Source organism: Bombyx mori, chromosome 5 (genome assembly GCF_030269925.1).
Source record: "Bombyx mori chromosome 5, ASM3026992v2".
Classification (NCBI taxonomy): domain Eukaryota; kingdom Metazoa; phylum Arthropoda; class Insecta; order Lepidoptera; family Bombycidae; genus Bombyx; species Bombyx mori.
In genome coordinates, this window is record NC_085111.1 from 2,097,718 (window position 1) to 2,169,806 (window position 72,089).

The 72,089-nt window shown below is 38.9% G+C and overlaps 1 long non-coding RNA gene and 3 other non-coding genes across 4 annotated transcripts; 3 read left to right on the top strand and 1 right to left on the bottom strand.

Moving 5' to 3' along the window:
- The first annotated feature begins 18,144 nt into the window (after window positions 1–18,144).
- LOC119628553 (uncharacterized) lies at window positions 18,145–42,216 on the top strand. The gene is made up of 2 exons (XR_009973122.1): window positions 18,145–18,442; window positions 41,357–42,216. It is a non-coding gene; the product is annotated as an uncharacterized LOC119628553 (long non-coding RNA).
- Mir9a (microRNA mir-9a) lies at window positions 41,517–41,606 on the top strand. Its single transcript, NR_107236.1, has one exon. It is a non-coding gene; the product is annotated as a microRNA mir-9a (primary transcript).
- Window positions 42,217–68,590: 26,374 nt separating the features above from the next.
- Window positions 68,591–68,662, bottom strand: TRNAH-GUG (transfer RNA histidin (anticodon GUG)). Its single transcript has one exon. It is a non-coding gene; the product is annotated as a tRNA-His (tRNA).
- Window positions 68,663–70,734: 2,072 nt separating this feature from the next.
- On the top strand, window positions 70,735–70,806 carry TRNAH-GUG (transfer RNA histidin (anticodon GUG)). Its single transcript has one exon. It is a non-coding gene; the product is annotated as a tRNA-His (tRNA).
- Window positions 70,807–72,089: the final 1,283 nt, after the last annotated feature.

The following is a 72,089-nucleotide window of genomic DNA, read 5'->3' on the forward strand; positions in this document are numbered from 1 at the left end:
TTTAAAAAAATAGTACCGATATGCTTATTAAGGATGTCATCTACGCTACGGTATTTACGTTGTAATTACGTTGTGGTTTGGTTACTTACTGCATGGTAGGCAGTGAGCTCGGTCACTCATCTACACAAAACTCCAAGAATTTACGTTATTGTGAATGCTCCCACCCATATTAAGTCATGAGATCGAAATCTCAATTGTATTGTAATGACGGTTGTCCAATGGTTCCCATTAGGTCATTTAAAGTCCAATCGACTGACATTAAGAAAATAACGATTCGGGATTGCTCTGAATAAGCTCAAGTTTATGGAGTTTGATATGTTTTTTTTTTTTTTTTTTTGGTTTTTTTTTTTTTTTTTTTTTTTTATTGCCTTTGTAGGCAGACGAGCATACGGCCCACCTGATGGTGAATGGTTACCGTCGCCCATGGACTTCAGCAATGCCAAGGGCAGAGCCAAGCCGCTGCCTACCGCTCAAGCCGCTGCCTACCGCGTGTTTAGTGACGACTTAAGCGACCACGAAGATGTCAATGTAATAATTGTCCACTTTCAAGAAGTTTGACTCCACTCATGAAATCTATTATAGTCCGTGCAAATATTCGTTTTGAAATTTAGTTTGTATTCGACAAGAAAACATTTGCACTTGCCGAAACTTGACCTTCTGAGTGTGGTAACAAACGCGATCGGTTCGTTGACCCCGAAGTCGATGCAGATGCGTCGTCTGACTGTTCACATGTAGCGTTACAACCTCCCACGTGACATTGGCCCAAGTTACGAGCGGATGCGGAGAGTTCGGATCTAATGACTGTCGTGCTTAAACTACCTTATATGTGTCTGTCTGGATAATATGTAATACTCGTATTACGTATTGACATTTATTGAATAATGTGTAATTATTTTAATAAAACATTTGCTTCGCTTGTACAAAATGATTCAGGCTTTTGTCTTGTTGTGTGCGTGTGTATGAACATAATATGAATTATTACACCTTTTTTATTGTTCATCTGATTTAAATTTATTCAAATACAAACGTGGAACGTGTTTCCCGAATATTGGTAACAGTTTTTTTTCATTCATTTTCTACATTTAAAACCTACGCAGCCCTCCAACGTAATAGAAACAGTTGAGAACTGGTAAATAATTTAACTGGAACTGGTAAATTTTTTTTTAATTGTTGTCATGTTCGGGTGAACGACCTCACGGTACACTTGGTTATAATAGTTACCGCAGCTTAGTAAAAAAACAACATGAAAATTGGCCACTAAAAACTAAAGATAAAAAAACAATCTAACACAGTTAGTACCAATCAACCAATAGTTAGTACCAATCAATAAAGCAAAAGCACTTATTCTTTTGCTTTATTGATCTAGTTGAATAGAAGCATATATCGATTGGTTGAGTACATCAGTGAGTAGGTCTAGAGAAATTCAGTATATATATGCTTTAAAAATACGGATTAATTATATTAAAAAAAATGAAATATTTTAACTGCATACTTTTACTTTTACCTTCACATCAGAGTACTATTGCTGACATCATCTAAATATTATCAAACGTGAAATGGACTTTACATAAAGTTTTATAGTGAATTTGTATACGTACGAACGCTTTATTGTATACGCTCTGCTCAAATAATCAGAAAAACAAAATGTACCAATCGCTTTTATATTAGACCAGTGCCTACAAGAAGTCCACCTACACGAAAACTTCTCGAACCAAATCCAAGTTGATTTGAGAACGTTTTTTTTTATGTTGGTATTTAAATTGGTTGGCTCGTTACACCACCTCGAGCAAGACTTGGCGTACGTTCTATGCTTTTATTACTCGTTACAGTATAGTAGAATTGAGGATTGAGTGGCGTGATACGTAAATATTTATGGTAAATGATTCAACACAAGATTGCGCGAACTGTAGGCATAATTAAAAATATGTTTGTTGTCTACGTCGCTTTGTCTTATTCATTTTGACAGTTACGTACAGAATACCAAATAGTTTTCGTAGGCGTAAAACCTCTTTTCTTTATCTTTTTTATTTTTGTTCTTTATTGTTAAGATGAGTGGTATTATTATTATTATTATTCTGTATTAAACACTGCCACGCCTGGGAAGACGGCAGGACACATTCCGGCGAGGTGGGCAACAATTATTATTATTATTATTATATACTTAAGACAAGGTAAAAAGATGTAGTGATGAAGGATAAAAGCGAATTCAATGTTGCTGATGAGTATGTTCAAGATAGAGAGAAGTGGAGAAGGAAAGTAAGGAAAGCTGCCCCCACCACCATGTGGGATAAATAGCTGGGAAGAGAGAGATTGTTAAGATGAGTGGCCGAGCTCACGGCTTACCTGATGCTTAGTGGTCACAATTTTTTTGAGTGCTTGAGTTGCTTATCTAAATGTACTACTGTTATATGTATTATCTATGTTGTTAACATCAGCTCAGAAATCCGCTCTTGTAATCTCGAGTAATGTTCTACCTCATAACAGCAATATATAAAAATCGAACAAACCACATTCAGGTTGATACACATTTATCTATCAAAAGAAAATTAGACGCAGATACAAGTGTTCGCTTTCTTATTAATATCACGTCATGTTCGACGCTTCTTTCCCTGGAAACTCAGGGAAGCAATACATTAATTTCGTATTCCCGCCACCGGACAAGTTGATCGATGTTCAGAAGTTAATACTGGCATCTAGATGATGTATATTCGCCTTCATACAAATTTATGTGGGAATTCAATGTTTACATGCATCGAGCCACACGCTACGTTCTTGGCTAGCATTCATATGGGACTGGAACATTTTAACTGAAAAGAAACTTATCTATACCTACTAATATATAAATCTACAGTGGTTTTTACGGATGTTCCGTTATAACTACTGAACTGTGCATCCGATTGACCTGAAACTTGTATATATATATGGTATACATGGTAGAAAATACATGTACTTAATGGATAGGCTAATATTAATATGAGCGTTGGACTCCCTAATAATAATGACAATAAATAATAATTGTAACTTTAAATGCCCCGCGAAGCGATCGAGTACGGCTAGTATACTTATACGTATAAAAGATATGTTCACATATTACTTTATTTTTATTTTTTATTGCTTAGATGGTTGGACGAGCTCACAGTCCACCTGGTGTTAAGTGGTTACTGGAGCTCATAGATATCTACAACGTTAATGCGCCACCCACCTTGAGATATAGTTCTAAGGTCTCAGTATAGTTACAACGGCCGCCTTACCCTTCAAACCGAAACGCATTATTGCTTTACGGCAGAAATAGGCAAGGTGGTGGTACCTACCCGTGCGGACTGACAAGAGGTCCTACCACCAGTAAATAACGCTACGTTGTTGGCTAGCATTTATATGGGACTGGATCATTTTAACCGAAAAGAAACATATATTTATAAGTATAAAAGATATGTTCACATATTACTCACATCTCAGTAATAGAATTTGCATACTGTTGCTTGATTTGGTTGAAGTTTGTATGTCGGCCGTTCTATTTTGGGAAACTTAAGGTCACGTGGTAGTAATAGAACTGTCAATTTATACTTAGAATAAATTAGTATCATCTAGGTAACAAATGAATTTAGCTATAAGTGAATAATGTTTTATTTTATTTTTGTTTTCTTTCCTACCTAATCGTTGGTAGCTTAAGGGGCTATTCCAACTACGTGCGGACGGGTAGGTGAGCTCACGGGTTAAATCTGAGATAACTTGCTAACACTAGCCCTAACAAGAGATTAGCTTCGCTGAATCTACCACCGGATCGGGATTGCGACTTATTGAGAAGATCCAGCGAGAAACTCAGTGGGTTCCAAATAGGTAGTAGAGGTACCTACTGCATTAATTGACGGCATTGACATTTTTAACGACACGTGTCCTGGTCTCAAAAACAAACTAGTATCCAAGTTCCTTTGCTTATAATTGATGAGAGAATGTCATTCTGATTACATTGCGCAGTCTGTTCTATGTATTTATATTTTTTGCATTGCCGCGCTCGACTTTTATTTATTTATTTAGTAATCTGTGACGTTAGTAGTGTGTGTAGTTAACTCTTGTTTTCATGCTGTTTTCAAATATAGTTTTTTGTCGTACTGTTAACATTTAAGTTTAGCCTATCTTTCCGCTCTTTGTAAAATTGCTGTAACATGTCATAGTGTGTTATAAGAGATTGCTGTACATGCCTGTAACTGGCTTACATACCAGTACTTAATTTTATACATGTTAATTTTAAGCTTGAATATTTTGTGTGTATTGCTGTTGGTGTGTCTAAATAAATAAATAAATAAATATAAACAGCTAGTAGGGAACTGGCTATTTGCATCTAATACAAATTCCACTCTACACTCTTCTTCATACGCTGCATCTTTCTTCAAATGAGCTTTGAAAGAGCCTTAAGCGCAAAGGTTCAAGGTTCAAGGTTTTTTTTATTGCCTAGTTGGGTTGTAGAGCTCACAGCCCACTTGATGTTAAGTGGTAACTGGAGCCCCTAGACATCTACAACGTAAATGCGCCACCCACCTTGAGATATAAGTTTCCAAGGTCTCAGTATAATTACAACGGCTGCCCCATCCTTTAAGCCGTAACGCATTACTGCTTCACGGCAGAAATAGGCGGGGTGGTGGTACCTACTAGTGCAGAGATGACATGTTCGGCAATTCCACATAGTGATTGGTAATAAGAGCAAAAAGAAGAAGATTGATCGTTAATAAAAAGAAGAATGTTGGCCCCTAGTGCCCTTAGTATAAATCTACCATTGCTAAGATTTTCTGAGAGCGTAAGATATTCGCCGTACTAACGAAACTAAGCCTCAAATCTCATGTCCCGATATAATTCATGCTGTCGTGAACATATGTAGCATTAGCACCGCTTGTCGTTAGTCAGGTCGTGAGCTTGGCCGTTAATCCACGTCAAGTTACTTATTCACCGTTCATACAGTCATGACTCATGAAAGTTCAAGTGAAAAAGTTCAAGCGGGACATTCGACGCGAAAATTGTTTGTTAGGTACAGTCATGAACATTAAAAAAACAAGTCATATCATTAATATCGATAGGACAAAAAACTTTAGAATTTCTGATGATTTAAAATTTTGCGGTCACCGGTAACGGGAGTTCCTATAATTAAAAAAACTTGAAGGCTCAAGCCTTCATGTATTTAGCTGTGGATACGGCCGCTGTGTTTGTATTAAGCGATACGACAGTACTGGAGTTCAATTTTTTTTTTTTTTATTGCTTAGATGGGTGGACTATCTCACAGCCCACCTGGTGTTAAGTGGTTACTGGAGCCCATAGACATCTACAATGTAAATGCGCCACCCACCTTGAGATATAAGTTCTAAGGTCTCAGTATAGTTACAACGGCTACCCCACCCTTCAAACCGAAACGCATTACTGCTTCACAGTAAAAATAGGCAGGGTGGTGGTACCCGCCGGGGCGCCACCCTGGGACCTGGAGGCGGAGGCGCTAGCTGCCGATTACCGGTGGCGTAGCGACCTCCGCTCTAGGGGGGAAGGGCGCCCCGGCGAAGGAGTAGTTCGAGCGCGGAGGCTCCAATCTCGGCGGTCCGTGCTGGAGGCGTGGTCTCGCCGCTTGGCGGACCCGTCGGCCGGCCTCCGTACCGTCGAGGCGGTCCGCCCGGTTCTCGCGGACTGGGTAGGCCGCGACCGCGGATGCCTCACCTTCCGGCTGACGCAAATGTTGACCGGCCATGGGTGTTTTGGCCGGTACCTCTTTAAGATAGCCGGAAGGGAACCGACGGCGCAGTGCCACCACTGCGCGGACCGCGACGAGGAAGACACAGCGGAACACACGCTGGCGCGTTGCTCTGGATTCGACGAGCAACGCGCCGCCCTCGTCGCAGTAATAGGAGAGGACCTCTCGCTGCCGCGCGTCGTGGCTACGACTTCTGCGAGTCCACCATCTCGCAGAAGGAGGCGGCGGAGCGAGAGAGGGAGAGCTCTTCCCTTTCCGCACCGATCCGTCGCCGTCGAGCCGGGGGCCGGAGGCGGGAATACGCCCGTACGTCCCGGCCCCTGTAGGTGGCGGCCTCCCCCCGGTGAAGGTCAAGGGGCGACCTGAGGGGGTGAGGCCGCGCGGCGCGCTACCAGCACTCTAGCGCGCTGCCGTGGAGTGAATAGAGCGACCAGTCGACGGTGTATCGCGTCCCGACCCGGCAGGCTGGTTCTGGTCCAGCGGGGTATTCCGGGACACCAGCGGCACCGTCTGGGCGGCCCGACGGGCTGCCGTACCGAGACGGCCGACGTTTCAGAGCCTTCGATTCGCCTCGAAGGCTCCGTCGGCTGGGCGTCCTTGGGGTGAGCCGCGCCGTCTGGTTGTAGTGTTGACCGCGGTAGCCCCCCTACCTCATCCGGGTTCTGACCTCGGAGGGGATCGGACGTCGGGTGTAAGAGTGCAGGGGAGTCGTTTAGTGGGTGGGCTCTAAAATCCTTGGGCCCGCGGTCTGCTCACAACACCATGCAGATCGTTGAGTCTCACATACCCCGCGCGCCCCATTTGCGCGGGGACCTCGTAGGAGGTTCGGCCCTCTACCCGAAAAAAAAAAAAAAAAAAAAAGGGTGGTGGTACCTACCCGTGCGGACTCACAAGAGGTCCTACCACCCAATGCTACCGCAGGAAACAATTTCTCTTATGAAACATGTATTTTATATATTTTTTTGTGTATTTACGAACTACTTTCACGACGACGTAGCATCGTATAATAAAAATAAAATTAATAAAAAAACCTCAAAAAAAAAAACACAGGTTTTAAGGATATAATAAACATTCTACACGTGTAAATACAACATTCCTGTCTAAATTTTGTCGCGAAACAGTCGTTCGTACTTATTTGAAGGTGGGTTATGAATTTCAAGATATCGCGCCACCCACCTTGAGATATAAGTTCTAAGGTCTCAAGTATAGTAACAACGGCTGCCCCACCCTTCAAACCGAAACGCATTACTGCTTCACGGCAGAAATAGGCAGGGTGGTGGCACCCGCCCGCGCGGCTTCACAAGAGGTCCTACCACCAGTGATTACGCAAATTATAATTTTGCGGGTTTAATTTTATTACACGATGTTATTCCTTCACCGTGGAAGTCAATCGTGAACATTTGTTGAGTACGTATTTCATTAGAAAAATTGTTACCCGCCTGAGATTCGAACACCGGTGCATCGCTCAACATGAATGCACCGGACGTCTTATCCGTTAGGCCACGAAGACTTCTATAATATCTTCTATAACACAGTCGTCAAACATTTAAATGCGGACGGACGCCTTACGCAAAATTACATTTTAATACGTAACAGTACCAGTACAAAAAATACTGTTTATAGAAGCCAATCCATATCAATGCCAATAGTATTCCAAAGTGATATTCTTTCACATCGATAGGAAGCGAAGATTTATATTATTGTTTTAAAGTAATTAATAGAGTACTTAATGGTAGGCAGCGGATTGGCTCTGCCCATGGTATTGCTGAAGTCCATGGGCGCCGGTAACCACTCACCACCAGGTGGGCTCGTATGACTTCAAGAGAAAAAAAAGTTTAGGGGTGATACAGGCTACTTTTAATCTAGATAAAACATTTCATTACGGTGAACTACACTGACACGTTTATCTACGCGGGTGAAGCCCCGGGATTAGCTAGATATCCTCTAAATCTAGTAACAAATATTTTGTGCCATAAAGGATTTAGAGCCTTATAGACATTGTAACGTATGCATCTAACGTACATTTTGGCGTAATGCCTTTGTTATTTCGTCACGACGTAGAAAGTGGGCAATCGATTTCAACGTGACATTTAATAGTATTTACTGTTACTTTGAACTTTGTAGAATTTTCCTCGGGAAAGCATCCGCGTGACTCAGATGGTATTTGATATAGGGGACAAAGGTTTTGTCTTAGCGTTTTATAGTGATCGATGTTTGCTGATTAAATAAATCAATTGACCGTACTTTTGGCACAGCATTGTATGCTCTATGTACTTTGCAATGGAAAACTGTTTGTGATGACAAAAAAAGTTTGAATTTTCAATTTCAAATGTCTGAGGGTTCGAATATCATGCTATATTCGACTTTGCCTAGTTATTTATACTACACAAAACTATTTCAAACTTATCCAGACGCTATAGCGGTCTTCCCAAAGTGGGCGATAACGACCCCTTGTGGGCGCTGCAGGCGTAAAGGGGGGTTGTAGGACACCCAGAAAAAAAAAATTGGGGCGTTGTGTAGAGACTTGGGAGGCGATTTGTAATTTCATCTAGGAAGACTTTTAGACACCAACTGATCTCTCGCTATAGTGGTTTTTAAGTAGGTGAAAAAATGGGGACGCTAAAAAAGAATTTATTCTCAAAGTAGGCAGTAGACAAAATAAGTTTGGGAACCCCTGCTCTATAGTCTCTGGTATCACGATGATAGCTTTTCCATACTTTTTTTACTTTTTTCGTCTTTCATATTTCAGTTTTATCAGTTTCGTCTTCCACACTACCGTTTTGAGTTTTATTTAGAAGTTTGCAGCTCGTCATATGTTGAGTGGTTATCTACCACCTGAAGTTGCAATTATATCGTGCTGCGGCTGACCTTTTTAACCGAAACTCGTGACTGCGTTGTGGGAAAAGACTGGATGGTGGTAGCTATCCAAACGGGCACAGAGTATAGGGTGTATTCTGTCACACTTAATCAGTAATCGCATTGCTTGATAGTACCTTGCACCTTTATAGTCAGAGCTTACTTTTTCATATGTAAATAATAAAAAAATCATGATTAGATTACATTTTCGTTATGAACCAAGAAACATTTTGAAAATGTTGACACGGCTAATCCAAAATCAAACGTAGGTATACGAATGACTCGAACGTGTACGGTACGTTATGTACTATGATGGTGTCGGGTCCAATGAACCGGGTCAAATAAAATTGAACAGAACCTGTTTGTTTGTAACGAACTTGTAAATCAATCAAACGACTTCCTTTGGTTCTACTTGTGTATGCCAGTTTAGAAACGTCGCAGTTGGATTGTTCCAGAAAAAAACGATTTTTTTCATGATAAGCAGCGACTTGGCTGTGCTCCTGGCATTGCTGACGTACATAAGCGACGATAACCACTTACCATCAGATGGGCCGTATGCTTCTCTGTGCACAAAGACAATAAATAATCGCTAAATTGATAGACGAGCAAATCGTTCAACCTATGTCATTAAATATAATATAACTATATTACCAACAGGCTGCGAAAAGTGAGCATAAAATTATCTCATTTAGGGAGGCGTAGCAATATTCAAACCTACGAGTTGTCATGTTAGAGTCTAGCGTCGCCGTATCACATTTTTGGAGGTCTGTATCGATGCTTAGCCACTAGTGAAATGAAACGTGAATATTTAAGATTTAGGCACGGACTCCATTAAGTCTATAAAAACTAAACCTAAAGTAGAGTGATTCTCGCCACACATGTACTCCTGCCATTTCAAGGCTCAGTTGCATCGCTAAGAGCGGCAAAATACTCATCTTGAATCTCATTTACAGAAAAAGAAGTCTTGATAAATGGCGAATATCGACGATGGAAGATCATTCCAAAGTTTTATTAAAATCAACATAACATTCTCATGCAAGACACTTACTTCATTGTTCTAAGCTCCATAAGTCGCCAGTTCTACGTATTTTATAATGATAAAGAGGGATTTTATTTTTATTGAAAGCAAACTTCTCAAAGGTATTATTGAAATATTTTATGAAATAAAACTCTAGTTACTGCATGTAATTTTCACTACGGTCATACACTTGTCAAACACGTTTGGAGATGATAGATTAGTATCGTGAAAAAATTTGGACTGGCGTTATGTGCTTATGAAAAAAATTATATTACCATCAATACGAGTATGTTCGTGTATAGTAAGTTAATTTTTGTAATTTACATTTTTTATAAGTCATTTTCGAATGTTGATACCGATACAGATGATTTTGAAAACAGAATGTACAGTTCGATTTTGAAATTGTGTGATCCTACACTTCAATCAGGGTTGATCCTTACTGGATAACTAATTCATTAAAAGTCAGTACACGAATAGTACCAGAGAGAGTCATGACTATATTATGTCACTTATTTGAAACGTCACATCTATTTATAGTTCGTTCGCGGTATGTTTATGCAGTAATTGCTAAACAGAATCTTATATGAATGTATGTGACGTGCGTGTGTGAAATTTTCGGTGGAGCGTAATGACATGTTCTATTTCAATAGAAGCTTAGAAATGTCTTAATCACGGAGAAGTGGTGTTCTCCTGTCATGGCTTATGCTCATGATCATCGGTGACCCTAAACTGTCATGTGTCATAACCATATGACAGTTTCATTGTAAAGTGTTTGTATTTCAAAGATTCGTGTTACATTTTTTTTTATTGCTTAGATGGATGGACGAGCTCACAGCCCACCTGGTGTTAAGTGGTTACTGGAGCCCATAGACATCTACAACGTAAATGCGCCACCCACCTCGAGATACAAGTTCTAAGATCTCAGTATAGTTACAACGGCTACCCCACTCTTCGAACCGAAACGCATTACTGCTTCGCGGCGGAAATAGGCGGGGTGGTGGTACCTACCCGTGTGGACTCCCAAGAGGTCCTACCACCAGTGATTACGCAAATTATAATTTTGCGGGTTTGATTTTTATTACACGATGTTATTCCTTCACCGTGGAAGTCAATCGTGAACATTTGTTGAGTACGTATTTCATTAGAAAAATTGGTACCCGCCCGCGGGATTCGAACACCGGTGCATCGCTTCAACACGAATGCACCGGACGTCTTATCCGTTAGGCCACAACGACTTCAAAAAACCAATAAAATGTAGGCACTTAAAATACAATCGATTTGTGAGCACAATTTAAGATTAAATTTTTTTTATTAAATTTCGTAAAATAAATAAAATTTAAAGAAATGGGCTCCTTATTTTTTTTAATATTTCGGAAAAGTGTTCACGAGTGAGATAACGTGGTGTTCCTACACTACAGCTAGCTTCGATGTTCTTGTCTGTGTCAAACGAAATTAATCTTAAGCATACTTACTGTGCAGTTGGATCTTTATTGTTTAAAGAAATCCAACGCTAGGTTACTTTACGTCACTGACACTGCGTGAACCTTTCAATGAAGTCTCGACTGATTTACGTAGGATGATGTGAATTCAACGAGTCATATTCTGAGTCAGTGTATTGCACAGTTTTTTGAGTTTCATATGAAAATTACTTTATTAATTTTTAATTTAAATGCTTAATTAAATTCACATAATTTTTTTGTTGTTAATTATTGAAATGTAGCTTAATAATTATGACAATTAACGATATTTATACAACAACATACATGAAATTGAATGAATGAATGAATCAAACCCGCAAAATTATAATTTGCGTAATTACTGGTGGTAGGACCTCTAGTGAGTCCGCGCGGGTAGATACCACCACCCTGCCTATTTCTGCCGTGAAGCAGTAATGCGTTTCGGTTTGAAGGGTGGGGCAGCCGTTGTAACTATACTGAGACCTTAGAACTTATATCTCAAGGTGGGTGGCGCATTTACGTTGTCGATGTTTATGGGCTCCAGTAACCACTTAACACCAGGTGGGCTGTGAGCTCGTCCACCCATCTAAGCAATAAAAAAAATTACAAAGTTATAGGCGAAGTAAAATACGTTCTTTAAAGAGTGAAATTCAAGAACTTTAATGGAGTTACTTAAACTCTAGTGGACTATAAACCTCTCTACCAATCTCAACTAATCAGTGTTCCGACTATTTTTTTTGACTGACTTTGATGTTGACTAGGTTTATAACCTATACTTAAATATCATATAAAGTATTAAAGGTCAAATTTGCAAAACGATTCCCGTGTGAACGAATAAACACAATAAAAATATAAACGGCTCATAATCACAGGGTTGCTGGTTCGAGACTGATCACGTTCCATAGTGTACAAAGTGTTTTGAATTTTGAAATCAGCATATGTCTTGTTTTGTATTGCATAGATGTTGTGCACGAGCTCACAGCCCACGAGCATACGGCCCACCTGTTGGTGAGTGGTTACCGTCGCCCATGGACTTCAGCAATGTTAGAGGCAGAGCCAAGCCGCTGCCTACCGCTTAATACTCTCCACAAGCCTCGTTTGAAGAAGGACATGTCATAGCGCTCGGGAAACACCGTGGAGGGGAGCTCATTCCATAGCCGGATTGTACGTGGCAAAAAAGATCTCTAGAAACGCACTGTGGATGACCGCAGTGGCTCCGGGTAGTATGGATGAACTCTACTCCGGTGGCGGGCGGTGCGATGGTAAAAACGAGATGCCGGTATCATCTCGAACAATTCCTCAGATCACGCATCTATAACGTGAATGCCGCCACTTACCTTCAGATATGAGTTCTAAGGTCTCAGTACAGTTAGAACGGATGCCTTTCAAACCGTAACATATTACTGTTTCAAGGCAGAAATAGGCCGGGTGGTGGTACCTACCCTGTGCGGACTCACAAGAGGTCCTACTACTAGTAAGTTTGATGAGCAGAGGATCTCATGGTCCACAAAGCATTTAGTGCTCACCGAACCAGTACTTAAATCAGTTGAGCCCATACCCAATGCTAGGTACTACTGTTCTACAAAGTTATTCTGACGAACAGTCACATATTTCGATTTGAATTGTAATATAGTTCTCACAAAATACTTCTACAATATATCTCAACTTGAATTGTGGTATTGACGTTGTGATGTCTTTTATTTATTTATTCCTTAGTTGGGTGGACGAGATAACGGCCCACCTGTTGTTAAGTGTTTACTGGAGCCCATAGACATAGGTATACAACATTAATGCCGTGACCCAGCCCACCTACCTTGAGACAAGAGTTGTAAAGTCTCAGTTTTAACAGTACAACGGCTGCTTTACCCTTCAAACCGAAACGCATCAGTGCTTTACAGCAGAAATAGGCAAGAAATAGGCATGTGTACTCATAATGCGGTTTGATCTCCGTTTTTTATTGCTTTAGATGTGCAGACAAGCCAATGGAATTCCTGATGTTAATGCTATGAGGATATTTATGATCACACGCTCGCGATCTGCATTGTATGGGAGGAGTAGCACTGCTAGTCGCAAAAGTAGAAACAGATGACTAGTACCTAGTGAGGATCGTGGCTAAATCGTTCTTTTGGCATTGCTGAAGTCTATGGGTGACGGTAACCACTCACCATCAGTTGGGCCAAGGTGGTACAAGGGCAATAAAAAAAAAATCATGGCATATAATAATGCTTGGCTCTTGACTTCCTCTGAAGTGCTCCAGGTTTCCAAACATATCAACTTGGGGACAGGCGGTTGGGACCCGGGAATACCAAGTGCATGCGTTGCAAGCTTTAACTTTGTCGAGATTCGGACGGACTTCGTTGAGTAACATCAGATTTTAGTCGATTGGATCCTAACAGACCGCTCTGGATGCTCATAGTCCGTGAGTGGAAAGAGGCGATTTCATATCGCTATTATTAATATTTTTAAAGCTTTAGAACAGTGAAAATACCAGAAATTGTGACCACTACGACGTTCCTAATTATTTAAAACTTTAACGGCAGTGAGCTTTTCTACTATTAAGACATCAATTTTGTATTTGCATTAGACGCCTTCTGTTCTAACAATAGGAGTAAGGACCTCGGTAACCGTACTCGTCGAATTTGGCAAAGAGTTCGATGTGCAACCTAACCGGATCTTCTCAGAGGGTCGCGATTCCGATCCGGTAGTAAATTCATTCGCGAAACAGCTACTCTTGAGTTGTTACGTCTCCTTTGGAGGCGCTAGGGTAGCTTTTAGCAAATCTCGCCCTTCTGGCTGAGCCCTTGCTCGCCTACCTACCTGTCCTTGTGAAACTGGAAAGGTCTCCGAGCCACCAGTAAGCCCTCAATCATAAATAAATAATATTTAGACATCAATGGTTTTCAAAGATGTGGTTGCTTTAATAACAAAGTAGTTGGTTCGCTTAGTAATTACAATTTTCCGAAAAACAGCACCAGCTTCCACTAACCGCTCCTACGCATTTTTAATGTTCTTGTCTGTAGTGTCCTAGTTAGTGAATCACGAGTACCTAATCTTTTAGACACGAATAATATTTTAGACATATAAAAACACAAAAAAAAATATACGGTATTCACCGGGAACGCGAGAACAATGGGCCTCTTAAATCGCATCATCTCGGAACATTTTCATGATCTTCGACTCATGGGATTATAGACATAATATCATTTTAATTAAACTGTAATCTATGTTCGTGTAGCAGACGCCGTGTCTAATCAGGCATGCAGGGTGTACGACCGACGCCAGCGTTGAAGTTCGCAAAACACTCAAGCAGAATATTCGCAGATTTTAATCTTAATACTTAATATTATAAAGCTGAAGAGTTTGTTTGTTTGAACGCGCTAATCTCAAGAACTACTGGTGCGATTTGAAAAATTCTTTCAGTGTTTGATAGCCCATTTATCGAGGAAGGCTATAGGCTATAACATCACGCTAAAACCAATATAAGTGGAGTACCAATAAAGAAGGTTTCAAAATAGGGGTTTGAATAGCACCTTAACATTCTATAATTCAAAAATATCTTCACTTTCTGCGTAAATGAAGTGGGGGGTTAAATTTAGCGTTATGCCAAAGTAACTATTCCACGCGGACGGAGTCGCGGGCAAAAGTTAGTATGAAAATAATTTAGAATTTCTCTCAGTATCATAGCCTCATACGAGCAGCAGGCTCAAGATTCGAGTTATAATATACTAGCGGCACGCTTCGGCTCCGCTCGGGTATTTAACAAAAATTTCAACGATATTTGACGTAGTTTTATTTTTAAAAATAAAAGAGCACTTATTGCGGCATTACTGTAATAGTCAGACATATGCTGTCGCGACACCTTTTGTAAATAATAAAGTGTTTTACCAAGTCGTAGTACATTATTTTATTCTATCATCAATAGTTTTCGCAGGGCACGCGATGTAAAGTATATTTTAGGTGATTTTTTACACCTTGGGTTACATTATTGGAGTTTTAGTAAGGATCCCTAATTTTTTTCAAAAAGATTATAGCCTATGTCACTCGGGAATAGTGTAGCTTCCAAACAGTGAAAGAATTTTGCAAATCGGTTCAGTAGCTTCGGAGCCTATTCAATACAAACAAACAAACAAACAAATCTTGCCTCTTTATAATATTAGTATAGACAAGGGACTCCTATTATTTCTCAAAGCGATATTTGCGTAATGGAGTTCGTTTTTACAATAGGAAACTATAGATAGGGCGTAGTATGACTTCACACGCCATGACCATATTGCCTATTGCTTATTTTTAACGAGATTGTATTAGTTGAGTAAGTTTATACGTTTTTGTGTATGTAACAGAATCTTTGCACTTATTTTTACTGGCTTCAGGACTTAACCAATTAACTTGAAAATTGACAAATGCATATTATGTCTGTTGTAGCAAATAGCACTCATCAAAATGTAAAATGCGCATCAAAATTTGCGGTAATTTTCTTGAAATATTTTATCCCTTTCACGACTTCCCTAGGATTCTAATATAACAACTGAGAAAGCTATATATGTATAGGTATAGTCATATCGAAATATAGAGAATTGGTTTGTTGAGATTTTGTTGATGTAGAGTAAGATGTGACTCAAAAGCTTGAAGTCACGAACTGTTAAAAAAAAGTCCAATCAGAAGATGCTAATATGATAATGTAAAAAAATATATAACATATTTATAATGATATCAAATACTCCAGACAATAAAAGACTTAACTGTGTTTTCTGTAATATTAATACAAAAACATTTTTTTTTTTTTTATTGCACTTGTAGGCAGACGAGCATACGGCCCACCTGATGGTGAGTGGTTACCGTCGCTCATGGACTTCAGCAATGCCAGGGGCAGAGCCAAGCCGCTGCCTACCGCTTAATACTCTCCATAAGCCTCGTTTGAAGAAGGACATGTCATAGCGCTCGGGAAACACCGTGGAGGGGAGCTCATTCCATAGCCGGATGGTGCGTGGCAAAAAAGATCTCTGGAAGCGCACTGTGGATGACCGCAGTGGCTCCAGGTAGTATGGATGAACTCTACTCCGGTGGCGGGCGGTGCGGTGGTAAAAACGAGATGCCGGTATCATCTCGAATAATTCCTCAGAGCACTCCCCATGGAACATACGGTACAAAATACAGAGGGAACCGAAGTCCCTCCGCAGACCCAGAGGTTCCAAACGATCCGAGAGAATGGGATTATCGACAATCCGAACGGCCCTCTTCTGTAGGGAGTCAAATGGAAGAAGCTGGTATTTGGGAGCCCCGGCCCAGAGATGGGAGCAGTACTCCACACTCCACATTTAAAGCCCTTAATATCAACTTTATTTAAATTCATATTTTAAACAATATTATTATGTTATGTAAGATTGAATTAGTCTCTTCATTGAATGACTGGTGAGTGAACTTGTCTAACAAAAAATCTTTTTAAAACTAAACAGGTTTTATCTTACATATTGTTTAGTTAGATTATCACATATTATTTAGTTTAAAATTTTTGATCAACATTTCGAGTATAAAATGATTGAGGAATTTTATTCATGATAAGAATACTTATTTAATATATCTTCAAATTTAATTTGGAAGGGTCTTGCTATAGCGTAGTGTTACGCCACAGTAATTGCTTATATAGTAAACTACTTCATGAGGCAGACGCGGAAAAGATGTTTCTAGTTTCTTAATTCTTTAGCAGTTCCTTCGCGGAGAATCGTTTACTCTGAATACAAAACAAGAATCATAATGTACCATAAAGCCCCATACAATTTAATGAATGAATCCTGGAAAAATACGCGAAAGAATCGCGGTGGCAACCCTTGTCTGGTTTTGGCGGAAGCGGTGGAACTGCATTCCATTGTTTATCTCGAAATGGCCGGCGCATACTCAGGCATTCGCATCGATTCATTAAATACCTATAGCTTTCACGACGCGACCCGTACAAGGATAGTCGTTAAGCGCTGTCTTTTTATTTTAAAACTCGGCAATGTTAATTTAAAGATGTTTTACGAGAAACGTGGCGTTCGCTTGTCGATGCCGTGCTAGCTCACTGGGGCTTACATTAAACTCCTACTTATGCGATGCGGGGTTGCATAAATTAAACTAACTCCAAGACGAGGCCTAAAAATATCAACCAGAACAGAGTTTAACCCGTGAAAGCAGGTTTGGAGCTATTCCGAGACGTAAGCTCTTTACGAAACTGGTTTATCTCGACAAGTAATTTAGAGAACAAAATAACGCTTCACGTTTCCCGGTGAATGGCAACACAAGTAATGTTATTATCATAGTTGAGAAATAGTAAGCACAAACGTAAAATTCTGTTGATGTAACCTTGAGACGAGGTGCCAACTACGGCGAGCTCGTGTATGGAAAACATATTATTGGCGGTTAAGAAAACCGGTTCTTTCAGTACCGTGGGACCGCCTGAAGAGACAGGACGTTATTTACTCAAAATTAGTGCATGAAATTGTGGACGAAACGTTCGCGAAATCTCGACGTGACCAAAACCGGTCCCGGCCCGTTCGAAGAAAGCCGCCATTGTGCGGCGGCCATTACTAAATTTCGGCCATATTTGTTTCGAGACGCAAAAACGCGGCAAAAGTGAACGTTCCTTGTCTTATACGCAGACCTGCGAAACGCGGCCTTTACTCCGTATTCGTTTTCTAAGCCCGTGATTTTCATTTATATTTAACGGACATTACGAATGTACATAATGTATCTGTCGCTACATGTCAAAAGACTGGTAATGACGTTTAGACATATAACATGGAATCGACGAATCAGCGAGTCGCTGGTATTTGCTCTGTTAATTAAAAACTCGCTAAAGTGTTATGAGCTCGGCATTCTTAATTAAATTAAGCCTTTAGCATCTTTAAATCAGTTGTTAATCATACAGGGCACTAAAGTTAGAGCATCCCGTTTAAGGGCTATAAAACGAGATGATCGTTATTTTGAATGTTGCGTGGCCAGGATTGGTCGTCGGGGCGGCGGACGGTACGTGGCGACCGCCTCCGCTTACGCCTATGTCCGAGGCCGGGTCATCGGCAGCGGTGACGTCAGCGAGGCTGCGGCGCGCCAATGGGGCGGTGGCAGCGGAGACGCAAGGGGCAGCGCCAGTCGACAGCGCAGGTCGCTCGCGCAGTACACGTACCGCATTCCGCGCGCCGCACGATTGCTCCAGCTTGGCAGACTGCAGCGCGCTCGCGTCTCACTTGAGGCCTTTTTCTGTGTCCGTGCCGATTATAATCGAAAAAGGTCCCAAGCGAAGTTGAAAGTTTATGTTTTAGTCAGTCGCCAAGTTCGATTAATCGTGCGGCCCGCGATCCGGCGCCGGCACCCGGATGCGAAAACGCATCGCCCTCACAACGAAACCTTTAGGTGAGTTTCCTTAAATTATTTTATACATGACAGTCTAGATTGGCCAAGAGCCGTCTAGATCAGATTCGGGGGCCGGTTTGACTTAACTAGTGTTGTAAGTCGGCGGACCGAACGCCTAATTAGACGAATTAATCTAAATTGTGTATCTACCGTGTAATTTCGCGTTTTATGTTCAAGTTTTTTTTTTTGTGTGTGCTAAGCTTGCGTCATTCCGATAGTCAGTCCACGATGTGAGAAAAGCGTGTTCTGAATAATATCGTGCCATTTTGTTCGATTTAGGAGTTTTTTTTTGCCATATTAAATGATTTGGCCGTTTTTCCTTCTCGAAATTTTCCTCATTTTAGCAAATAACTTAGTTTGAAATCTTTGTTGGTTTGATATGCCTTTATAATAAAAATTGGCGATAATATTGTTAACTTGTTTTCGTGTGTAATGGTAAGAATAATGCCATAAAATGATTTGCGCGCTTAGAGATTCTTTCGTGAGTCGTTTCTGGAAATATTCTTTAATGATATTTTTTATTATAATTATTTTTTGGAATAATTACATTCTATTTATTTTTGCGATTTGTATATTTCTAACTTACTAATTTCCTGAAAATCTTTGAACTGATTTAAATAAAAACATTACTTTTTTTTTTTTAAATAAAATACTCAACTGCTTAATAACAATTTTTAACTGATCTCTAATCACAATTCACCGATGAATATGAAAGTAGGTAAAATGTCAGTCACAAAAAAAAAACAGTTAAGCGATTATATGCTCTAAACAAAGACGATAAATGCGATTATCCTAAAATGAAACGTAAGGTAATGTGTGGTTTTTTTTTGTGCGCCGCCGTATCCGGGTTCGATGTATTAGGAACGGCCGCCCACGCAGCCTTGACCGGCGCGATCTCACTCCGTGAACTCACCAAGTTCTCCGAGAGGGTAGATTTAATTTTTTTTTTTATATTCTAATTCATTTTTTAGAGCCCCTAGGCTCTAGTCTAGTCTTTTTATATTGGTGTTACGGCTCTATAGAGTAACCGCTCTTTAAGCAGTAAGGAATTTTTCTTCGAGCTAAAAGGAGCTATGTAATAATAGTTTTAACTCATCTCAACTCAACGAGTCCTTAAAATGGGAGGTACAGGGAGGAGGGATTAGGTAAAAAGCAATATCAAGTATTGGGAAAGTGAATGTGTATTGCGAACAGGATAGTATATGGGCAGGGCGCCGGCTTAGTGGTATCGTGCGTGTGCCTCTGAAACATGAGGTACTAGTTCGAGACGAGCTTCGTAATAGGATGATTGTTTTTTGGAAATACACAACTATACGTAATCGGTGTGTTTTAGTAGTGTAAAGGCTCCGGTAAGCGGTGGTAATATGGTGGTAACTAAACTGTAAGCTAAACTTTTCATTTATTTTAGCATTAAAAATCTCGCGCTAAGGTTATTGGTATGAAAATTGAATAAAAATTCCGTTTTAATTAAAATTAATAGTTAATGGCTTTTTTTTGTATTAGCTTCAACGACACGCCGTAGTAATGTTTTTGCTAGTACTTAAATTCGTTTTTCTAAATATCAACGTTATTTTCTATTATATTTTTCGGTTTTGTTCTGTTAGATTAATCCGAAATTGCAGTATTTTTGAATAAAATATACATTTTATTAATATTTTCAACGTCACAATATTTGTTACGTATTTAATTAAATGTGAAAGAACAAATAAAAACTATTTTAATTCTTTTTTGGAACAATAAAATAATAGGAATTTTATTTAATATAGATAAAGTAGTGTTAGAGTAAGTTACATGAAGCGCGTTGATGTCTTCTGTTCTAAAGGGCTCGATTCCCACATTAGTGACAGTTCTAGTGTATTTTCCCAAATTGTCATGTCAAATTTGATGTTTCAATGACTAGCGTCTTGAGTCGGTATGGTTGGAAGGGCTCTGGTCAAATTATAGAATATTTATGCGAATATTATAATTAAAATGTAGTTTCAAATTTACTGGTAAATAAATTCACTAAATACTTGTGGATATTAATATCGCTAAGAAAATTGTCTTAAATAAATCACAGAATAGCTTATTTTTATTGCGATTATATGCATATGAACCATGTGATAACCAGTGGTCGCCGTCGCTTGCGGACATCAGCAGTGGCAGAGGCAAAGTTGCTGTCCGCTGTCTCTTTTAACAATTTCAGATAAAAATAGTTTTTTAAAAATTTATCAAAATTCGCTTATCTGGAAGCGTCCTCTTTGATCGAAATTTTAGACATAGGTGGCGCCATCCCAATAATTCACTACGCATCCTATTATTTATTGCGAGTCTTGTGTAAGAGAAACATTTTTCTTGAACATCTGTCATTTATTAAGTGTTTAATTTCGACACATTCGCTTTTTTTGGATTGAAAGCTTCGTTCCGTGCGTAGCTGGAATAGCTCTTTAGGCTACCACTGAATAGGTAGGGAAAAGTTTTGAAAGCTTCTGACTCACTCTTAATTATACATATAGTCGAATATTTATAGAAATTTGTTGGGCTTCGTTAGCGCCATAGCAACTGTTACAACCGATCCGAAACGAAAGATAGAATTACCGGTTTTTTGGGCGGGGTTTTGCCTGAGGCCCGGAGGTCAGTCTGTTTTAGTCAGAACTCCTAGCTCCTACCAATAAAACGAAACGGTTTTCTTAATTTAAATTACTAAAGTAATAAATAATAATTTTTTTAGGGATTTTATGACCTGGTAACTAAGATCTTTAAGTCATGTTTTATATTAATTTATATTCTTATTTTTATGAAAAATGATAATATAAAGTGAAATGAAGATGATTAATTTGATACATTAATCAACTGGGATGAGATTAAATGAAATTAGATGAGATGATATGGCATGAAATATAATATCAGTAAAATGGTGGTCATTTACTGTGATTTTTCCAGTGGACTTTTCGGAGGATCCCGAAACAAATATTACCAAACTTCATATAGCATTATACCTTTTTTTTTAAAACCCTAACTTACTAAAGGTTTCATTGGTTTTTCAAAACTCACATGTCACTAAACTTTCCATTTTGTTTATAAAATATAATTTAACATTATTTATTTCTAAACGAAAATGTTTGAAATTGTAGTTTTATATATTTTACTTTAAATTAATTTTTAAATATTCGTTTTGTAGCTGTCATAAAGTATGATACTAAAGGCTTGCTGTTAGATACATTATTCATATGAGCCACGAATTATATCGTAAATGTTATGGTCGATGATTATGCTGTAAAATCTTTGTGCGAACGGCTCTCGCTTTGTAAAGAAACTACTAAAATACTAGTATATAGGGTTTAGAATTTATAACCAAATCCCTTTGTCTGCAAAAAAAATATTCCTTTGCCTAAATTATTCTCGCTTTGTGAAGGAACTATTAAAACCCTAGTATATAGGGTTTGGAGTTTATACCCGAATCCCTTTGTCTGCAAAAAAATATTCCTTTGCCTAAATTATTTGACATGAATACTGTCATTTTTAATCAGATAAGACTTTTGATACTTTATAGGTCTATGCTTTTGATTGAAAACGTTTTGACGCGAATACTGAGTAACTATTGTTCTCTGGGCTCGTTGAAAACTTCTTCTTCATTAAGTACTTATCAGGTACATCTTCATTTTAATCAGAGAACATAATTATTAATCTAAAATGTAATTTCATCGTTAGGCGCCATTTTCTTAAAGTTTTAGTAGCATAATCTGGTGTTGCCATGTATTTATAAACGTGATTCAGAAAAATGTAGCTCAATTTGTTTTGTTTGGCAAATATAATTAGTACAAATACCTTGTCGTAATAACACCTTAGTCGTTCTAGTTAGCAGTGGTTAAATTCTTTTAAAAAATTATTTCTAAATAACGTTCTATTTTTTTTTTTTTTTTATTGCTTAGATGGGTGGACGAGCTCACAGTCCACCTGGTGTTAAGTGGTTACTGGAGCCCATAGACATCCACAACGTAAATGCGCCACCCACCTTAATAATAGCTTCAGTTTTTCAATGAGATTTTGTCGCTTAGCTATCTGCGTCCCTTAAAGATACAAAGTGGAAATCTTAATTATACCCTTAGTAAGGGCTGTCATACCGAAACGCATTTTTCTTATTGCTTAGATGAATAAACGAGGCCACGGTCCGTCTGATGTTAAATGGTTACCCGTGCTGGCTCTTTAAGCGCCTTACCACCGCTGTACTGGCTTGTGACAGTTAGCCTTTGCAACGAGGAATCTATGCAAGAATATTCTGGGCACGGATATGGAGTGTATTCAGTGCACTGATGGTTATTTGTTAATATAGTCACTAGTGTACGTAAGACTGTTTCGTTTCTCAGTAACCGCGTGATACTCCTCGTGTAAGAATGTGCCCGGGTAGGGTAACCATTATTTTTATTGAAAGGGACATTTTTATTTTTTAAACTATATGTGTAGGTGATAAAAAATTAGCTTAAATCAAATAGATGTTGCAATCCAAAAGTCAAAAGAATTTTAGTAAAAATTGTTCTTTAAAAGTTATAATATAGCTTAAGCACCGCACCGAAATACAGCTATATCATATAAAGAAATACCCCGAAAAATCTAAATATGTTGATACTTCGCTCCAGTTGACAACAATTCAGAACTGTGTAGTAATATAAACAGCATAGTAACGCGTTGCATAGTGTGTTACGCCAAGGGCAACGCTTATGGTTTTAGAGGACAAGCAGACAAAGAAAGTATTTCAAAATTATACCATTTAGAGGAAGAGGTGAACCTAAGAAGCAATGGATGGATTGCGTGAAAGGCGATTTGTGTAAGAAAGGAGTGAGTGAAGAAATGGTATATGATAGAGGAGTATGAAAGGAGAAAATATGATGCGCCGACCCCAGGTGTCTGGGAGTAGGGCAGGAGAATGACGATGACCAAATGCAAATTAAAGCCATGTTTTGAATGTCTCTAGAAATTATCTAACTTAAGAGCCAAGAGTATGTCCTTCTTTTTTTTGCATGTCACATGAATGGACGCATCAAATAAGGCGAATGAAAGTGTGATGCTTATTCGCCAAAACTCCTTTTTAAAATCTCGTGCCGGTGGTAGATTCTGCGAAGCATTGCTCTTACTAGGGCCAGAGTTAGCATCACTCCCGGTTAGAGCCCCGTAAGCTCACCTACACGTCAAGGAGAAGCTGAAATAGCCTCTCAAGGCTATCAGCATAGGTAGGAAATAAAAAAAAAACCGACATTAGCGTAACAAAACTTATTTTATTCAGAATAATTTGCCAAAGACTAATACTACTATTGCTGCGAAATACGAAAAATAAAAATCGACCGCATTTTAATAAAAGTAATGTACTACACTGGTCTTAATACATATAACAGGCGAGTCGTTAACCGCGTTTCGTCAGATAGATTCAATTTACCCAAGAGAACGTTTCCATTGTTCAATGCTAACTGTATTTTCGTTAGTGGAACTTAAGAATTAGTCAGTTCTTCATTTACATAAGCATTGACCGTGAATTCTCGTGTGAACGCTGGCGAGCGTCGGAGCGTGCAGCGCCCCCTATGCATCAAGTTTTATTAGTTGTGTCCAAATTAAATTAAAACCGCCGAGATTCTATATTCGTATGAGAGTTTTTTTTTTTTTTTGCATGAACCATTTTGTTCTTCGCTTAAGTCGTAGGCTTTTGATGCCGCGTAATATTAAATTATTTTGAGTGCTCCTTGTGTATTAGACAATTACAGTGTTAATGATATTCAAAAAAGTCGCGGTGTCCTTTTTTGATTCATTATCATGATTTATGATACTGTTTTTTGATCTCAGATTTCAAAACTTCTGACCCCGCATTGCGAGTGCTTTTCTTAACATAAATGCCACGCCACGTCCATTAATAATTAACGTAGTTATTATAAAATAGTCAAATATTGCCAGTATGTCAAGACTTCCGACACCCAGGGTCTGTTATTCAAAGCGACGGTGAATTGGATAGTGCTGTGAGGCACAGAACTGACGCAGGATGGATATGATAGAAGAGTATGGAAGGAAAAAACATGTTGTGCCGACCCCAGGCGACTAGGAGAAGGGCAGGATAATGATGATAATCATAAAATAGTCAATTAATAATTTGGAAAACGTTTCCAATTTTTATTTCTTAAGGCCGTGAGCTCACTACGTACTACATACATATTTACATCATTCTATAAAAATATCCTAAGAATTTTCGAATTTTGGTGATTCTAGTCACAAGGATTAATATACAATTAGTAGGGCCGTCACGAACAAACACGCTCGACTGAATATAAGTTGAATACAATAAGTTGAGTATTAGATTAGTATTTCACGATTTTGGAATGTTTGTCCTTATCAATGCTGTCCTTATTGGATGAAACTTAATTTACCCGAAAAATGATTTTGAAAATTCGGAGCCTAAAAAAGTTCTGAAGTAATTGCAAGAGAAATATGGGTTTGTTTTGCGACCTCAATTTGGCTGAGTTTTAATTAATTAATTCTGTCTTCCGTGACCACGAAAACTGTTCAATATTCAAAATGTCGGAAATTATAAATCGATTAAAATTATTGGAAACGTGCTTGTTAACGTTTCCTACTACAAGCCGAAGATCTTCCGTATCCGGTCCGTGTGTTTAAATTCAGAACTCGCATACATATGTACATATTAGTCGCTTTCAAGGGCAATTAAATTTTCTAGGTTATACTTATATTTAAAGTATCGAATTTATTCCACAAAGGGGCAAAGGTATTCCCGTTTTAGTGCCTATGATTAAAAATTACTTTCAAAATGGATGTTTGATTTGAAATACCAAAACAACCAGTGTGAATAGGGAAGAGAATAATTGAATTTAAATACGCATTAAAAGGCTGGCTTACATAAGTATTTAGAAGGGATGGTCTCTCTTTTTTATTTAAAGAGATTTTTTTTTATTCGCGGTCATGAATATTTTCGTAATTATTGAGCATAACGTCATCATTATCTGACGAGAAACGCATACAAAACTCCCTTAATTAACAAAAAAAAATAAATGGTACAATAAACAAATCACGCATGATCATCTGTTACCAAATTAGGATACCCTGTGTTATGAGTACCATAGACTGACTGACACACATACTTATATACGTTCAAATATGAACATATTTAGATAACAAATACCCAGACAAAGAGCAAACAAATCTGATCGTAGCACGGATGTTTGCCCAATTTAAGAATCGAACCATTAACCCTTGGCAGAAAATTCAGGCGCGCTAATTACTATACCACCGATTCAGTTATTTCTCATAATATATTACAGTAGTTTCGTTGATTTATCTTTTCGAGACATTAAAAATATCGTGAACAACCTAAGAGCTGGTACAAATGCACCGTGATCTAAAAGTGCTGGGTACATACTAATATTTCTCTGCGTCCATAGTTCTCTATAAGAGCTCATATTCATCATTATAAACAACACGACCGTGTGCCATTCTCGGACTATTGCGTCTAAAGTTTGATTTCTTAGCTCTGAATTGTTCAATGTAACGTTTTGTATTATATTGTTACGCCGGTAAGAGTAACGCCATCTATCGCCGAATAGTCAAACGAATCTCGAGCGTTCTAGGTGCCACTAGATCCCTTGTACATAGAAATTGCAAAAATTACGTACACAAGTGACTATGAAATACCGTATAATAATTCTAAACGTTAGCCAACCTTAGAATTCGTTCGAGTTGGTGTTTTATTTGTGTTCGAATATGAAGTGGCGTTTCTCAATCGTGAACTGTCTCGTCTGTTATTACCCTATCTATAGTTTATTCTGAAACTCATGGTTATTTAATTATTTTTTTTATTTCTCGGGCTTAACTCAGTAAAAGAGCCACAGCTGTGTTATTTCCTCATATGAGTAATGGAGGTGAGATCATAATTAAATTAGTACCGTTGCTATTCTATTTTTTGAAGTATCTTGAATTTTCGTATCCTCCACTAGACCCTTATTGTTTTTTTAATCGTCTGCTGATCGGACAATGTAAACTGAAGTAATTACCTAGTCAGGTCATAAGTATTGTCATACAGTAAAAACTTTTCTTTTAGAATGCTGGCCACAAAAAAGTTTATTGAATTCGAATTTCGAATTGTTCATGAAAATAAAAATAGTATACATTTAGAATTTTACTCATTTTTAAATATGGAGTGGACGCTTAAGAGAAGACCGTGTTGCAGTTATTGCGTTGCATCGTTGCGGTTACGCGCCAATTCAAATTTTTAACATACTGTAAAATTTGAATACAACCAAAAGATTCGTTTATCGTACCATCAAACGATACAATGAAGACTCTAGTGTAGATGACAGGTTAAGAAGTGGTCGCCCTCGGTCTGTTAGGACTCCAGCAGTGATAAAAGCTGTGAAGGCGCGAATTCAAAGAAATCCCAAACGTAAGCAGAAACTGTTGGCCCTTCAGATGGGGTTAAGCAGAACCACGGTGAAAAGGGTGTTAAATGAAGACTTAGGGCTTCGGGCATATCGAAGAAAAACAGGACATCGTTTGAATGCTCGTCTAATGGACCTGAGACGTCGTAAAAAATATGTGCACATATTATGTCTATTGTTTAACGAATCGAATCCCGCAAAAGCAGCATCACAGTTTAATTACTGGGAACTCATCAGTGACACTGAACTATAAACGTTTAGTGTCTTCTAGAGAACCAACGACTACCTGCTCGTAAACATTTTAAAAGGCTTTTGAAATGTTATTTCTCAGAGCGATCCCTCTCCGGGGACTTTGAAGAATTTCTACGAACAAAAGGCATGAGCTCTCAGAGATTCGAGGGCTGGTAATAAAAGTGGTGTCTGTTAGAAGGAACAGGTTCCATTGTATTGTGAATTACGCTTCACTTCGTACTTCAGTATGGAATTACCTGAGAGTTTTCTGAATTATTTTTTTAAAGTTAACTTTGTAAACAATATTACGTGTTTTTTGTTAAATATTTTTAACCTTTTCCGATGACTTAGGTAGTTCATTAAATTAGAATTACATAGTTCTAGATTCGAGATAAAAAATCAATTACTAATTGGACAAGGTCTTTTACTGGTGGTAGGACCTCTTCAGATTCCGCGCGGGTAGGTACCACCGCCCTGTCTATTTCTGTCGTGAAGCAGAAATGCGTTTCGGTTTGAAGGGTGGCGCAGCTGTTGTAGCTATACTGAGACCTTAGAACTTCTATCTCAAGGTGAGTGGCGCATTTACGTTGTAGATGTCTATGGGTTCCAGTAACCAATTAACACCAGGTGTGCTGTGAGCTCGTCCACCCAACTAAGCAATAAAAAAAAAGTGTTTAGTGTTTGATGCAGTGGCATCAGGCAGTAGAATTATATATCTATTAGCGCATAACATCTGCCCACAGTAATGATACCGAATGACGACCATGACCACTCTGACAAGAGCGATACGACAAAGAAGAAGATCACAAACATCTTCACATAATGCATTTGGATAACTGGACTTTTGACTGTTTGAATATCAATCGTTATTTCTTCAAATATGATTTGTATCGAGCCCTTAACAGTAGGCAGTAGCATATCTTTGCAATAGGAAGTGTTGATATCAACCCACTGAGTTTCTAGCACGATCTTCTCAGTGGGTCGCGATTCCGATCCGGCGGTAGATTTAGCGAAGTACTATTTCACAGAGAGACACTCTTGAGACGAACCATGTACATACGCGTCTATTTTGGAATTCATTATATATTATATAGGATTAGGTAACTCATCCATAGAACTTTGTTACTATAGAGGCGAATAAAAATAGAAATTTGACAGAACATTGAAGTTAACTTAAATAAAATAAATAATTATAATTATAAATAAATATTTACTAACAATCACGCCACGTTGACGCCACTGGTCCCGTGATAAGTTCGTAAAGAACTTGTGTCACAGGTACCAGATAACGGAAATAAATGTAAGATTTTTATTATACACATACATATATTTAATATACATCCATAGCACTGAAAAAGACATTTTATATTTAACATACAAATATCTCCCTTGGCGGGATTCGAAGCCGCGACCCCCTTGTGCAGTGACCATGTCACTTACCACTACACCAGACGGCCGTTACGAATTAACGAACAATAACTTGAACTTACAACATTCTCTCTGCGTTGGCGTTTCAAAAGGAACGCGAGTTGTATACTGATAATCATTACTCCGCGTCACAACAACGCGTACCTTTAAATGTAATCATTAATCTCAGGCGAACAATACGACACTTTACTTACTGGTAATAGGATCTCTTGTGAGTCCGCACGGGTAGGTACCACCGCCCCGCCTATTTCTGCCGTGAAGCAGTAATGCGTTTCGGTTTGAAGGGTAGGGCAGCCGTTGTAACTATACTGAGACCTTAGAACTTATATCTCAAGGTGTGTGGCGCATTTACGTTGTAGATGTCTATGGGTTCCAGTAACCACTTAACACCGGGTGGGCTGTGAGCTCGTTCACACATCTAGGCAATAAAAAAATAAAAATAAAAATATTTATCACTATATATTTATATATTTTTATATCTATGTGTAAGATGCCGTTGTCATAAACGCATTTCTTACTTTGACGTTACGTCACAAGACATTGGCATCTACATATATTGTTGTGTCTATGATCTCCGGAAACTGCTAGAATATGTTTGTTCATTACGGGTTAATATTGAATAGTCTAATGTCTATAGACGCTTTGTTTTTAAATTATTCGTAACATGAAAATTTAAAACAGTATCTTGTCTGTGTTTTGCAGCTTAATTGAACATGAACATGAAGTCAGCGTCAGAACGGTACTTTGATAAGGCTATGCGTTATGATAATCGCCTTGTCGTTGCCGCCGCTGATTACTCCCCCCCCTAATCTTGATCACGCAGGAACAATTTACCGTCGACGCCCAAACACGTCCTTAAGGATCCATCAGATCTAATAACCCTTGCATTAGACGCCTACAGCTCTAATACTAGGAACAGACTTAGGTACCCCAGTGACCGTATTCGTCGAGCTCGGCAAAGATTTCGACGTGCAACCTAACCCGCATCAGCTCGCTGAGTTTCTCGCCGGACCTTCTTAGCGGGTCGCGATTCCGATATGGTAGTCGATTCCTTCGCGAAGCAGCTACGCTTGAGTTGTTAGATCTCCTTTGGACGCGCTCGGGTAGCTGTTAGGAAATCTCACCCCTCCTGACTGAGCCCTTGCTCGCCCTGTCTTGCTGAAACTGGAAAGATCTCCGGATCACCAGTAATCCCTCGATCATAATAAAAGCATAATAAGTTTCTTCTAAATTAGCTATCGAGGGCTTTTTACTATTCAACTTTTTTTATTCCTACTCCAAGTATATTGGTGATATAATTTGAAAATAATCAAACCCCGAGTTGTCTTGTCTAATCTTCTCAATGGCAAGACTGCATTCCATATAGGTACTAAACCATTCACCCAATCATCCTCACGTAGAACTATGTAAAACACTTTCTTACCTTAAGCGCTTCCTAAACTATCTACTACAAATGTTATTATTGCTAATAACTCATTAGGCATCACAGGGCGCTTGCACTAACGGGAATATTACTACCGCGGGGAAACATGACGAACTGTAAGATTAATTATTACCATTATTCCAAAGAAACTGAGACTGACCACGTGTCTCAAGGTGTTCTATGGGCGCCGATAGTCGCTTAACACCAGGAGAGAAGAAAAATTTTTTGTACCGAAACCTCAAAATAACCATAAAAACTCCGAAAAATAAAAAAAAAAATGTACCGAGCCGGCCCAAAGACGGTTTCGACCAATTAATTCGAAGATCGGACCGGATCGCAGGTACCTTATCTTTTCCCCCTTCGCAGGTAACTGATGCGTACATCACCTGTCCAGGCACTTGACCCCTGTCCGTTCGTCGGATTTCCCCTCGGAATATTTCACATCGTACCGGTGTAGGAGGCGAAGGAGCTCACCGTAAACCGGTCGTTAGTCTTGTGCAGCCACCTGCATGGAATACACGTTTCTTCTCAGTGTCCCGACTATTGATCAAGTGGTTTATTGTGTTGGAGGCATCTGTCTGTGTGTTCGAGGTAATATTCAATATATTTTTTTCTATCGCATTATTATAATACCTTTTTGTGTCGCGGATTTTGGACGCTTCGTTTTTTGTATAAACGTGACGTGTCACTAAATTTAGACTCTTTGTGACGGACCGTTCGTCTTGAAATCATTGCTTTTGTGTCTTTATAATCTTATCCTTGGTTTACTAAATGATCTATGACATTTTATTGGGTCTCATGATATTCCTGGGTACATATTCATTCGTGTTCCCCCGTCTACACAATTTTGTGTATGGATTTGTAACACGGACCCCATTCATATCCTATTCAGATATCTTCCTTTGATTGCCCCACGGTACCTTCAAAAACACCTGTGGCTTCGCTTCTGTGAATAAAAAAGTCGGGTTTTTATCGCGTAACGACAAGAGCGGCGTCATAATTATCATAATTCTGTTTTAATTAAAGAACAATTATTGCAGTCAATGTTGCGATAGCACGCGGCTTGTGTAGGTATTAAAGAAATGAATGAATTCTATTGGTGAGAATAATGAATGGAAAGTTTAAGTGTTAATGCTAGCGGGAAACGTTTTGTATTTTTTACGCCTAAAATATTGACGCGTTTCTTCAATAAAATTATTTAATACAACGTTTTTGTTGGTCTAATGTGCTAACTGTCAAAGCCACGTGTTCGAATCACATACGAAAGTAAATATTTAATGCTTAAAGAAGACAGAGTAGCTAGCTTTACTTTATTTTCTAACTTAAGTTTGCGAAATCCGACATTACTACTATCCTTAATACTAATTTATGGCAAATAAATTTCTCGTATAGTCTTAAACGGTCGCGTTTCGAATGATTGTCAAACGAAATTAGTTTCCGTAGAACGTTTACGATGCCTGTTCTTGTTTTTGTTCACATTCGAACAACAAGCAACTGATTAACGTTTCAAACTGAAGAATAAACGTAAGAGCCTTCGTTTACGAACCTTAAAAATACTTCAAAATTATAGGCCATTTCGTGAACTTTGTTCTTGTTGAGTACTCCTGTTATTTGTACAGTGTACAGTCATTTAAATGGTGAGCATATGTTTGTACTGTCATCCTGCGTACTTGTTCCCTAGTACAGAAACAATATTATTATTCATTGGGATTACTAATGCTACAAGGTGCACGGCTGCGGTATAAGGCAATTATGCGTGATCTTAGGTGCCTTTTTTCGCCAATAGCAACTTGTCTTGCGTTCGAATGTAACCATAAATATAAATTCTTCTTTATGTAGTCTTTAAGCTTATCAATAGATTTAGGTATCGTGGATTCCATTCATAAATACCTTGTAGGAATTAAAGATAAATATCCATCGGTGCGTGCTCTTCCAGAGTATCAGAGTCCGTTAATAATATTTTAAAATCATAACTATAATAGTTCCATCCATGCATAAATCCGCACTACAAGCAATATCTATTGATTGAGAGTTCACTGTTCACTTGATTTAAGTATGTTGTTATAAGAAAAAAAAAAATACTTTGTACCAATTTTCTTCCCTACCCTATCTTCTACCCCTACCCTTTCTTCCCTCCCTATTATTCGCTGGTAGCCTAAGGGCCTATTTCAGCTACGCCCGAACGTGTTTATAACAACATCAGTAATGCCAACTGTCAAATCAAAACGCCAGTAGTAAAACCACGTCCTTACTTGCAGACCTATCAATGCAGACAGTCGTATTCTATGATAATGGATTATGAATACATCGGGGCTCGTACTACGAATTCTACGTTATTGAATACAAAACGATCTTCGTTGATACGTTTTTGAAATTTTAATAGATCACGTGACGCGATTTTTGAATGAGGTCCATTGGGCTGGGGGTATTTCGAACGTTTTGTTTGAGAATAATGTTACAGTTGACATTTTTTTTTCTTTTTTTGTTGCCATTGTAGGCAGACGAGCATACGGCCCACCGTCGCTCATGGACGTCAGCAATACGAGGGGCAGAGCCAAGCTGCTGCCTACCGTAAATTAATTTCATTGGGTGATTTACGTTGATTAGCGTATTTTCTCGGGTTATACTTGGAAGCTGGTAGTATGTTTTAAGAGAAATGATTGCGTCGATCGCCAATACATTGAAAACTAGTCAAATCGCGTTTTTGGCTACTTTAATTTGGAATTAAGTTAACATTGAAAATAAATCACACGAGAGCTCAACATACATTAGTTTTTGAAAGTGGGAAAATGTTATGCGTTGCTCTTTTACAATCATTTAAGTCTAATCTTTAGATTAAACTTAAAAATCTGCATCAAAATCAGTAAAAGTAATAATACAAAAAAAATGTTTCATCTTTAAATTATTATACTAAAAGTAATAAATGTTTTTTTTTTATTGCTTAGATGGGTGGTCGAGCTCACAGCCCACCTGGTATTTAAGTGGTTACTGAAGCCCATAGACATCTACAACGTAAATGCGCCACCCACCTTAAGATATAAGTTCTGAAGTCTCAAGTATAGTTATAACGGCTTCAAACTGAAACGCGTTACTGCTTCACGGCAGAAATAGGCAGGGCGGTGGTACCTACCCGTGCGGACTCACAAGAGGTCCTACCACCAGTACCTAACGACAGTAATATTACATTAGACATATTCTCGTACAATCAGTAACAAACTAAAGACATCGTGAAACAGAGGTAAGTTCTTGGAAGCTACGCGTATATCACGCATACGAGAGAAGTAAAATTATTGATGTCCAAATACCAAACCAGATTTATTGATCAAGTATATTTTTTGTCAATAATTTATACTGCCATCTATTTAGTCCGTCGGATTGTCAAAACGAGTATTAACGTGGGAAAATACCTAAGAGTTCTTCTTAATACCTGAATTCACATTCTTAATTTGTCATACATATTAATTAATAAAAATATTTTTCGCTTTACAAATTGATATACGAGTATGTACGTTGTGCGATTTTTTTAATTTATTTTTAAACGTTAAAATAACACGAAATTTTGCATAAATAAATAATATCGATATTAACTTTAATATCGACGCTCAAAACACGGATATATGTAGTATGATTACTGCGACAGTACAGCGTTTTAATTTAAAAATAATATGAACGAATGGCATTTATCGCAAGCAGATTTTTTTTTCCTACCTGATTGTGAATAGCCTAGAGGCTGTTCCGACTACGCGCGGCTTAGTACGTGAGCTCACGGGGCTCAACCTGGGAGGTCTTGTTAACACTAGCTCCAGTAAGAGCAGTGCTTCGCTAAATCTAATACCGGATCGGAATGGCGACCCGCTGAGAAGATCCGACGAGAAACTCAGTGGGTTGTGTCTATAGACAAGGTTGGAAGTCGAACTCTTGGCATGTCTTGGCAGGTTGCAGTTTGACGAAAACCGTGAGAGTGGATTTGCAGCATCTAACAAGTTTTGGTTATGGCCACGAAGGCTTTTTCGAAGAACCGTTCTGACGCTGTATTCTAAATACCTATGTGGGCCGAATGTCGAGATCTTTAATAAAATTTACATTCCTCAAACGGATATATTAATCGAAGTATATTGAAGATAGTCAGTTGAATTCACAAATCATTTCCGCAATAAAGTAATTTAATGTCAAATATGACTAATTATTTCCGTTATTATTGATGTTAAGACGTTGTTAGATTGGTACGAGATGATATTATGTCCTATTTATTTCTACGTGAAGCTGTCTGTCATTCTGCCCTGAAGGGCTGGATGATAATTATTAAAGCAAATCTATCATATTTTAAAGTCAGTCAGTCACTTGCATTGCATTGATTCAGGAGGCACGCACTAAAAAATTTTGTTCTACCGTAATACAGAGCCGATATCGGAAAATTGATTCAATCAAAAACTTCTCGTCGAATAACCGAGAGGCTGAGATCAAAGATATTCTTTTGTTCCCCTTCGTTACCGCTCCTTAACGTGCCTAAGTGAAATTGTTCGTGTGTCGGCTTTGATCCGACCTTCGAAATCGAGTTATGGCTCAAATCGATTTTGCTTCACGAAAACGAATCTTCGGTAACTGATCAGAATCGATAACGACGTCCGTTTAAAGAAACACTATTATTTATTTATTTTAAATCGGAACTAAATTTCGTTTTTAATAAATCGATTATTCTAAACTCGATTCGGGAAAATTCAAATTTAAATGTCACAGGAGTTCTTATTTTACGTCCTTTTGGTGTTCTGAATCTTTCAACAAATAGGCAGTCCTATTAGACGAGTAATAATACTATGAAACTGTAAATAATATTTTGATGTTGTAAATTATAAAATAAGTTTTAATTTATTTTCATATATTATTTTAGGTGCAAAATTTTTTCATGTGCTAGGCTTACCACAAAATTACTTATTTAATTATTTCATTGCTCATTTCGGCACACCTTACTGCATATTAAATTGCCATAGCCACGTGTTATCTTACAATAATACATTCATTTGAAATGTTGCAACCAAAATCTATATTTTCTAATCTTAAGTAATTGACTAAAATGATTATTATGTTTTTAACATTATAAATCACGAGAGAGGGTGTCTCTAGTAACAAATTATCATAATTTATGCTATAAATAAAAGTTAGTAATTAAACTGTTTGAAGGAAAATACTCATAAAAACACACACACACAAAACCGCAACATACCAACACAACATAGATTACGACAATAATAAATGTAAAAAACAAGACAATGTGTAGTTTTAAAATCGGCAATCAAAAGCCTCAATTCTCAACTCAGAGAGCTCCATCTGCGATTGAATAAGCCATTACGAGAGTTTCAAATGTAATTACCACGGTCCCGACAAGGAGAAGGCGACTCCGGTATAGAACCATTATTGGCCTATATATTGGCCAGGCGCTGTCAACCGATTGATTGCTTTTGCCTGAATGCAGTTTGATCGCCGAGCTTTTGAAGTTACCTTCGATTCGAATCGCCTTCGTATCGTGTATTGATTTCGTTTTGATTGTAAGGAATTACCTGGCCTCAGCTTGTTTGTTTGGCTCGTTATGTGCTATATATACGTAATGGCGTTGATTTGAAATAATCCACGCTACGATCGGACGAATGCCAAACCTTTAATACAATACTGACCAAAAACATGATCATTGTAACTTGAAATGTTTTAGTTAAGACCGGGAGTGACTGTAATCGGAATAAACGTACTTAATGTAATAACTTAAAACATACTTTTGAATGTATATCAACGGATCACCTTAAATTGGTCTTTATCAAATACGTGCTCTATTTTTATAAATATTCAGATAAGTTGCAAACACGGTATAATAATATAAAAGTTGTTTAATCTTAATCTTCTGAATTCAAAACAAGTCATCAATATCGGTAAACTTGTTTTTTTTTGACTAGCAACATACCAAATAACCAATATTGAGCCAAGTCACAAACAACATCGTTGTATGTTTATATTTTATATTAAATTAAATGTTTACACCCACTGACGCACACTTGTGTATCAATTTTATGTTAATTGTATAATAAAACTGTAGCATTACTTATAATTTATATATAAGAATCTATATTAAAATTAGATATATTCATATTTAAAAAACTAAAGATTGTTTTTTGGGTGACCGTACATCATTCCTTTTTTTCGATTATTTGAATCATATCAAGTAGTCTTCATTTCAGGTCTAGAAACACAAAATATTTCGTGGCATTACGACTCCAAATTTTGTATTCCGAAACTAGATTTTATTAATCCGTTCGCATTGTGTTTCTGAGTTGTGTCACGCGCAAGCAAATGTCGTTTCTGACCTCGACATGACACAGTCGTGACCGGGAGAGATCTAGATAGCCTAGCCCATAAAACCGTTGCCTGAACTGGTTTTGAACAAGACTGTTCTCGGAGGCTCCGACGATCCAGTTCAATCTAGATGCCGGTTTCGTGACGCCATTTTGAAATAAGAATCGTAGTGCTTTTTTTGTGACTGACAATTACTTTATTGGTTTTTTTTATGGTTGAGGATTACTGGTGGCCCGGAGGCCTTTCCAGTTTCACAAAGACAGGTGGGCGAGTAATTGCTCACCCAGGAGGGGTGGGATTTGCTAACATCTACCCGAGCGTCTCCAAAGGAGATTTAACAACTCAAGAGTAGCTGCTTCGCGAATGAATTTACTACCGCGAATCGCGACCCGCTGAGAAACTCATCGGGCTGATGTTTAGGTTAGGTTGCACGTCGAGCTCTTTACCAAGTTCGATAAGTATGATTACCGGGGTCCCTAAGCCTGCTCCTAGTGTTAGAGCTAAAGGCGTCTAATGCAAGGGTTATTGGGTCTGAGAGAACCATAAGGACATGTCTAGGGCGACGACGTTGACTGGCTCCTGCATGATCAGGATTCGGGGAGTAGCCAGCGGCGGCAACGATAAGGCGATTATCATGACGATTACATTATCGAAGTAAACTTTATTAATTATTGCTTTTAAGAGAATTTATTTATTTATTTGATAGGCACACAATACACATTACAAGATAAAAAGATATACAATAAATAAGAAAAAGTAAAAAATCTGGCTTGTAATATAAGCTGTGTGCGCTCACGACTAAACAAGACATTCATAGATAGAAGCGGGTAGTAACATTTGAAAATTGTTTCTAATACAATATTATTCACAATACCACCTAACATTTACATTGTGAAACGGCTCAGACAATGAGTCAAAACGTAAACGCGTCGGTTCGTTCACATCACGTCTGCACAAGGCGTTTCCGACGAAGGACCACAAAAACACTTTATTCAAACACCGTTCTTACGCGTGAATACAAATTAAAGTCGTGTCCGACGAAACGCGATTCGTATCGTGTGATTGTGAACGCACTTCACAATGTATGAAGGACGAAATGCGTAACGCTTAGGAACGTGACGTCCGCTTAGGATCTGTTACTGACCAGCTTCGTGCCCGGATTGCAGCGGAATATAAGGTCGTATATTTACATGTTTTTTTTTTTATCACGATTAAAAGTTTCGAGAAGTAAAAATGTAGTCTAACCCTAAGTAAATATTAAACAGGATCTTTGAAGGCGTCTTTATCGTTTGCTATTGATGAAAAATATAATTTTAATGATTGAATTACATTAACGACTATCTGAGTCCCGCGATGTTGCGACAATAACTGCGGTTGACACCGCAGGGCGAAGCTAGTCTAAAAAAAAGTAGCTTATATGACTCCTTATATCACCAGCTACCTATCAGTGAAAGTCCCGTCAAAATCGGTCCAGCCGTTCCAGAGATTAGAATTAAAAAAATATATATTTTGGTATATGTATTGTGTATACGTACTTACGCATTTAGTAATAAGTGGTTATTTTATTATTACAAACAGACACTCGAATTTTATTTATTTGTATAGATTAATTTGGCGCGTGACGCGATCTTCTTTATCATTAAAAAAAAAAAAAATGTTCATCTATATTTATTTGCAAATCTAAATGGATATTCGATCAATCCACGCGTCCTTTAAGCGTGTTTGTGGAAAATCTTAGAACACTCAACTCGGAAACAAGTTTGCGTTTTTATTAGCCAACAGCGTTTACGAGGTGACAAAATTCGAGTTTCCATGTAACTCACAAACGCGAATTAGCATTTCGATTTGTGTGTATTCAAAATAAGTTGGTTTGTTGAATATCAAGAAATATTGTTAATTTTTGTTTGTTATTGCTATCACGTTCGTTCGACGACATTTCGTGGCGTTGACCAGTGTTGCTGTTTTCTTGTGAAAATCATGATTATATTGTAATTAGCTGGTTCTTTTCTCAGATTTAGTTCACAATAATGATATGATCGAAATATAAACACCATTAATTGAGAGAGTCTTCATTAAGAGTCCAAAAATTATCTCAAAAATATTTTACGCTTTTCAAGATGGCCGACCTATTATTTATTTGCTCATCCCTATTTTTGTGATCAGTGCTGTGGGTTTATCTGAATTATTGTCAAAGTATGCTATTTGCTATTATATATGTGGACATGTTTCGACAAAATTTGACTAGATAAACATACAATGTAGTTCAACAATTTACCATCCAGAAAAAATGGCGGCCATCTTGTGCGAAATATTCATGCATTGTAAATTTTATACGAAAAGTATGAAATATATCTTTCTATAAATTTTTTTTATTGCTTAGATGAGTGGACGAGCTCACAGCCTACCTAGTGTTAAGTGGTTACTGGAGCCCATAGTCATCTACGACAGAAATGCGCCACCCACCTTGAGTTCTAGGGTCTCAGTATAGTTACAACGGCTGCCCCACCCTTCAAACCGAAACGCATTACTGCTTCACGGCAGAAATAGGCAGGGTGATGGTGCCTGCCCGTCCTGACTCACAAGAGGTCCTACCACCAGTGAAAAATATTATATTTATACCAGTATATTTATATACGTTTCTCACCAGAATATTTCTCCGACGATCTAATTGAATGTCTACATGTGATTCACTTCTTAGAAAAAAAAACAAACATTTGACGTTTTTGATTGGTAAATTTATGCGGAAACCTTCTACGTTCGACAGCGCTGAGTTTGTAGGAAAACTTTCGAGTTAACAAACACTTTGTTTACGACGAAGGCCGTTGCCGCAGCCTTGCCGGCTCGTGACCGACGAGTTTTACCTTTTTACAATATTATGTCACTCTAGACGAGATCACGAATTTCCCCTAGTTTATTTACGGAGCGTCCGGCTGTGAACGAGGTTAGAATTTTTTTTTGTTTGAATTTGATTCGTTTTTCGTCATTTCGCTTTTGAAAACGACGAAATTAAAATATACACTCAAACTGGTAGTAGGACCACTTGTGAGTCCGCGCGGGTAGGTACCACCACCCTGCCTATTTCGGCCGTGAAGCAGTGATGCGTTTCGGTTTGAAGGGTGGGCCAGCCGTTGTAACTATACTGAGATCTTAGAACTTATATCTCAAGGTGTGTGGCGCATTTACATTGTAGATGTCTATGGGCTCCAGTAACCACTTAACATCAGGTGGGCTGTGAGCTCGTCCACCCATCTAAGCAATAAAAAAAAACTTATTTTATTCAAAGATGTTCAATGTATTTTAATTCACACTAAAATTGTATCGTACATCATAATTAATGTGGTGAAGAAGGAAAATTGACCAATGACAAGCGTTCTGGGTCGCCATTTCCTTTACAGCCACCTCCGCTGTCACGTGCATCATATCCACAATAACCCGAGCTCTTATATACAAAAGATTCTGTATAAACACATCAACGTGGGTGGAAAATGACGGCTCTTTATATACTGGCTGTCGTTTTTCACATAACCGTGTATTAGCCTAAACAAACAATTCTAAGAAACGGCCAGTCACATTGTCTGACGAATATCTTTACACAATTCATTTGCAGCGGACTGTGGGTTTAAGTACGTTTTTTGTGGCTACAAATATTAGAAGGTTGTTCCCCTGAGTTGTGAGAGAAGTAAACATAGAATTCAATTACGTATTAACATTAATTGTTAGTGAAATAACCTGTGAATTATCAAAACAAATCAAAACATTTTGGATCAAAATTTCATAAAATGTGGCTGCAATCTTAATTGTTTTCTTATATAATTTCTAACCCTTTTGTAATTACCGATGGTACAATATTTTCTACCTCGCCCTAGTGAAAGACACAGCGCTGTTTCTGCAGTGAATCAAACTTGAGTCCGCTTTTTCCAGCCATTATATATGTGAACTTTGCGTGTGTGGCCATTGATATTGTTGGTTGGTATATTGTTGGGACATTGTTGGTTGGACATTGGCATGGTTCGCCAGCGTAAGCTACTCCAGTAATTTGTATTTTTTTTAGCATAGGTGGTTCGACGATCTTACAGCCCACCTGGTGTTAAGTGGTTAACGGAGCCCATAGACATCTATAACGTAAATGCCGCCAACCACCTCGAGATATGAGTTCTAAGGTATAGTTACAAAGGCTGCCCTTCAAACCGAAACGCATTACTGCTTCACAGCAGATATAGGCAGGGTGATGGTACCTAACCGTGCGGACTCACAAGAGGTCCTACCACCAGTAAATTGCTGTATAAATCTTAGTACCGTCCTTGGCGAGTTGAATTAAATTGAAAATCGCTTCGTGTCGTATTATTTGGATCACGAAACGTTTTCCAGAAACATCGATTTATTTCACTTTATCTTCTAAAACAAAGGGAAGACTGTAATTACTTGTTGCAAAGGTCCACAGTGTTCGCAACATTCCTTTTTTCCCTTTAATTTCGTCATTGGTTTCTCTTTAAGTATTATTACCTGAAAATAAATCCTCCTTCTTTCCCTTGACGGATTTTTTTCGCTTCACGCGAACGTGGCGCTCAGGTTACTTAAAGTATCCAGGGAGTTGTTTCAATTATTTTAATGAAGGTAGGTATTTAAAAAAAAAACTCTTAGTAATTTCACGGTGACTTTAAGTAGATTATAGTACTTATGTTTCTAAGGTACAATTCGTTAGGTACTGAAGTTTCGAATTCGAGATATATTCTCCTTATTCTAGACATTAAAAGCGTTATCGTCTATACTAATATTATAAAGAGGAAAGATTTGTTTGTTTATTTGTTTTGAATAGGCTTCGAAACTACTGAACCGATTTAAAAAATTCTTTCACTGTTGGAAAGCTACGTTATCCCTGGGTGACATAGGTTATATTTTTGATATTTTCAAAAAATTTTGGGATCTTTACTGAAACTCCAATAATGTAACCCAATGTGTAAAAAAATTACGTAAAATTATTTACATCGCGTGCGCTACTTCCCAAGCGAAGCCGGGGCGGGCCGCTAGTAAACTATAAACATAATTATAAAATAATTTTTAACAAAATAATATGTCACGTTTCAGGTCTCCGGCCAGTAGTACGAAGAATTTGAAAACATCATTGAGAAAAGTGAAAATGGAGTTAATTGAATAGAAAAAAAATATAACTATATCAAGAAGACGTCGAAAAGACAATGCTGAGTTCGACGAATAAATAGCAGCGGTGCTGTTTGAGTCAGCTGATAGTAGATTGGTTAATTATCTTTGGTTATCTAGCTGTATGAGTATTACTGACGTCATAAAGCTAGGTTACCGGAGTTAAGTGCCGTCTACAGCAACGGGCGTCGTCGCGTTCGCAAGAAGGAAACAGTCGCCGATCGAAGAATCACTACATAGTATAAAACAAAGTCGCTTTCTCTTTCCCTATATCTGTCTGTCCCTATGTATGCTTAAATCTTTAAAACTACGCAACGGATTTTGATGCGGTTTTTTTTAATAGATAGAGTGATTGAAGAGGAACGTTTATATGTATAATAACATCCATTAAATAGTGGAGAAGTCAATAATAAATTATAGTTTCCGAAGCGAAGCGAGGGCGGGTCGCTAGTAAAAAATAAATTATATTTTATTTTTAATCGAATTATGTCTAACCAGCTCTCGGATGTCTTGTTAAGCGTCTAATTTTATTTGTAACTTTATGCCTTGGAATACTATTTCTTGATGACGGCGGCATAAAGTCGGATATCCATTGCGAAGTTTTAAAATTACCATGTTCGACAATAACCACTGATATGATAGGATTTTGATTCATTTAATGTATTAAATATTCTTTTTTGTTTTGTTGATAACATTTTTATGATAGCTGTAAAGAATACTTGAGAAAAAATGGTGTTTAAATGTTTTGAAAGCAAAAAACTTTTTAAATACATATTTTCAAAATGTTTTGTTTATGTTTGTAAATGTTTTGAAGATACAACGCGTGTAGTAGTAGTTTAAAAAAAGAAATTTGATAATGAACAGAGCCGAAAACAGCACATAACTATTCTTTGTCTTTGCCTATTTATTTATTGATAACTAGCTGACCCAGCAGACTTCGTAGTGCCTCAATAGATAAATAAAAGACCTAACTTTTGTATAAAATAAACTTAAAACAAACCAAAGGAATCCGTCCGACGGGGGACACATCAAAGGGAAAACAAAATTGTCATTTTTATTTAATTTCGAGTATTTTCATATATATTTACCTTTTAAACCTTCTCTGGACTTCCACAAATAATTCAAGACCAAAATTAGCCAAATCGGTCCAGCCGTTCTCGAGTTTTAGCGAGACTAACGAACAGCAATTCATTTTTATATATATAGATTAGTTGTGAAAAACCTACAGAGATAACCATTCTTAGGATAGGGTTTAGTTTATAAATTGATATAAAAAATCAAAGCAGACGTCGAAAATATACGAGTCTGAAAATATGAATTACTGAATTGATAACCTTTTTTTTTTAAGTCTGTTCTAAAATATTTTATACTGTTACTATAGAGATTTGTACCCCGGAATGGCTTGCTATCATGCTCTCACAATGCAGTCATGATTTTTTTTATTGCTTAGACGGACGAGCTCATGGCCCGCCTTATGTTAAGTGCTTACCGGAGCCCATAGACATCTACAACGTAAATGCTTCCACCTACCTTGAGATATAAGTTCTAAGGTCTCACGTATAGTTACAACAGTTGCTCCACCCTTCAAACCGAAACGCATTACTGCTTCACGGCAGAAATAGGCAGGGTGGTGGTACCCAACCGCGCGGACTCACAAGAGGTCCTACCACCAGTAATTACGCAAATTATAATTTTGCGGGTTTCATTTTTATTACACGATGTTATTCCTTCACCGTGAAAGTCAATCGTGAACATTTGTTGAGTACGTATTTCATTAAAAAATTGGTACCCGCCTGAGATTCGAACATCGCTGCATCGCTCAATACGAATGCACCGGACGTCTTATCCGTTAGGCCACGACGACTTCAAAATGATCTAGAGAGACCATATCAGCGTAGTAGGTGAGCTTACGTCGCTCAGACCTGATGATGTTGCTAACACGAACCCTAGCAAGAGCCGTGCTTCGCAGAATCTATCACCGGATCGGAAACGCGACCCACTGAGAAAATCCGGCGAGAAGCTCAGTGGGCTGCGTCTGTGGGTTAATTTACTCGTCGAGCCCTTCATCGCAAGCGACGGGTTCGACGAGAACGATGACCGGTGCTTGGGGTACTTAAAAGCACCGTTAGTGGATCGGAAGGATCCGAAATGACGTGTTTTATACAAGCAAACAGACATATATACTTTTTATTACCTTAATGAAAGGGAGCACAGATGAAACCTATTGCTATCTCTCTTACGCTTGCAAAATAGCACTGTTGACCTCATAGATTAATAAGATTTTTTTTAAAAACATAAATGTCATTAAAAGTTGCTTGGCGAATGTCGAAACAAGTTTCGCTACCAATAGTTTCAAAAAAAAGAAAAGAAAGGTCAGTCCTGCAAAAACTGGATCAACGGGTTGACTTTTATTAAGTACCATTCATTACTCGTGTTTTGTTTATTTCATTTAAAAGTTTACAATTTTTTTTACTTTTTTTTATTAATAAAAAAACTACAAAAGTAAATAAAAATTAGACGACCAGTAGCGAATTATCGAAATAATGAGTATCGTTTTGTTAGGCTACTCATTACTGAGAGCAAAGAAAGAGACAGAGAGAGAGAGAGAGAGAGTATACTTCATTGCGCACCGAAACACAATTTACATTGAAAATCACTCAACAAGCAAATAATAATTGTATGTTGTAGCCTAGGCCTTACCGCTAAAAGCGATCTCATTCAGACAATAGTTTTTATGTAGAGAAATAATGAAAAAGATTTTTCAGGTATATTTTGGTACAAATGAACCAATTTACAAGGTTATTTTTAGTTTTCGTTCTAGATACTATTTTTGAAATAAAAGAAACTAAGTAAAGTATTTAAAGTGCAAAAAAAAACATTGCACAGCACATATGTCATCTATATATTAAATACGTGAAGCAAAAACTTTGAGTCCCTTTTTACGAAAATTGCGCGGACAGAGGAGTATGAAATTTTCTACACCTATAGAGAATACAGAGAAGAAGTGCACAATGCTAATATTTTTTTTAAATAATGCATAAAAGATACATTGAATCTATAAAGAAAACGTTACACACACTACATACCATGTATTTGACGCACACACGCATGCATACTATTTATTGTCAAACTTTTGTTCTTGACGTCTGTTGTCAAATTGAGAATAAATTAAATATTGTTTGTCTTTGTTAATATTTTTTATAGTATAGTCTTGACGAAATTTGTGATTATAAAAGTATAAAATACAATCATAATAGTGTACAAACTTACAATTCCAATTAATTATAGTCGAATTTCGACTACTGTGGGACCTCTAGTTACCGTAATTGCGCCATTTACGTATTACGTAAAATAATTACAATTACGATTAAAATATTTCAAACAGCTCTCGCAGTGGTAAATAATGAAATTAATTCCAACCTTAAAAGTAAGCTTCAGGAAAAAGATTAATGTAATCCCACAAAATTAATACAATATTACCCATTATTTCGATAATGGCGATTCATTTGTAATTTAATTAAGCTGTGAAATGGTTATTTGAGTATTTGAGATGGGCTTGCGTTATAGCGATGATATTCGGTGATGTATAGAAAGTATTTAAATTTTCACGTATTGTAACTACTAATTCTTCAAATTGTGTATTTTCGATGTTAAAAGTTGTGGCGGGTAGCCATCATACGACATAAGATATTTGATAGATGTGTGAATCTCGATTACGATATTTTCAAGATAAGCTTGCATATATACAAGTTCCGAACAACAACATTCGGACCGTCGGTCTACCGGACAATATCCCCTGCTCGGTGGAAGATCTTCCCTTTGTCGTAAAACCTTCAAATTTTCCAAAACCTTGCAGAAACTCATTGATGATATGTTGACTTAATGATAGATGGCCCTTGGCGATTTTAATTTAGACTATAATTTAGGATTTTCACTGTAAAACTTAGACCGTAATATTTTTTCAATTCGTTATGATAATTGATATTTTAATAAATAAATATTTACTAACAATCACGCCACGTTAACTGGTCCCGTGCTAAGTTCGTAAAGAACTTTTGTTACAGGTACCCGATAACGGAAATAAATATAATATTTTTATTATACACATACATATATTTAATATACATCCATAACCCTGGAAAAGACATTTTATATTTATCATACAAATATCTTCCCTTGGCGGGATTCGAACCCGCGACTCTCTTGTGTAGTGACCATGTCACATACCACTACACCAGACTGTCGTTGAATAATATTGTTTGTTAATTAAATAAATGTTACATTGGAAATCTACGTGTGGTACTTAATTGTATGTCAGATTCCGTGTTTAAAGCACAAAATATGATGAATTCATTCATGAAAACAATAAGGAGAAAAAAACATATATTTTTGCCGACCAGTATTATATAATCGTAATTTAACTCGGAATTTGACTCCAATAAAGGCTTAATTAAGTACTTCGTTTGTTATATATTAAATACGTGAAGCAAAAACATTGCACACTTTTTTTACGAAAATTGCGCGGACGGAGCATTATGAAATTTTCCACACTTATAGAGAATATAGAAAATGAGTCCAGAATGTTAATATATTTTTTATTACGCAAAAAAAACACATTGTATCAATAAAAAACATTTCACACACTACCTTGTATTTGACACACACACACGCAAATATACTCTTTTGTTTATTGTAAAGTGTGGTCATATTGAGCATAGATTAATGTTGTTTGTCTTTAGTGTAGTCTTAGCGAAATCTGTGATTATAAAAATAGTATTTGACAATAGAATGTTAATAATGGTCAAGCTTATAATTTCAATTAATTTTAGTCGAATTTCGACGACTGTGGGACTACTAGTATTAAATTAATAAGATGTGTTTACAAATCAACATTTTTGGTTTATTTATATTTTTAATTAATATTATATTTATATTGTATAAATGCTTAAGTCGTCCGCGTTAATATTTTTATAGTATTTGGTGTGCGCGAATCGTAAACTAATTAAAACTACTTTTATAGTTTATTCTAGCGTTTTTATTATCATTTTGTCATTGCTTCAAATACTTCGTCCAGAAGTTCGCGACCAGGAAACTTTGTAAAGTATTTTACATTTTTAACATGTCTATGGGCTTCAGTAACCACTTAACACCGAGTGGGCTGTAAGCTCGTCCACCCATCTAAATAAATAAAAAATTACATCAACGAGTTTTAAATATGGCGCAGCTGAGGCAACGCAGCATCGATTGCTTTTGAGTGACAACCGCGTGACATGAGAAGACCTGGACACCTTATACACAGTTGGCAACGCACTGTGGAGAGCGAGATGTGGATCTCCAGCCTGACCAGGACCGATGTTAAGGATCAAGCTCAAGACTATTTCTGCCGTGAAGCAGTAATGCGTTTCGGTTTGAAGGGCGGGGCAGCTGTTGTAACTATACTGAGACCTTATATTTCAAGGCGGGTGGCGCATTTACGTTGTAGATGTCTATGGGCTCCAGTAACCACTTAACACCAGATGGGCTGTTAGCTCGTCCACCCATATAAGCAATAAAAAAAAAGACAGGGTGAAAACGAGAAAAATTGTGAGGGTCCTATATACTACGTCCTATGTCCTATGTAGGGCTACAATAAGTTTTAAATTATTTCATAACTTTCGTTACAGTATTGTCACTTAATATTTACAGTTGGAACATTTCAACGAGTAATTCTTCACTAGAGGTCCCGCAGTAGTCGAAATTCGACTATAAATAATTGGAATTGTAAGTTTGTACACTATTATGATTGTATTTTGTACTTCTATAATCACAAATTTCGCCAAGACTACACTACACTATAAAAATATTAACAAAGACAAACAATATTTAATCTATTCTCAATTTGACAACAGACGTCAAAAAGAAAAGTTTGACAATAAATAGTATGCATGCGTGTGTGCATCAAATCACTGAAGTAGGCATCAAATACATGGTATGCGCATTATTTTAAAAAAAATATTAGTATTGTGCACTTCTTCTCTATATTCTCTTTATATGTGGGAAATTTCATACTCCTCCGTCCGCGCAATTTTCGTAAAAAGGGATACAAAGTTTTTGCTTCACGTATTAATATACAGATTCTTGCTTAATAAAAATAATGTACGTATTTAAACAGTCAACCTGAATTTCACACAAACCCATAATGTGTGTTTTAGCTAATTATATTTTCACAGATAATGTATTTTTGGAACGGATCTCTGTATTCCCACGTACAATGCGCCGCATGTAAAAAATCATGTTGTCAATTAAATATTATATTTAATTTTATATTAGTGTATTTCGTTTTATTCATACGTAGAATTTTATTAATATTTGTCTAATATTTTATTAGATATAATTAGGATAATAAAATAAGTTTGTTAATTGATAAACAATATAATCGAGATTTCAATCTCCTCTCTCTATGTGGATGACTGCATTCCTTTCATAACGTCGCGAGCTCCAGTAGTTAGTAGCTTCAGTAGTCCAGTATCCACGCACCACGTGTTCAGTAAAATTACTATATAGTACAAAACAAAGTCGCTTTCTCTGTCCTTATCTCCTTAAGTATGCTTAATTTTTTAAAACTACGCAACGGATTTTGATGCGGTTTTCTTTTTTAATAAATAGAGTGATTGAAGAGGAAGGTTTATAATAACATCCATTAAATAGTGGAGAAATCAATAATAAATTACAGTTTCCGAAGCGAAGCGAGGGCGGGTCGCTAGTATTCATATATTAATACGTGAAGCAAAAAGTTGGTACCCCTTTTTACGAAAATTGCGCGAACAGAAGAGTATGAGATTACCCATACTTACAGAGAATACCGAGAAGGAGTGTAGAATGCTATTTTTTTTAAATTTTGCATGAAAAAATACTTTAAATCGATAAAAAAAAAACATTACGCACATTACCATGTATTTGACGCACACACAAACACGCACATATACTCTTTTGTTTACTGTTAACATCTGTGATTTAATTGAGAATAGATTAATATTGTTTGCCTTTAATATTATTTGTCTATAGTGTAGCCTTGGCGAAATCTGAGATTGTATAAGTATAGTCTGTGACAATAGAACTATGATAATGTTCAATTATTATTATTTATAATTTAAATTAATTATGGTCGAATTTCGACTACTGGGCGATCACTAGTACGTAATGATAATAATGAGATACGTATATCGGTTGTAAATATAACAGGTTTCTTGTAATCGATGACTAAATAAAGATTTTCGAGTATTTGTATTGTTGCTCGTATTTCTAAGAATGTGTTTTGATTCATCTGTATAGGTAATTAGTGTGAGTTTTTTAACGTTTTGGAACTTTTGGACGGAGATGACAAAATAATAAATCGATGCATCCAATGAACACTACTCTATAGGAGTGGGTAATATCGGTTTTGCCGCGTATCGAATCGTATCTATATATCGAGTATCGATATCGGATATTGAATCTATATATTTTCTGAATCTATATATTGACGGATGCTAGTAGATTTTCTCGATTCATGATATTTGAGATTTGAAACGATACGATGATATAGTATTGTAGTAGATATAGATTCAAGTCAACGTTATACGGTTGGTTTTCTGATATCAATTTATAATAATAATATGATTTTAAAGTAATAAAAAGAACATGAAAATAAAAATATCAAAAAAACTTTCCTTCATGTTTTTACCAGGCTTAGGACCGGCTACATTATTTTCAGTTTTTAGTATTTTGTGTCTTAATTTAAAATTACAAAATATACCAAAAGAGTGTACATTAGGTAGAATATTTCATAATACTAAATACATATATTTTAGGTAACATTCGCGATTTCGTTCGCGCCTAAGGTACCTAACGTGAGTATTGCCTAGATGAAGTCTCGAGAAAATATCGGAGACGTATTTAGAAGTTCATTTGATAATATTTATACATCATACACTACAAAATTAATTCAGAAATTTTATTATTTACTAAGTTTATGTTAAAATAAAAGTTTCTAAACTTTCAAAAGTTTAATACAAACACAACAAATAAACTCAATTATTTGGATTTAACTAAAAATAGAAAAATGTGTATTTTAAAAATCAAATACAAAAAACTTTAAAGTATTTATAAACACTTATCCAAAAATTTTAGTTCAAGGTCAAAGCGCGTGAAATTAAATTCAACGGTGCAAATAGGCTATACTGCATTCTAATTAGGGTCGAAAGTTGAAACTTTTTTCCTAAATTGTATCCTGCTGATACACTAAGAATAATCTACAGACGTATGGACTTAAATATAAGGTTTATAATTGTATGGATAATGCCTGTTTCTGTTTCATTCATCATATGTGAGTGAGCGCACGATAGGGATATCGTCCGCTCACTCACTCTGGCCGATTCGATACGAACCAAACGAATATTGCTGATATTCACGAATCGGTACGATACGCCGATGCGCATCACATCGAGCAATATCGTGTATCGGCTGATATCGTTATATAGATTTCGATTCACGAATCGGTACGATATGCCGATGCGCATCACATCGAGCAATATCGTGTATCGGCTGATATCGATATATAGATTTCGTGCGGGGCGATATCGGATTCAACGATATTGCTGCGATATATAGATATTGAATCTATATACGATTTATATCACCCACTCCTACTACTCTAACTCAAAATTTAGAAATTTTCGTTTTTCACCCAAATCGCTTGACTATGTTAAAAGTATTACAATTAATCATTATTGATGGGGTTCGAAGCAAGAGTAAATCAGCTAGTTACACAAAAAAACCATAAATATATCTGCAATAATAAAGATTTTATCAACTTTTTTCGTTTAATCGCTCCTCTGTAAATCTACGAATTTGGAGTTAGCGTAGTGTTCATTGGAGGCATCGTAAATGACGTATGTGTAGATGGAGATGGAAAAAAATCGTTGGTCGCAAATCAGGTACAACTGAAAGAGACTTCGTGTTTTTTTCGTAAACAAATTTAATGTAGACACAGCTCTTTTAGTTGCATTATAGTACTTACGTACGAACCGATAGTGTCCAAATAAAAAAATACCGGATAGCATAAATATATTGTTACGCCGGTAAGAGTAACGCCATCTATCGCCGAATAGTCGAACGAATATCGAAGGATCCAGATTGCTCGAGAATTACAATGCCATCTATTGACAGATAGCGGAAACTACGACTAAAGTTGGGCGGAAAATTCTCGATAATTTTAGGGATGAGGTATCTATCGACTATAAAAGCGTTGTAGGGATGGCACGCAGTCAGTCATTCCGATAGAGGCACCCGTCACGTGCGGACGTGCTCATCGTCCACTCGATCGCCCGGTCTTTGTTCGCCCGGCTTTTGTTAGCCCGGCCATTGTTCGCGCGGCCTGTGTTTGTGGTACATCTGCCGACTAAGTGCTCTTTCTGGAAGTTTTTATTTGTTTTGTTTCCTTTTGTTGTTTCTGTGTTCGTGGTACATCTGCCGACAAAGTGGTTTCCTGCAAGTATTTATTTGTTTTGTTTCTTTTCGTAATTTCTGTTTTGTTGTGCTTTTTCTTTGTCCTGTAGTAATCGCGCCGCATTGCCACCTGTGTTCAATAGAACCGCTCAGGTCCGAGAAGTTGGGGCCTCGCCGCAAGGCGAGTGTTTTCAAGACCCGGGGCCGCCCCACCTGGGTACTCAGCGATCATGGACGCTGTATTCGCGGAATTCCTCCGACTTCGCCACCCACAGCTCGCCTCGGAGTTTTTGGCCTTCAAGGCCAATCACACTGCGAGCCCTCTCGAGGACTCCGCCGCGCTCGCTGCTCCTGCGTCGCCTGTACCTGCGTGCAGAGCTTCTGCATTGAGCACCGCAGCCTCTGTCGTGCCTGCCGCTCCCGTGTCGCCTATACTGGCGAGAAAAGCTGCTGCGTCGTCCGCCGTGACCATCGTTTCAGCTGAGCGATCATCCGCGGCCTCCGTCGCGCCCTCTAAAACACCTACACTTGCTCGTAGGTCGCCTGCACCCGCCTCCTCGTGCTCCGACTCTGACTCGGACATGGAGGTCGACCTCGCCCCCGCCTCATCGACGGATGGATTCACCCTGGTACAGAAGGGTAAGAAGCGTGCCGCGGAGTCTCGAGCTCCCGCGGCCGCTAAAATTAGCAAAGCCGTGAACGCGTCGCGCCCCCGCCCTCAGACTCCCGTTGCGCCCCCAGCCCGTGCCACTCCGTCGCCGCGTCCGGTGGCACAAAATAAAACCCAGACCCCTCCCCCGGTTATCCTTCAGGAGAAGGCAGCTTGGGATCGAGTTTGCCTGGCCCTTAAGGCCAAAAATATAAATTTCACGAATGCCCGTAACCTCGCGAACGGCATTCAAATTAAGGTTCAAACACCCGACGACCATAGGGCCCTCTCTTCTTACCTCCGTAAGGAGCGTATAAGTTTCCATACGTATACGCTCCAGGAGGAGCGCGAACTCCGCGTTGTAATACGCGGAATCCCTAAAGAGTTAGATGTAGAGCTCGTAAAAGCCGACCTGTTAGAACAAGGCCTACCAGTGAATTCTGTGCACCGTATGCACACCGGTCGCGGTAGGGAGCCATATAATATGGTTCTAGTCGCTCTCCAGCCTACCCCCGAGGGTAAGAAAATCTTTAACACACAGACCGTCTGTAGGCTCTCTGGTATCGCTGTCGAAGCCCCCCATAAAAAAGGCACTCCTAGCCAGTGCCATAACTGTCAATTGTACGGGCACTCTTCCCGTAACTGTCACGCGCGCCCCCGATGTGTTAAGTGTTTGGGCGATCACGCCACGGCCCTCTGCGCTCGCGACCAAAAAACCGCGACGGAACCGCCTAGCTGCGTCCTGTGTCGAACACAGGGTCACCCCGCGAATTACCGTGGTTGCCCCCGAGCCCCTAAAATAAATCGCCGCGTCGCCCGCCAAAACCGCCTCCGAGCTTCCGGCCCAGACATCAAAGCCTCGGCACCCTCTGCGTCGCAGGCTAAGCCAGCGTTCGTTCCGGCGGCGGTGCCCAGTGTCTCGGCCTGGGCAAAACCGCTACCGTACACGAACACGGCTACAACTCCCTCCTCCGCGATTCGTCCCGCCCCCGCGACTCGTCCCTCTCCCGCGACTTGCCCTCCGACCGCGTCCGACAATCTCGCTTTAGCGATCGACTTCTTTCAGTCGATCAACTTTGAGCGCGTTAACGCTTTGGGCGACGCCATTCGCGCTGCCTCCACTGCACAACACTTTATCGCCGTTGTGCAGGAATACGCCGACGTATACGCGTCATTAAATACGTACGTCCTCCCCTCACTCCGCCGGTAATCAATGGCGTATATAAGTAGAATAAAGCCCCTATCCGTAACGATAGGATTTTTTAACGCTTACGGTCTCGCAAATCAACGTGATCAGGTTTCTGACTTTTTGCGTGACCACCAAATTGATATCTTTTTAGTGCAGGAGACCCTACTTAAGCCCGCGCGCCGTGACCCTAAAATCGCGAACTATAACATGGTCAGGAACGACAGGCTCTCTGCCCGTGGTGGTGGTACCGTCATTTACTATAGAAGAGCCCTGCATTGCGTCCCGCTCGATCCTCCCGCGCTCGCTAATATCGAAGCATCAGTGTGCCGAATCTCACTGACGGGACACGCGCCGATCGTTATCGCGTCCGTTTATCTTCCACCGGATAAGATCGTTCTAAGCAGTGATATCGAGGCGCTGCTCGGTATGGGGAGCTCTGTCATTCTGGCGGGCGACCTAAATTGTAAACACATCAGGTGGAACTCACACACCACAACCCCGAATGGCAGGCGGCTTGACGCGTTAGTCGATGATCTCGCCTTCGATATCGTCGCTCCGCTAACCCCGACTCACTACCCGCTAAATATCGCGCATCGCCCGGATATACTCGACATAGCGTTATTAAAAAACGTAACTCTGCGCTTACACTCGATCGAAGTAGTTTCAGAGTTAGATTCAGACCACCGTCCCGTCGTTATGAAGCTCGGTCGCGCTCCCGATTCCGTTCCCGTCACGAGGACTGGGGTGGATTGGCACACGCTGGGCATCAGCCTGGCTGAATCTGATCCACCATCGCTCCCGTTTAACCCGGACTCTATCCCGTCTCCTCAGGATACCGCTGAAGCCATAGACATCTTAACGTCACACATCACCTCGACATTAGATAGGTCATCGAAACAAGTTGTAGCGGAGGACTTCCTTCACCGCTTCAAATTGTCCGACGATATTAGGGAACTCCTTAGAGCTAAGAACGCCTCGATACGCGCCTACGACAGGTATCCTACCGCGGAAAATCGTATTCGAATGCGTGCCCTACAACGCGACGTAAAGTCTCGCATCGCCGAAGTCCGAGATGCCAGATGGTCTGATTTCTTAGAAGGACTCGCGCCCTCCCAAAGGTCTTACTACCGCTTAGCTCGTACTCTCAAATCGGATACGGTAGTAACTATGCCCCCCCTCGTAGGCCCCTCAGGCCGACTCGCGGCGTTCGATGATGACGAAAAAGCAGAGCTGCTGGCCGATACATTGCAAACCCAGTGCACGCCCAGCACTCAATCCGTGGACCCTGTTCATGTAGAATTAGTAGACAGTGAGGTAGAACGCAGAGCCTCCTTGCCACCCTCTGATGCGTTACCACCCGTCACCCCGATGGAAGTTAAAGACTTGATCAAAGACCTACGTCCTCGCAAGGCTCCCGGTTCCGACGGTATATCCAACCGCGTTATTAAACTTCTACCCGTCCAACTCATCGTGATGTTGGCATCTATTTTCAATGCCGCTATGGCGAACTGTATCTTTCCCGCGGTGTGGAAAGAAGCGGACGTTATCGGCATACATAAACCCGGTAAACCAAAAAATCATCCGACGAGCTACCGCCCGATTAGCCTCCTCATGTCTCTAGGCAAACTGTATGAGCGTCTGCTCTACAAACGCCTCAGAGACTTCGTCTCATCCAAGGGCATTCTTATCGATGAACAATTCGGATTCCGTACAAATCACTCATGCGTTCAACAGGTGCACCGCCTCACGGAGCACATTCTTGTGGGGCTTAATCGACCAAAACCGTTATACACGGGAGCTCTCTTCTTCGACGTCGCAAAAGCGTTCGACAAAGTCTGGCACAATGGTTTGATTTTCAAACTATTCAACATGGGCGTGCCGGATAGTCTCGTGCTCATCATACGGGACTTCTTGTCGAACCGCTCTTTTCGATATCGAGTCGAGGGAACCCGCTCCTCCCCACGACCTCTCACAGCTGGAGTCCCGCAAGGCTCTGTCCTCTCACCCCTCCTATTTAGCTTATTCGTCAACGATATTCCCCGGTCGCCGCCGACCCATTTAGCTTTATTCGCCGACGACACGACTGTTTACTATTCTAGTAGAAATAAGTCCCTAATCGCGAAGAAGCTTCAGAGCGCAGCCCTAGCCCTAGGACAGTGGTTCCGAAAATGGCGCATAGACATCAACCCAGCGAAAAGTACTGCGGTGCTATTTCAGAGGGGAAGCTCCACACGGATTTCCTCCCGGATTAGGAGGAGGAATCTCACACCCCCGATTACTCTCTTTAGACAACCCATACCCTGGGCCAGGAAGGTCAAGTACCTGGGCGTTACCCTGGATGCATCGATGACATTCCGCCTGCATATAAAATCAGTCCGTGACCGTGCCGCGTTTATTCTCGGTAGACTCTACCCCATGATCTGTAAGCGGAGTAAAATGTCCCTTCGGAACAAGGTGACACTTTACAAAACTTGCATAAGGCCCGTCATGACTTACGCGAGTGTGGTGTTCGCTCACGCGGCCCGCACACACATAGACACCCTCCAATCCCTACAATCCCGCTTTTGCAGGTTAGCTGTCGGGGCTCCGTGGTTCGTGAGGAACGTTGACCTACACGACGACCTGGGCCTCGAATCAATTCGGAAATACATGAAGTCAGCGTCGGAACGATACTTCGATAAGGCTATGCGTCATGATAATCGCCTTATCGTTGCCGCCGCTGACTACTCCCCGAATCCTGATCATGCAGGAGCCAGTCACCGTCGACGCCCTAGACACGTCCTTACGGATCCATCAGATCCAATAACCTTTGCATTAGATGCCTTCAGCTCTAATACTAGGGGCAGGCTTAGGGACCCCGGTAACCGTACTCGTCGAACTCGACAAAGAGGTCGACGTGCAACCTAACCCATGCATCAGCCCGCTGAGTTTCTCGCCGGATCTTCTCAGCGGGTCGCGATTCCGATCCGGTAGTAGATTCATTCGCGAAACAATTGCTCTTGAGTTGTTAGGTCTCCTTCGGAGGCGCTCGGGCAGTTGTTAGCAAATCCCACCCCTCTTGGCTGAGCCTTTGCTCGCCCACCTGTCCTGGTGAAACTGGAAAGGCCTTCGGGCCACCAGTAAACTTTCAATCATAAAAAAAAAAAAACGCAGTCAGTCAGTAATCGGAACTACTCGAAGCGAAACTGCGAACGGATCACCTGAAGCGAAGTGGAACAAGCGAATCGAGTATTTTAAAGTGTTTGTGAAGTGTTTAAGTGTTCTAAGTGTTGAATACAGTTTTTCAGTTGTACTTTGGTGAATTTTTTATTTTCCCAAGCCCTCAGCGCGTAACAATATCTTAAGTACTTGTAAAATAAATTTTCATGATAGCAGCTTTAACACGTTGACGCGATGCAGCCCACCGGTGGGCCTGGCGTACTAGGCTATCCGGCCAAGTCAAAGCCAGAGCTATAGTAATTTAAAAAAAATATATAAAATGAAAAATTTATAAAATAAAAAATATATTAAATACGACAATTTGCACGGAAGATAAAAATAAGCAACTTTAACCGTCTAGTTTTTAAGTTATTTTAAAAAGCTATTTAAAATCTTCATAAAAACTACACACAACTTGTATGGAGTTGGAACATTTGCCTACGTTTGCCGCATTTGTATGCAGCTAGAACAGTTTCCCTAGAAACTGTTCTAGCTGCATACAAATTTGAGTTAACTTTTACGATATCGAGAACGTTAAAAAACTCGCACTAAGCACACTGAACTCAAACAACAACTTTGCTAATACATTATTAGCAGGCGCTTGATTAATTTGATTTCATTGTGTGGAGAATTGACTTAGAGTCTTACTGGCGCTAAAACATTGTCAGATCCCACAGACATCACAACGTCAACTCTTATATGCATCAAATTAATACGTGAAGCAAAAACTTTGTATCCCTTTTTACGAAAATTGCGCGGCTGTTGGAGTATGAAATTTCCCACACTTATAGAGAATATAGAGAAGAAGTGCAGAATGTTAATATTCTTTTAAATTGTGTATAAAAAAATACTTTAAATCAATAAAAAAAAACACTACACACACTACCACACACATTTGACACACACACGCATGCATACTATTTATTTATTGTTAAACCTTTCTTATTGCTAATAGTCTGTGGTCAAATTGAGAATATATTAAAATGTATTGTTCCTCTTTGTTAATATTTGTCTAAAGTATAGTCTTAGGGAAATCTGTGAAGAAGTAGAATTCTTTGAAGTAGAAGTCTTTGACAATAGACTTGTTTTGTTAAGATAGTGTTTTTAATAAACTTATAATTTCGATTAATTATTGTCGAATGTCGACTACCGGGGGACCACTAGTATAAATCAAACATCTCAAATATCATATAAATTTAATTTTTAAATCAAAGATGCCTAATACCTACGCAAAAATATAGTTCTAAATGCAGTTCTATTTACCTTTTATTTTTTTATCGACCATGGACTTCGGCAATGCCAAGCCGATGATGGAATCATCTCAAACAATTCCTTCTGAGGGATTGTTGTGCCAAACAATTCCTTCTGAGGGATTGTTGTGCTCTGGCACTCCTCATGGAACATACGGTATAAAATACAGAGAGAATCAAAGTGCGTCTGCAAGCCGAGAGATTCCAAGCGATCCTTTAGAATGGTATTATTGACAATCCGAACGGCTCTTTTCTTCTTTTTTTTCCTACCTATGCTGATAGCCTTGAGAGGCTAGTTCAGCTTCTCCTTGACGTGTAAGTGAGCTCACGGGGCTCAAGCCGAAGTGTTGCTAACGCCGGCCCTAGCAAGAGCAGTGCTTCGCAGAATCTACCACCGGATCGGAAACGCGGGTCGCGGACTGAGAAGATCCGACGAGAAACTCAGTGGGCTGTGTCTATGGATTAATTCACTCGTCGAGCCCTTCGTCTCAAGCGACAGGTTTGACAAGGACGGTGACCGGTGCTTGTGGTACCTAAAAGCACCGTTAATGGATAGGGAGGATCCGTAATGACGTGTTTAAGGCGACTTCGACTGCTCATCATTCGTTTCACAGAAACGGGTATGAGCCCTCTTCTGTTTCTGCGTTGCAGTAGTAAAAGTTAGTACAAACAAATGCCTGACATTTTTTAATAGCACGAACATAAAAAGAAGCATTTCATACCATCGATTGTTTGATTACAACAGGCGCACTAACAAACGAAAATAACGCGAAAATATCCCAAAAATAAATAGCGATTTACCACCGGTTGGACTGTTAGCACGCCAGCCCGTTTAACATATTAAAACGTGTCTCAAGATGAGCGGCGATATACACGCGCCGAACACCACTCGGCGCTATTAAATTCATACCGAAATACTTGTGAAAATTTTCAAAGGCAAATTAAGCTACCCTGATATCGGAACCAAAGACCAATTGAACACGAAAGTAATAATAGGCCATTAGCGAGATTCTCAAATCGTTTTAATGATCTTTACTCTCGGCTGCTGCCTTGGACGATTGATAGTAACGCTTACTGAAAGCGAGACATTCAATAAACGGAACAAGTTCAATTGTCCTAATACCAGACTTTTGTTGTGCGTCGTGAGTGTGAAGATAGCATAAATAAGGTCTCCATAAGGACATTCAACTCTCGATCAAGGAGGCGAACGAATGCCTCGATTATATCTCGGACGATTTTTTGGTTTACAAGACACGGTTTTGAGGTCGCATGCCCATATTTCAAGTTACTTATCATATTTCCATGCTTGAGGTCCGGTAGCCGCTTTGACCAGTGGTAATGATGATTTCTATCTGATCACACAAATGGCGTTACATTGTAACGCCTATTAACTTTTTTAAGCGACTTAAAAACATTCAAAGCAAAATTGCAAACATTTTCGATGTCAATGAATGCACAGCTTTAAGTTATTCGTTACGAAGATATTAAATTTAATTGTTGTCGATGGAAGGTGAGCCTTATCCGGATCGGAGGTCCCACTGAGTCTCATTGTAAAACAGCTGAAAGCAATTAGGGAGAGTGTTGAAATTGTTTCCCTTATAACTTATAATAAAATTTAGATCTCTTGCCTTATTTTAATGATAAGCACGCGACACGTTGAGCAGTTGTCAAAATAGAGACACAGTATTCGTCAAAGTTGACGCGTGACATTTAACCGTTTTTGCGGTAGACATGATGTCTGTCAACAGTACACGTCACATTAAAGAGTTGTCAAAAGAGACGTCACATGTCATGGTTAACACGTCAAATTGGACAGACTTTTGGCGGGAACGCAAGGAGCCAAGGTGTGTGAATTGTTTTATCTTGTTGATTGAGTGTTTCTGCTGTACATGTTTTATCAAATTTAACAGTTGTTAATAGCTTGTCAAGGATAAGTCCCCACATTTAACAATTGTCATTAAGCTGTCGTCACATTTTATTGTTTTCAATAATCTGTCAAAGGCAATACGTTACATTTAACAATTGTCACTAAGCTGTCGTCACATTTAATTGTTGTCAATAATCTGTCAAAGGCAACACGTCAAATTTAACAATTGTCATTAAACTGTCGTCACATTTAATTGTTGTCAATAATCTGTCATAGGCAACACGTCATATTTAACAATTGTTACTATGCCCTCGTCACATTTAATTGTTGACAAAAATCTGTCAAAGGCAACACGTCACATTTAACAATTATCAACAAACTGTCGTCATATTTAACAATTGTCACTAAGCTGTCGTCACTTTTAATTGTTGTCAATAATCTGTCAAAGGCAATATGTCACTTTTGACAATTGTCATCAAGCCGTCGTCATATTTAACAATTGTCATTAATTTGTCGTCACATTTAATTGTTGTCAATAATATGTCAAAGGCAACACGTCATATTTAACAATTGTCATTAAACTGTCGTCATATTTAACAATTGTCATTAATTTGTCGTCACATTTAATTGTTGTCAATAATATGTCAAAGGCAACACGTCATATTTAACAATTGTCATTAAACTGTCGTCATATTTAACAATTTTCATTAATTTGTCGTCACATTTAATTGTCGTCAATAATCTGTCAAAGGTAACACGTCATATTTAACATTTGTAACTAAGCTGTCGTCACATTTAATTGTTGTCAACAATCTGTCAAAGGCAACACGTCATATTTAACAATTGTCATTAAACTGTCGTCATATTTAATTGTTGTCAATAATCTGTCAAAGGCAACACGTCACATTTAACAATTGTTATTAAGCTGTCGTCACATTTAATTTTTGTCAATAATCTGTCAAAGGCAGTACGTCACATTTATGAATTGCCACTAAGCTGTCGTCACATTTAATTGTTGTCAATAATCTGTCAAAGGCAATACGTCACTTTTGACAATTGTCATCAAGCCGTCGTCATATTCAACAATTGTCATTAATTTTTCGTCACATTTAATTGTAGTCAATAATCTGTCAAAGGCAACACGTCATATTTAACATTTGTAACTAAGCTGTCGTCACATTTAATTGTTGTCAACAATCTGTCAAAGGCAGTACGTCACATTTAAGAATTGCCAATAAGCTGTCGTCACATTTAATTGTTGTCAATAATCTGTCAAAGGCAACACGTCACATTTAACAAATTTGTTTTATTGCTTAGATGGGTGGACGAGCTCACAGCCCACCTGATGTTAAGTGGTTACTGGAGCCCATAGACATCTACAACGTAAATGCGCCACCCACCTTGAGATAAGTTCAAAGGTCTCAGTATAGCTACAACGGCTGCCCCCACCCTTTAAACCGAAACGCATTACTGTTCACGGCAGAAATAAACAGAGTGATGGTACGTACCCGCGCGGACTCACAAGAGGCCCTACCACTAGTAAAGAGGTCCTACCACCAGTACAATTGTCATTAAGCTGTTGTCACATTTAATTGTAGTCAATAATCTGTCAAAGGCAACACGTCATATTTAACAATTGTCACTAAGCTGTCGTCACATTTAATTGTAGTCAATAATCTGTCAAAGGCAACACGTCATATTTAACAATTGTCACTAAGCTGTCGTCACATTTAATTGTTGTCAATAATATGTCAAAGGCAATACGTCACATTTAACGATTGATAGTTTTCATCATAAACTCATCGTCACTTTTAACGGTTATCAATAATCTGTCAAGGGTAATTCGTCACATTTACCAGTTGTCATTAAACTGTCTAGAAATACTCGTCACATCACAGATTGCTCGGCAGATTACATGTCTCGCGTGACTGTTAAAGGCCGTTTATAATTGTATATCGTTTACTTTTTGTTGTTCTGAAATTTAAAGCACTTTTAATTCACACCACATATATGTTTTATAACAACAGAAAAATAAAAAGTGATAAATTTACCATTTACTAAATGTACAGTCCAAAACGAAGAGTACGGATCAATGATGTTGCTTAATAGGCATTCAGAGATGAAACAGAATTCTTGTGGACTTTTTATGTATAAAGAGTCCTTTCTTTGTCCAATTCAGGGAGATAATCGGAAACCCCTTGCGTTTATCGACTGCTGCTTCTTTGACCTTTGATCTCTTAACACTTGAAGAGGTAGAGATAACGAACTCGGTAGTGAGTATGGTTTTATCTACGAATTCCACATAGTATCACTTTGATGTAAACGGATAAATCGATCAGCAAATCCCAATGTAACAGTTGCTGTTATATGAGTATATTTTTAAATAACTAAACTGAAATCATGTTTAAAACTGAAACAACAACATCCATGTTTCCTAGTCTTTCATTTAAAAAACAACGTTGTCTTGCCATAGATACATATTATATTGCTCTCATACACACATATACATCATTATCATTCAAAACATCATTTTCACAACAATAAAAGCAACACTATAACAAATTAAACATTACCGTACCGTGCCTCTTTTCAAATATTAATAATTACGATAACTTCACAGCATAAATAAATCCCTTTCAAAATTATTAATTCATTGGACTTAATTACAATCCTTTCATGAGTTATGCAAGTGTAGTGTTCACTCACGCGGTCCCCACTAATTTAAAACCCTTTCAAGTCATTTTATCCCTTTTTTGCAGGATAGCCGCCAGAATACCGTGGTTCGTGAGGAACATGGATCTTCACGTTGACCTGGAGTTGAACTCCATCAGTAAGTATCAGTCGGAATCAGTGCAGCGCGACACATAAACCCTCATGTTGTGACCGCCGGTAACTAAAAGCTCGAAACTGCGTACAAAATGGTAAACAATCACCATTGCCCTAAATACTGGTGGCAGGACCTCTTGTGACTCTGCGCGGGTGGGTACCACCACCCTGCCTGTTTCTGCCGTGAAGCAGTAATGCGTTTCGGTTTGAAGGGTGGGGCAGCCGTTGTAACTATACTTGAGACCTTAGAACTTATAATATATCTCAAGGTGGGTGGCGCATTTACGTATTACGTAACTATCGGTACTTTTAGATACCTCAAACACCAGTCACCGTTCTCGTGGGTTCGACGAGATCGACGAGTATATTAATCCACATACCAGCCCACTGAGTGTCTCGCAGGATCTTCTGAGTGGGTCGCGATACCGATCCGGGGGTAGATTCGGCGAAGCACTGCTCTTCCTAGGGCTAGTGTTAGAAAATTCTCTCAAGTTGAACATGTAAGCTCATTTAGCAGTCAGGGCGTATCTGAAATAGCCACGTAGGCTACCAGCGAATATATAGGTAAGAAAAAAAAAGTTATGACATCTTAAACTTTTACCCAGTACAAGTTAGCAAAGTTATGATATTGCATTACAGCTGCTACCATTCTATTGTTTAATTTTAAGAAAACACGACTCTTGGTGTGTTTTCAGAACTTACAAGGTTTTATTGTCTAAGACCGGATTGTCCACTCCAATTATAAAGTTGTGGCTGTACATTACGAGAGATGTTTGTAACATATTTTAACAGCATCGCTGCAGGTTTTTTATAATAGTTTTTGTTAACCGACTTCAAAAAAGGAGGAAGTTCTCAATTCGACTGTTCTTTTTTTATGTTTGTTACCATAACTTTTGACTGGGTAAATCGATTTTGATTATTCTTTTTATTAGAAAGCTGACGCTTCCCGAGTAGTTCCATTTCAATTTAGTCCAGTTCTGATAATGGTATCCATGAGAAAACCATATAAGTTTTAAATTTGCATTAAGTACGTGCGCGACAAATAGATGTATTGACTCATAACTCAATGTCACGCCAACCGATTTCGATGATTATTGTTTTTAGTGTATATTCATTTGTTTTGGAATATCTTTTATTTTTATTTGAATTCAGTTTCTGTTAAAGCATGTCTATTTACAATTATTTTAGTTTCATTACTGGATAAATGGTCACTGTAGTTCATAAGCACAAGCAGTTCCTGCTACTGAAAATCAACTTTTTCCTTTTCTAATCCTTTTCTTTTCTCTTTATTACTTTGATGGGTGGACGAGCTACCCACCTTGTGCTAAGTGTAAGGAACCCATAGAAATCAGAATATTAACTTCACGTCATACATAAGACAGAACTCAATAATGGTTTCAATTGGGCTATAGAGTGGCTTTCACAACTGAAATACAAGGCTGTTACGCGATAGAGATAGGCGAGACCGTAGTACTTATCCGTTTGGGTTTATAATAAGCCATACCAGTAGCAGTGACGTAATTTTTTCTGATTTAATTTTCATTACAATGCTTTTATTTATATATTGCTTAGATGGGTGGACGAGCTCACAGCCCACCTGGTGTTAAGTGGTTACTGGAGCCCATAGAAATCTATAACGTAAATGCGCCATCCACCTTGAGATATAAGTTCTAAGATCTCAGTATAGTTACGATGGCTGTCCTACTCTTCAGATCGAAACGCATTACTGCTTCACGGCAGAAATAAACAGGGCGGTGGTACCTACTCGCGCGGACTCACAAGAGGTTCTACCACCAGTAATCACGCAAATTATAATTTTGCGGGTTTGATTTTTATTACATGATGTTATTCCTTCACCGTGGAAGTCAATCGTGATGTTTTTTTTTTCCTACCTAAGCTGGTAGCCTTGTGAGGCTATTCCAGCGTAACCGTAACTAGTAGGTGAGCTCACGGGGCTCAACCTGACGACGTTGCTAACACGAACCCTAGCAAGAGCCGTGCTTCGCAGAATCTACCACCGGATCGGAAACGCGACCCACTGAGAAGATACGGCGAGAAACCCAGTGGGTTGTGTCTGAGAGTAATTTACTCGTCGAGCCCTTCGTCGCAAGCGACTGGTTCGACGAGAGCGGTGACCGGTGCTTGAAGTACCTAGAAGCACCGTCAGTGGATCGGGGGGATCCGAGATGACGTGTTTTGGGCGACGTCGACTGCTTTCCATTCTTTCCGCAGGATCGGGAATGTAGTTACCGGCGGCCACGATGAGAGGGTTCTCGTGTCGTGCCGCTTTATTGAAGTGGCGCATCGACGCCGACTGTAAATACTTACTGATGGACTCTAAGTCAAGGTCGTCATGGAGGTCGACGTTCCTGACGAACCACGGGGCTCCGACGGCTATCCTGCAAAAACGGGATTGGATAATTAACCTAACCTTGGATAAAACCTAAAATCATTTCATTTTAGGTGAGTGCGGGCCGCGTGAGCGAACACTACTCTTGCATAGGTCATGACGGGGCGTATGCAAGTTTTGTAGAGTGTCACCTTATTTCTAAGGGACATTTTACTTCGCCTGCATAACATCGGGTAGAGGGTAGAGAGAGGAGAACATTTGTTGAGTACGTATTTACGTTGTGTTACGTATTATAATAACATATTTTGTTTATTATTATCAACGGGTTGTCGGGAAGAGAAAGAAAGTTATTTGAAAAAAAAGTTGCAATTTATAATTACTGGATTGGAGAATAGTTAACAGTAGGCACTGGCTAGGCTCTGCTCCTGCTATTGCTGACATCCATGAGCGACGGTAACCACTCATTATCAGGTGGGCGGTAAGGTCGTCTGCATTTAGCGGCAAAAAAAACTATGTATTTTTACAACTTATTTATTTCCTTGTATGAAAAAAGTCTAAATAACCATATAAGAATGGATAAATCATACAATTACAATAATATGCAAATGTTTGGCAAATGCAGTGGACGTCTGTGGGCTGACAAGAAGTTAGGTGACGAATCGCGAAAATTCGTTTCTAATTATGTTTACCATTAATTACGTGCTATGGAGCTATGTAATCGCTCGCTTTCTTTGAGATACCGCGAGATTTCTTCATTTCAGCGTTAATTTCATATTTTTTGTATCCAATAGAGGGGGGCTACGTATCTTAACAGCCTATTTACTCGTATGAGTTTCGATCCATTGATAGAGTTTTAGTGCATTGTGTGCGGAGAAATTGTAGTAGTATATGGTAGGGAATACATGGCATGGTACGGTACGCTACGGTACCATACCATACCATACCATACCATACCATACCATACCATACCATACCATACCATACCATACCATACCATACCATACCATACCATACCATACCATACCATACCATACCATACCATACCATACCATACCATACCATACCATACCATACCATACCATACCATACCATACCATACCATACCATACCATACCATACCATACCATACCATACCATACCATACCATACCATACCATACCATACCATACCATACCATACCATACCATACCATACCATACCATACCATACCATACCATACCATACCATACCATACCATACCATACCATACCATACCATACCATACCATACCATACCATACCATACCATACCATACCATACCATACCATACCATACCATACCATCCACATCCATGGTATGGTATGGTATGGTATGGTATAAGTAATAGCAATATTCGCCTTGTGATCTCTACGAGTACTCTCAAAGTTGAGGCGTGTGGTCGAAGTCTAAATGGAATTTAGAACGACTGTTCCACCCTTCATATAGGAGTGCATTACTGTTTACGGCAGAAGCGAAATTCACTGGCTTCGAAGCCCTTTCGAAGCCAGTGAATTTCCCTTTATCAGATCGTTAAACAATCATATTCACTTCAATCTCACGTTTCAATTTTGTAACTATGAGCTACAAAGTCAGCTTAACATTAAGTGAAAAACTTGCAAAATACGTCTGTTTATAAAATATTCTTATGCAAGAGTGACGAGCGAATGAAGTTTTTACTGGTGAATCTACATCATTAGCTGCCTCCGAGAGTGGATTACATTTTCAAGGGACGTCGGCGGCGTTTTGCCTTACAATTTAAAACTATATGCCTATAAAACTTGTCTTCAATGTGCATTTTAATGGATTTTTTCACTCCATTGTAAATAAAAACATTAAACATAATAATTTTTATCGCATCTAATAATATACGAAGTTTATCTTCAATCTTTTGACTTTTATTTTAATAAAATACCCGATGGCATTTTTAGTGGCATGGCAACGGTTGCGTTTAAGCCACATACTGGTCCTAAAGCGTACGCTCATAGAAAAATATGACCAAGTGCAAATCGAAACACGCACACTAAAAGGTTCTGTGTTTTTTTTTTTAATGTTCACGACAATAATTCTAATTTAATAATGAATTGCGTGTCCCTAAAACAAACATACACACCGCGTCGTCGTAGCTTTTCATATCTATGAATCAAAAAGTCTCCAATCCAAGATTTTAAACTTATAAACATATAATTAAAAATACTTTTACAGTTTTGTCTCACGTTTTTAATTGTTTTTATATTATTTCATACCTTTTGTAGAATAAAAGATGTAAGCTAAGAACAATATATATGAATGTTGGCGCATAACATCTTAGCCGTACGTGTCCACGACAACATTAAGCTATTCTAAATGTCGGAAATAATATAATTACTGTAAAAAATGAGAAATAAAAACGTAAAAGTTGTTTTAACGACTCCCAAACAAAATAGAAATGGTGCCCCTGCGACTTGATGCACGTGAAAGAAGTGGAACTTCTATTGCAGTGTAGAGAATTGTGGTTTTCTTCATCCTTAAACCAAATTTCTCTTGTAATAGGGAATGCTGTGTATAAGAGAAACGACCTAGCTCGCTTTGTCCTCTCCTTTCTCCTTGTCTCCACGGTCGAGTGGTTTGCGAGACGCTCTATCTATTTTCTCACTCTCGCTCTTCCTAAATTGTATGTTTTCTCTCTAGCCGTAACGAAACTGTCGCGAGTTAAATTTTACTCTCAACGCGTCTATAGAAGTTTCAATTAAAAAATCTTACAATATGTTTCAAATATACTGGTGGTAGGACCTCTTGTGAGACCGCGCGGGTAGGTACCACCATCCTGCATATTTATGCCGTGAGCAAGTAATGCGTTTCGGTTTGAAGGGAGGGACAGCCGTTGTAACTATACTGAGATCATAGAACTTATATCTTAAGGTGGGTGGCGCATTTACGTTGTAGATGTCTATGGGCTCCAGTAACCTTAACCTTAACCTTAACACCAGGTGGGCTGTGAGCTCGTCCACCCATCAAAGCAGTGACATATATATATATTGAAGAATCGCATGTAACGACACACGAGAAGCTTCATCCGTTTTCTCGTTTTAAGCGAGATACCTTAGCCGTTTTTAGTTAAGTTAGTTAAACCGAACGTAAGAAACATATAAGTCCCAAAAGCTACGGAACCCTAAACGAGAAAAACAAGGTCGATTTTCAAAGCGATTTTCCTCGGCGCTATCTCTCGTACCTGTTAGTACGAAAAGATATAACGTATTTTAAAGGCTTTTCAGTTTTACTCATCCGCTGAACGAACGTCAGCTTAACCGAATAACGTCGAGTGCACCGGCGAATAAACTAGTTTCCCAGTCGATGCCTGACGCACACGCCATGTGCCGTCTTTCCTCAAAAATATTATAGTGTCATTGATCCGAACTGATGCGAAAATTGAGAGGTGAAACGCAATTTGGCTTAAGGATCGATTTCGCAACATTACGGGAGAGCCATTTTTTCTTCTTATCAGCCCACAGACGTTTACTGCTGGACATAAGCCTCCCACAAGCCTCGCCACAAAGACCGGTCCTGCGCTGCCTGCTTCCAGCGGATCCCCGCGAATCTCGATAGATCGTCGGTCCATCTTGTGGGAGGCCTAACCACGCTACGTCTTCCGGTACGCGATCGCCACTCAAGAACTTTCTGGCCCCAACGGCGATCCGTTCTACGAGCAATGTGTCCTGCCCACTGCCACTTCAACGTCGCAATCCTTACCATGGTTTTCCTGCGAATCTCCTCATTTCTGATTTGATCTCGCAGGGAAACTCCGAGCATAGCCCTTTCCATTGCTCTTTGGGTGACCTTGAGCCTTCTCGTAAGGCCCATTCTGAGCGATTTAAAGAGCCATTTAAAGTTTATAATTTGAAAAAAACTTCTTCAGCTATTTAAATGGAGTAAACTATTAAGTTTATGAAGTTCAATTATGAAGTTCAATTAAAAACATCGAACTGTTGATGCTCATGTCATAAATCTCGCGTATTAAGGCTTTCACTCCACAAATAGGCTTTCACTCCTCTATGTGTAAGCCGATTGATTTTTTGAGAGGATTTCATATAATATGTTCAATTAAAACTCAATTAGTAATAAAGTTAAAAATTACCGTACGTAAAATACGTCACTTATTAATTTTGTATTTCTTTTAGTCTCGTCTAACGGAGGATGATGTGAGAGAATGTGAGATGTTCCAAAGTAGCCGTAAGATCAAGATTACTGAATTTATAATAAGTAATTAAATAATTGAAAGTTAGGCTTCTAACCCAGTGTAGTTACAAAAAGTGATTAAAAATAAATAAAAAATCATACAAAAATATAACTCCGCCGCGACAGTGTTATTATCACTGCCGTGACCAGGATTCGAACCTGGGTTACTACGGCCACAACGTAGGGTCCTAACCACTAGACGATCACGGCTACCGGAGCTGGTGACTGGCTTAATGAAATACCAAAGCGTGCTTTAGGAACGGGAGCAAACTGATCGCTTGACTGGTCGCGTTTACGCAAGCCAGTATTGTTGAGCAAACTTTTGGTTTTATTGCGTTGATAATTGCGTTAATATTTGATAATTGTGAGTCCGCACAGGTAGGTACCACCGCCCTGTCTATCTCTGCCGTGAAGCAGTAATGCGTTTCGGTTTGAAGGGTGGGGCAGCCGTTGTAACTACACTGAGACCTTAGAACTTATATCTCAAGGTGGGTGGCGCATTTACGTTGTAGATGTCTATGGGCTCCAGTAACCACTTAACACCAGGTGGCCTGTGAGCTCGTCCACCCATCTAAGCAATAAATAAAAAAAATGCATTTGTAATTCGTTTCCACGCTCATGGATAGACTGTATCACGCATCTGATTCGAGAGTTGGCTTCGTATCCACCAAGTCAAAAGAAAGTCACTTGGTCCCCTCCGGCTAAGAAATAGAAAGAAACAATAAAAAAAAAGCCTTTAAATAATTTAATTTAGCTCACGCCGACGACGTCCCTTGAAAATGTAATCCACTCTCGGAGGCAGCTAATGATGTAGATTCACCAGTAAAAACTTCATTCGCTCGTCACTCTTGCATAAGAATATTTTATAAACAGACGTATTTTGCAAGTTTTTCACTTAATGTTAAGCTGACTTTGTAGCTCATAGTTACAAAATTGAAACGTGAGATTGAAGTGAATATGATTGTTTAACGATCTGATAAAGGGAAATTCACTGGCTTCGAAAGGGCTTCGAAGCCAGTGAATTTCGCTTCTGCCGTAAACAGTAATGCACTCCTATATGAAGGGTGGAACAGTCGTTCTAAATTCCATTTAGACTTCGACCACACGCCTCAACTTTGAGAGTACTCGTAGAGATCACAAGGCGAATATTGCTATTACTTATACCATACCATACCATACCATACCATACCATACCATACCATACCATACCATACCATACCATACCATACCATACCATACCATACCATACCATACCATACCATACCATACCATACCATACCATACCATACCATACCATCCACATCCATGGTATGGTATGGTATGGTATGGTATAAGTAATAGCAATATTCGCCTTGTGATCTCTACGAGTACTCTCAAAGTTGAGGCGTGTGGTCGAAGTCTAAATGGAATTTAGAACGACTGTTCCACCCTTCATATAGGAGTGCATTACTGTTTACGGCAGAAGCGAAATTCACTGGCTTCGAAGCCCTTTCGAAGCCAGTGAATTTCCCTTTATCAGATCGTTAAACAATCATATTCACTTCAATCTCACGTTTCAATTTTGTAACTATGAGCTACAAAGTCAGCTTAACATTAAGTGAAAAACTTGCAAAATACGTCTGTTTATAAAATATTCTTATGCAAGAGTGACGAGCGAATGAAGTTTTTACTGGTGAATCTACATCATTAGCTGCCTCCGAGAGTGGATTACATTTTCAAGGGACGTCGTCGGCGTGAGCTAAATTAAATTATTTAAAGGCTTTTTTTTTATTGTTTCTTTCTATTTCTTAGCCGGAGGGGACCAAGTGACTTTCTTTTGACTTGGTGGATACGAAGCCAACTCTCGAATCAGATGCGTGATACAGTCTATCCATGAGCGTGGAAACGAATTACAAATGCATTTTTTTTATTTATTGCTTAGATGGGTGGACGAGCTCACAGGCCACCTGGTGTTAAGTGGTTACTGGAGCCCATAGACATCTACAACGTAAATGCGCCACCCACCTTGAGATATAAGTTCTAAGGTCTCAGTGTAGTTACAACGGCTGCCCCACCCTTCAAACCGAAACGCATTACTGCTTCACGGCAGAGATAGACAGGGCGGTGGTACCTACCTGTGCGGACTCACAATTATCAAATATTAACGCAATTATCAACGCAATAAAACCAAAAGTTTGCTCAACAATACTGGCTTGCGTAAACGCGACCAGTCAAGCGATCAGTTTGCTCCCGTTCCTAAAGCACGCTTTGGTATTTCATTAAGCCAGTCACCAGCTCCGGTAGCCGTGATCGTCTAGTGGTTAGGACCCTACGTTGTGGCCGTAGTAACCCAGGTTCGAATCCTGGTCACGGCAGTGATAATAACACTGTCGCGGCGGAGTTATATTTTTGTATGATTTTTTATTTATTTTTAATCACTTTTTGTAACTACACTGGGTTAGAAGCCTAACTTTCAATTATTTAATTACTTATTATAAATTCAGTAATCTTGATCTTACGGCTACTTTGGAACATCTCACATTCTCTCACATCATCCTCCGTTAGACGAGACTAAAAGAAATACAAAATTAATAAGTGACGTATTTTACGTACGGTAATTTTTAACTTTATTACTAATTGAGTTTTAATTGAACATATTATATGAAATCCTCTCAAAAAATCAATCGGCTTACACATAGAGGAGTGAAAGCCTATTTGTGGAGTGAAAGCCTTAATACGCGAGATTTATGACATGAGCATCAACAGTTCGATGTTTTTAATTGAACTTCATAATTGAACTTCATAAACTTAATAGTTTACTCCATTTAAATAGCTGAAGAAGTTTTTTTCAAATTATAAACTTTAAATGGCTCTTTAAATCGCTCAGAATGGGCCTTACGAGAAGGCTCAAGGTCACCCAAAGAGCAATGGAAAGGGCTATGCTCGGAGTTTCCCTGCGAGATCAAATCAGAAATGAGGAGATTCGCAGGAAAACCATGGTAAGGATTGCGACGTTGAAGTGGCAGTGGGCAGGACACATTGCTCGTAGAACGGATCGCCGTTGGGGCCAGAAAGTTCTTGAGTGGCGATCGCGTACCGGAAGACGTAGCGTGGTTAGGCCTCCCACAAGATGGACCGACGATCTATCGAGATTCGCGGGGATCCGCTGGAAGCAGGCAGCGCAGGACCGGTCTTTGTGGCGAGGCTTGTGGGAGGCTTATGTCCAGCAGTAAACGTCTGTGGGCTGATAAGAAGAAAAAATGGCTCTCCCGTAATGTTGCGAAATCGATCCTTAAGCCAAATTGCGTTTCACCTCTCAATTTTCGCATCAGTTCGGATCAATGACACTATAATATTTTTGAGGAAAGACGGCACATGGCGTGTGCGTCAGGCATCGACTGGGAAACTAGTTTATTCGCCGGTGCACTCGACGTTATTCGGTTAAGCTGACGTTCGTTCAGCGGATGAGTAAAACTGAAAAGCCTTTAAAATACGTTATATCTTTTCGTACTAACAGGTACGAGAGATAGCGCCGAGGAAAATCGCTTTGAAAATCGACCTTGTTTTTCTCGTTTAGGGTTCCGTAGCTTTTGGGACTTATATGTTTCTTACGTTCGGTTTAACTAACTTAACTAAAAACGGCTAAGGTATCTCGCTT